The sequence below is a fragment of the Aulonocara sp. 'chitande type north' Nkhata Bay genome, linkage group LG10, assembly GCF_057382095.1.
Source record: "Aulonocara sp. 'chitande type north' Nkhata Bay isolate Kocher_YH1m ecotype deep benthic linkage group LG10, A_spYH_male_GT1.1, whole genome shotgun sequence".
Classification (NCBI taxonomy): Eukaryota; Metazoa; Chordata; class Actinopteri; order Cichliformes; family Cichlidae; genus Aulonocara; species Aulonocara sp. 'chitande type north' Nkhata Bay.
Window position 1 is genome coordinate 3165660 of NC_141353.1, and position 51319 is coordinate 3216978.

The 51319-nt window shown below is 38.7% G+C and overlaps 5 protein-coding genes across 5 annotated transcripts; 1 reads left to right on the forward strand and 4 right to left on the reverse strand.

The window, feature by feature from the left end:
• Positions 1-9364: 9364 nt before the first annotated feature.
• On the reverse strand, positions 9365-12247 carry LOC147320024 (collagenase 3-like). The gene is made up of 10 exons (XM_086307836.1): positions 12110-12247; positions 11699-11946; positions 11462-11610; positions 11178-11306; positions 10906-11067; positions 10653-10776; positions 10428-10561; positions 10165-10324; positions 9953-10056; positions 9365-9779 (listed from the first exon to the last, which is right to left on the reverse strand). Exons 1-10 carry the CDS (start codon positions 12206-12208, stop codon positions 9670-9672), a joined length of 1419 nt encoding a protein of 472 aa, XP_086163962.1. The 5' UTR covers positions 12209-12247; the 3' UTR covers positions 9365-9669.
• Positions 12248-15035: 2788 nt separating this feature from the next.
• LOC147320025 (uncharacterized) lies at positions 15036-21302 on the forward strand. Its single transcript, XM_086307825.1, has 9 exons — positions 15036-15441; positions 16579-16791; positions 17035-17170; positions 17370-17863; positions 18045-18355; positions 18467-18642; positions 19006-19178; positions 19360-19574; positions 19866-21302. Exons 1-9 carry the CDS (start codon positions 15074-15076, stop codon positions 20123-20125), a joined length of 2346 nt encoding a protein of 781 aa, XP_086163951.1. The 5' UTR covers positions 15036-15073; the 3' UTR covers positions 20126-21302.
• Positions 19787-21356, reverse strand: LOC147320026 (uncharacterized; the record flags this gene model as incomplete). The annotated part of the gene is made up of 1 exon (XM_086307846.1): positions 19787-21356. A coding segment is annotated over one exon (762 nt), but the record flags the coding sequence as incomplete, so codon positions are not given.
• Positions 21357-36277: 14921 nt separating this feature from the next.
• Positions 36278-39160, reverse strand: LOC147320027 (collagenase 3-like). Its single transcript, XM_086307838.1, has 10 exons — positions 39023-39160; positions 38612-38859; positions 38375-38523; positions 38091-38219; positions 37819-37980; positions 37566-37689; positions 37341-37474; positions 37078-37237; positions 36866-36969; positions 36278-36692 (listed from the first exon to the last, which is right to left on the reverse strand). Exons 1-10 carry the CDS (start codon positions 39119-39121, stop codon positions 36583-36585), a joined length of 1419 nt encoding a protein of 472 aa, XP_086163964.1. The 5' UTR covers positions 39122-39160; the 3' UTR covers positions 36278-36582.
• A 2659-nt stretch (positions 39161-41819) lies between these two features.
• On the reverse strand, positions 41820-48760 carry LOC147320028 (matrix metalloproteinase-18). Its single transcript, XM_086307840.1, has 10 exons — positions 48629-48760; positions 46344-46609; positions 45812-45960; positions 45574-45699; positions 45064-45225; positions 43894-44023; positions 43636-43772; positions 43367-43526; positions 42340-42440; positions 41820-41959 (listed from the first exon to the last, which is right to left on the reverse strand). The coding sequence occupies exons 1-10, from the start codon at positions 48758-48760 to the stop codon at positions 41820-41822; spliced, it is 1503 nt and encodes a 500-aa protein (XP_086163966.1).
• Positions 48761-51319: the final 2559 nt, after the last annotated feature.

Genomic DNA, 51319 nt, shown 5'->3' on the forward strand with positions numbered 1-51319 from the left:
CCTGTGCTCTTCGGATCATGGTAGACACAGTGAATCTACTGTTTGGTTGTACCCTTAGTCTGGCCTCCTTCATTGTCATACTATGGACAAGAACATGGACAATCACAGTAGCTCTGATTTCATCTGATATTACTGTTCTTTGTCCTCGCTGACCACCTTGACCTCCTCTCATACGAACTCCTCTTCTTGGATTTCTAACCATTGTAGTGCCTCACAAACCAGTGATCTGGCTTATATGTATCCTTACATCATTAGCCACAAGTGTGATAAATTTTGAGTTGTGTTCAACCGGTGACACCTGAGCGTTAATTGTGTTTGACTTTTGCCACCAGTGCTCACCATTATGCAACACAGGTGCATCACAATGATAATATGTTGACAAGATGTGTCTAAACAGGTGAAAAGTGCTTATGGTTTTGCCAAAAGAGTGACTGATTCAATAAGTGGGTTCAGGCAACTGAGACTTTGGTTCAAACAATAGAGTTTTCGAGAAAAACTGTAACAAAGTGGAAACACTAGGAGTCAAAATGTATCACACACCAATCAGAAACTTTGATGGATAGACAAAAGTCAGCTCATTCAGGTTTGAAACAATGGATCCAAAGACATGCAAAGCAAGAGTTTGAGGAGGACGAGGAGGTCTAGGACACCAGGGAATGAGGAGGAGGTGGAGGTAAAGGAACATAATTGCCCATTGGCTTATTGTAAATGTCCCTGGTCAGCAAGGAGGGAATGTCACTCTGTGCGCAGCCATCAGCCAACGAGGGTTACTCCACTGCCATGCCATTCTAGGACCCTATAACGCTATGCTTCTCATTGCTTTTCTTGATAGTCTGAGATAACATATGTTCCAGCGGGACTGCAGGGAACCAGCACAAACCAGAGCAGTCCCACTGCGTTGTTGTTTGGGATTACATTAGCTTCCATCGCATTGCTATGGTTGATGACTGGTGTTCTAACATCTTTCTGCCTTCATACTCTCCGTTTCTAAACCTGATAGAGGAGTATTTTGGGCATGGCGGTGGAAAGTGTACGACAAAGAACCATATGTCCATGTGCACCTCCTCCAGGCCATGGAAGATGCCTACCTTGACATATCAGTATATGCATGCCAGTGTGGATCAGGCATGCATGAGGATTTTAACCCCGCTGCCTGGCTAGGGCCAATATAGCCTGTGATGTGGATGAGATTCTCTGGCCTGACCCAGACCACAGACAGGATGCTGAGGTGGACTAATGTTTTTGGTGTGTGTTATACTGTATGGTACATGAATAAAAATGTGCCACTGTATCTACATTGGTTTCATCTTTTTTGTTCATGATTTGAAAAGGTTTTTGAGGGGAAGAACCACAAGGAACATAACTTGGCAGTTTGGGGAATATTGTTTTACATTTATTGCACCAATGTGTAAGATTATGTTGTCATGTGTGTGTTTGGGGCCTTGTGAATGCTGTCTGTGGCAAAGTTTGGTTTTTCAGCAAGAGTGATTGGTTTTGAGTATAGAGCTTCATTTTGACCTAACAATACGGTGTTTGGGAAATTGGGTGAGACGTTATGGATTTGTGTTTACTGTTTTGGGAATACGAGGCATAGTTTCAAGAAATGTGTTTAAGCAATCAAGAAAAACTGTAATCAGCTACCATCTCTCCTATGGATTCTTTAATGTCTACAGTCTCAGATCAACACAGCCCTGCCCTTCAGCACTATCAGCAGCAGGAGCAGCAGCAACCCCTCAACAGCAACATTGTACCTAGGGCTGCCACAAACGATTATTTTGATAGTCGACTAGTCACTGATTATTTTTGATTAGTTGACTAATCAGATCATGCATCAAATGGACGTAAAACGTACAGCTTATTGCACCAGCAGCATCTGCTCTTATATAACTATCATTAGCTTACATCTTTAAGTGTTTAAGGTCTGTGCTAACTAAAAATAAAGACAAGATGATATTTCACTAAATTTTAATGAAATCTGCAGATAGTTTCGGTGAAGTTTATGAAAATATGTTAAACGTTTATTTTGTGACCCAGAAAGAATAATAAGAGTAATATTAAAACTAACTAGCTGCCGCCATTGTTGGAAACTGAGCTGGGCTGCGCTATGAATTGTGGGACACAGCTTCTTCTTCTTCGGGGTTTAACGGCAGCTGGCATCCTTGTACATGCAGTGCTGCCATCTTCTGTTTCAGTCCGTTATTACACTCTTAAATCCTGCTACTTATTCCTGCGTCTCTTGGGATCTTACAAAGCTTCAAACGACGCGTCGACTATTAAATTAGTCGTCAACGATTTTGATAGTCGACTAATCGTGGCAGCCCTGATGACAGTGATATAGTGTGATGAGATTCCATATTAGATTCTTGATGAATGTGTGTTGTTGTTCTTCACCCTGGTTCTATGTGCCCCTTTTTAACTTTGAGCACCCACCCCTTTCAACATCTCTGCACGGCCCTGGTGTTCAAAATTTTGCAAGCGAAGTCTCTGTACTAAGAATTGAGGGTTTTGTTATTCATAATTTCATTTAATTCTAGTTTTGTTTTGTGTATTTTGTTCAGCATTTCCTGTTCCCGATGGGACACGTAGGCTTCTTCTAAAGATTTTGGGGTTTTTTTCTAATTCCTGAATATTCTTTTTTTTTTTTTTTTTTTATGTGATGAGAAAGAAATTATTTTACATCTCATCACAGCTTTCCCTGCTTCCCAGAGAACAGATGTTGATGTTCCAACGTCATTATAGTCTAAATATAAAGTCCACTCCTTTTATAAAATGTTGAATAAATTCTTCATCTTTGAGCAATGATGTATTAATCTCCAGTTTTTACTTGGTGGAATGTTCTTCTGATGTATTAGTGTTAACGACAGAGGAGCATGATCGCTGACAGCTATAGGGTGTATCTCAGTGTCTGAAATGTCACTCAACAGTGAGCTGCTGACTACAAAATAATCGTGATGAGAGTAGGAGTGATGGACATATGAGAAGAAAGTATATTCCTTATAGTTGGGGTGAAGGGAGCGCCATGCGTCGCCAAGACCAAAGTCGCTCATCTACTGTCTGATTATTATATTTGTGGACCGCAAATTGTGCTGAGTTCCTGCTGTATTGAGCCTATCCATTTCTTCATGTAGTCCAAAGTTGAGGTTGCCCCAAGAAGTGCGCAATCTGGGTGTTCAGAGAGTGCACTAAAAAAAAGTGGAAGAAGCTATGTACTTACATAGCTTTTTACATAGTATAGATAATTTAATGATTAGGAATCTACCCTCTGGATCTATAAATGTGAGTACTGAGAAATTAATATCTTTATGTATTAAAATTGCTTCTCCCCTTTGTCTAAAGCTGTAGGAGGCGAAGAACACAGTGGGAAACTCAGGTACTTTAAGTTCATTTATAGCTGTGACAGGTCTGTTTGTCTCTTGTAATAAAACAACGTCTGCCTGTAGTTTTTATATTTATATTCATTTTTCCTGCAGTGTATAAAAATTGGTGTATTTCAAAAATAAACCTATTAAGACACTCAAAATAAATTTCCTGTGGTGGGAAACTATTTTGTGCAACTTTTTTGTATTTACAGTTTTGAGAGATAAGCCTCTTAAATTTCTCTAACTAGAAATATATGTTAAAAAAACAAAAACGATTTTCAATCTTTTTGTAGTTTATTGCACTTTTTTGTAATTTATGTAATTACTATGCACTTAATGCAGACATATTATTAAAATTTGGGCTATAATGGTTGTATTGATGTACAGCAACTTGAAATGCTCCCAAAAATGGCTCCACAGCATGTAAAAATATAATATAAGCTCTGGCGGACTTGGTTCTATGGTAGGTCTTAAAGGGTTAATCTAGCATTCCTGGCTAGTTAGAGTTTTTATTAGGTAGTATTCATTGTACTTTGCAATTGCACCTATATGCAATCTTAACTTATATTATTATATTACCGGAATAATCTTCCAGTTGATATTCCCGTGTCTGAATTATTTGATCTTTTAAATTACGATCAATAACTTATTTATTTAACTTAGCATTGCCGATTAATTAGTGCTTTGTTTCATCTGGTAGTGTTTTTTGCACTTTACTATTGCATCTGTTATACCCCTAACTAAAGATTGTGAATTATTATGTAGTTTTAGTTTGCATTATTCTCCTGAATTAGAAGAAGCTGATAACTATTGCATTTGTTAAACTGATTTGCATTACATTAGACTGCTGATTTATCCTTTAATTTTATGTAATTTTATTTTTATTTCCTACTATTGTATTTAGAAGCACTTTGGTGTACCTCTGGTCTTTAAATAATAATAATAATAATAATAATAATAATAATAATAATAATAATAATAATAATAATAATAATAACAATAAACTTTATTTATAAAGCACACTTAAAAACCAAGGGTATGCCAAGGTGCTTAACAAGTAAGAGAGTATAGGAGGAGGATAATAGAAATAGGACCAAAGCAAGTACTACGTATGCAAGAAGATAACTGTCACTGATACATAGGAAAGCAACAGGTACAGAGCAAACAAGAATTTAAATGAGCATAAAAGTGCATGATATAAAGTCATAAAAGAAATATTAACTAGAGGGAAAGGCAAGATTTCTAATGTGTTATAGAAATGAAGTTGTATTGTATTGTTCACTTCACCATCCTTCTTCGTTCGTCGCGAGCCGCCGCTGCAGGCCTGGGATTCAAACAGCAGAGAAGGTGGTGAGCTGGAGATTGGAGGAGTAGTGAATGTTGACAGGGAGCCTCCCATTCTGATCACCGGAGACTTGGACGAGGACCATGCAGTTGATTCATTTGGCCAGAGTCACGTGATCAGTGACGTCATTAAAAAGCTTCATTAAATGCTTTGGTTCTTGATTCGGTGGTTTATAAGGAAGTGAATCATTTGCGGGATTTGTGGAGTTTTTTGATGGTGAGAGACAGCAAACCAGTGATTATTCTGTTGAGAGATATGCAGCCAGCCAGGGTGGAAGGAGGTTCTGTCATGTGGGAGTATTTTGAGTTGATTTTGGTCACAACAGAAGCATACTCCATAATGAGTTGTGCATTTTTATATGTATATTATATGCAATTTTAATCTATTGTATTTACCAACATCAAGAAGTCACAAGCAAAGGAAGACCACACCGTGGCACAAGGAAAGTTTATTGATGAAAATTATTTATTAAACAAATAAACATAACAATTTCTTCACCCCCAAAAATACATGTTCAAAGCAACACAACGGTGGCCCAACATCAGATAGATCTGCTGTCAGAGTTATATTGTTGGATTGTTATTTTTGCTTAGAAACATATAATCATATATGCTTAGAGGTATTTAATCGATTGTATAATGACAGGATGTCTGATCCTTAGTAGTCTACAAAGACTCTGTGTGCGTTCCAGAGCACTCTGGCATACACACACATCCTAAGGTCATGAGAGAGGTCGTACCTTCTTTTTCTGATTTATAGTATAGGAGGACACCTACTCTGTGTCTGTTTAGGTGAACTGTTGGACTCACGGGCGCCAGCAGATCATTCACAGGGTCACATCTTGACACACACACACACATACCTACACTACACACAGACGAGGTACTCTTTGTTCACAATGTGTAAGATGTCATATGTTAAGGAACCTATGCATATTCATGTAACCACAATAAAAGGCAGTGCTACAGGGGAGCTGACTGAGAGTGACTGGGGTTCGAGCGGCAGGAACAGCGCTCGTCTCAGTCAGCAACAGGTTTGTGCCAACATAAACCTAACAACTGTGAACTCCACTCTGTAGCATGGGCAGTCATAATGAAGCAGTTCATTTTATTTTGTGGATTCAAGCTGCTCTTCATATTTTTGGCCACCAGATGTCACCAAAGACGACTGTGTTGAAAAGCTTTGAGTAATGAACACAAGCTTCAATGATTCAGAAAGCTTCATTTGGCCATCACTAACACTAGGAAGCTAGAAAACTAGAAACCTGAAAACTAGAGACTAAGGACGAGGATCACAGGGAGCTCAGAGGAAAAAACACAGCACAGTAAGGGTACAATGGAACAACTAACAGAGAAACAAAGGACTTAAATACACAAGCAGGACAATGAGACGATTGGGAACAGGTGGCAACACAGCTGGGACAAATAAGACCTAATGAGACAAGGGAAGCAAAATCAGACACACTGCACACAGGACAGGGACTATCAAAATAAAAGAGGAAACACACGACAGGCGCAGAGGCACGCTCTTGACACTGAATAGGACAAACACGGCGCACAGGGACAGGAGTAACAAACTGCGACATGAGACACAACTAGGGAGCAAGAAAATAAACATGACAGAATTAAACCTACACTTAACATCAGGGGCACAGGAACAAAACCTAAGAACTAGAAATCTTTGATAAATCTTTGTTTTTACTTGTGAACTATGTAAGCTGAGACCAATGAACTAATGATCACGGTATTCAAAATCAAAGCTGATATTTTCTGAATTTTTCTCTCAATAGTTAATATGATATTTTTTATATGATTTTACTGTAGTTCAGCCACTTCCATTATGAAATAATTAGAACTTAATTCGAATAAAAGTACTCAGAATGACTTGTAATATTTTTGGTGATCCTGTGACCTTCCCTCATCACATCAAAATGCTGACATATCATTTGTGTTTTGTGCAAATTAGCAAGCGTTAGCATGCTTGTGTACTAGCTAAAGCTATAGGGTTAAATGTGATAATTATTTTATTTTTTATATACGCTAAATATTAAGCATAAGAATATGCTAGTCACCATTATCCATTAGCACAAAGCTGTAATAGTTTCAGGTGTAAAACTCGCAGATAGTTTTACTATTACCATTTTTCTTTATTTTCTGACTATCACTTCCTACATTTTTACAGAAATATCTCTATTTGTATAACTGCATTATCAAAACAGCTCATTACTTTAGGTTTAAGATATTTGAGGTGAGTTGTTTCCTGTCACTGTGCATCTATAAACACCAACTCTTTCAGTGTAGTTTGCTACATATATCTGTAAGTCGAAGGTGCAGCTGCTGTATTTTGTCTACTTATCTAGTCCAGTGTCAGGCTTCACCAGAGTCATTCATACCTATTTAGCATCACCAATTAACCCAACTACATGCATGTCTTTGGGCTGTTGGGAGAAATCTGAAGTACCTACAAAGGGAAAAGATCCCAGGATGGATTTAAAAATATAACCTTCTTGCTGTGAGGCAATAGCTCTAACCACTATATCACTGTGCTGTCACTGCTGAAGTTCTGTTTTTGCATATTGTGAAGCAACATTTAAAACAAAACAAAGTATGCTAACGTTGTGTTATTCAAAGGCTGCTTGAACAAAAGAGGCACTCTAGTGCAGGCTTTTTTTAGAATCATTTATCTCTTGTATTTTACTTTTATTCTACTTGTTCTGCTACCCTACATTCCTAAGAATTTAATTCCAAGTTAAAATACAAATTGTATTCTTTTCTGTTGTGGAATTTTATTATAATATGACCAACTGTGTTTCAGTTAGCTAAAAATCACGGGTCATTTACTCACCAGAGGGTTGGTGGTTTGATCCCAGGCTCCTCCAGTCTACATGCCAAATATCTTTGGGCAAGATACTAACCCCATGTTGCCCCCTGATGCATCCATTGGAGTGTGAATTCGAGTGAATGTCAGATAGAAGCACTAAAAACCTTAGATAATGTGCTTGTGTGAATGGGTATGATCGGGTGAATGCACCAGATGTAGAAAGCACTTTGAGTACTCAGTGAGAGTAGAAAAGCGCTATATAAGAACCAGTCCATTTACCATTTAAAGTCCTTTAATTTTTTATTTTTTATTTTTTTAAATCGACAGTGCACCATATAATCCTACGGAGCCCCGCAGGGGACATGGGAGAAAAAAAAGATTAAGACGGACTTTTGCGAGATCTCGCAAAACAAACTCGGGATCTCGCAAAACTTTTGCGAGATCTCGCAAAACAAACTCGGGATCTCGCAAAACTTTTGCGAGATCTCACAAAAGTTGAATTCCAACAATGGCGGCAGCTACTTAGTTGTAATATTACTCTTTCTGGGTCACAAAATACACTTTTAAGATATTTTGAGGCGTGAATGTAGTTGGTTGGCTTCGAGCTGGCGGCCTCCGAAGAATGCGGCTAAAACTTTGGCGAGATCTCGCAAAACTTTTGCGAGATCCTGAGTTTGTTTTGCGAGATCTCGCAAAAGTCCGTCTTAATTTTTTTTTTTCTCCCATGTCCCCTGCGGGGCTCCGTATAATCCGGTGCGCCTTATGTATGAATTCTGGTTGTGCTTACTGACCTCAAACCGATTTTATGTGGTACAAAGCGCTCAAAAATCTGTCAAAAAACATTTTAGTACGACTTTGCTAAACTACGAAGCCACAGGCTTAATGGATTGTCGGAGCATTATGACTACTGTAGTCAGGAGCCTCGCAGAGTAATCTGGGTCCTAAACTCCGTCCATTTCAGGTCCCAAAGTCAAACAAACACTGCGGCATCAGTGAGAGTTAAAAACTGTCTAAATTCTTTCATCTTTAATAAAATGATCAGTGTTGCTGCTTTACCAGGTGTAACAATTAAGTTTAACATCCAGGCATCCATGAAAACAGAATTTAGTAAATTTAATGGAGTTAGAAGTTAGCAGGAAGTTAGCTCGCTAGCTTCCACCTAAACATGATATAGCATGTTCTGAATGAGAGATTTCTGAAAAAATTCAAACGTACAGCTCTGCTATCACTTCAAACATAAATGAAGACAGAAAACTAAACAGCAGTGGCGTTTGTAGGGTTACTGAAGTTGGGCTAGCTGGTATATAATGATGTGCAACATGATCGCTAGCGACACAGCTATGTTAGCATAACATAAACACAGTGAAGCTGGGGGATGAACGCTAACTTTTTTCCACTCGATAAAAGTTAACGTGAGGGTTCCTGATGGTTAGGGACAAATGCAATGGCATGGCAGAATGCTGTAAACGGACCAAACTTCAGTCAGGAGAACAACTGAGATAATCCATCCACAATACGAGGTTAGTCATTAATATACTGCAACAACACGGGAATAGAGCAGCTGCGACAGAATTCAGTATTAATGATTCAATGGTACGGAAGTGGAGGAAGCAAGAAGAATGAGTTGAGTAAAGTTTGACTTATATGACTGCTTTGTTTGCTTAATGCACCTTATAATCCGGTGCGCTTTATGGTCCGAAAAATACGATACTATTACTTGAGTAAAGAAGCAGTTCTTCAACTTTTGCAGGAAGATCTGTACTTATACTTGAGTTACCAGTGTGTGTACTTTATCCACCTATGGTTGTAACATTGTAACACAACAGTAACACATTTAAAATGTGCTTATTGATGATGTCAATTTATTTTTACTGTACTCCATTTGACCTTTTGTGTACATAAATAGGTCAAAACACAACAACAACAATTAGCGAACGGAAAAATTAAATAATGAGTGTGACATAAATAAAACAAAATAAAAAGTTATGGTAAAGCTTAATAAAGTTAACATAACAATAACAGTATTAAGTACATACGCTGCTGTTAACTTTTTAACAATAAAATTAAATATCCAAAAATATATTGACACAGTTACTCTTCTTTCTTTTCTTTTTTTTTACTGTGCCTTAGCATTCAAAATCTTTTCTAGTATTTGGTGCAGGGCAAGAAGTAGCTGTTCGGCAGCACACGGTACAGCCTCCCGCTCCACATGGCGTACTCAAACATTTGTGGTCCACTGTAGAGGTAGGTGTACCCTGCAGAACAGAGATGCTACATGTTAGTGCTGCATAACAGACCAGAGGGATTTTTAAACATGTTAAAATAGCAATCATTCATTACATGTAAACTCAAAAGATAAAAACAGAAATATCAAAAACAGAAATCATTGTCTCGTTTCAGTGGTCTTCAAGCCTGAATTGCTGCTCACCTCCTTGCTGCAGAGCTGCAGTCACTTTGGAGGTCATTCCCAAGAAGGTCTCATCCACCTGTTTGGGGAATCCCTTATCCATCTTCTTTGTGGCCTCATTATAACTGGGAAAAGAAAAATGTATTTAGATTCATCTAACATTTGTAATACAACTTGTAAGCTGCTGTATGAAAATCAGTTGCCTAATTTTCTCAGGTCTTAGTGGAACACACCTGTAGTATTCACTGCCTACAAAGAACAGAGTCTTCCCACTTTGTTCGTCATAGAGGGCCGCATCAACTTTCTTCACTTTTTTAGGCAGACCAAAGCTGGATATTGATTTAGGATAGCCACTTACAAGATCATAGCCGCTGAAAGCCCACACCTGCTGACCTGTGAACAAATAAGAAGTAGACTTTATAGTAAAGCTATGTAAAGGCACAAAAATGCTGACTTCAAAGGAGTGCTGCATTAGGTGGACACTGAGAAAGCATACCTTTAAAAAGTAAGACACGGTCTGATTGTTGGCTCTCATAAGCAGCATCAATGTCAACAGGGGCATCGGGCCAGAAATTTGTGATGAGAGTTTGCTGAGGTGTGTTGCTCTGAGGGTGGTTGCGCCAGAAGAATCTGTGAAGACACACAGAAAATGTACATTAATGTAAATGATCAGTCAGCAAATCTCAGTAGCTCAGGTATTCATGCATTTATTTTGTGATACCTGTCCTTGAAGAAGAGCATCTCTCCTCGCAGTGTGGCAACAGCATCCAAAACCATCGTTGAATCACAGGCATCAGGAGTAGTGGGGGCTGTAGGTCCAGGTACAATGATATCCTCATTTGGACCTGGAGGTAATTTAATAAATATCACACTGTTGTAAGTTGTAAAATTATTTATGCACAGGCTCTTCTAAGATTTTGGTCAACTCAAATATTTTTAATTGAATAAAACCAAAAAAAGAATTTAGCACTCACCATAGAGGGACTGGATGCCATTAACGTCATCCCGGGGAAGAATATAGGTGTCAGGGTTACTGTATGAGTACACTGGGTACATGAGAGCACCGGGGTCATTGGAGTGAGACAAGCCCAGAGAGTGACCAAATTCATGGGCAGCAACCATAAAGAGGACGTAGCCTGAAGTAGAAAACACAGAATGACAATTGGTTACAGCTAAGGATAACTCAGGTCGCACACTACAGAGTAATAATTTGGACACCACAGTTCATAAAAGTAAACAAACTTACCCGTGTTTGAGCGGAACGTGAACGTTTCATCTTCATCAAAATGGGCATCCCCTCCAATGCCATCACCGGGAGCAAATGCGTGGGCGAGAGTGCCATCAGGGCCATCAAAGGGGTAATAATCACCATGTGCTGTTAGAAGATAGTAGTTTCAGGGTTGGCCAAACAAAACACAGACACTAAAAAAGCTTAGTGTTCCTGACTGATAGGTGGGATGGTCATGTCTTGTGCAATAATACAATAAAAACGTTCAGTGATTATATTACTTAGTGTGTTTTTAGACTCACCCCGGCGACCAAAGGAGATCATAATATCAGCAATGCCGCTGTAGATCCTTGTGAACCTCAGTGGAGTGACTTTGGCCCACACCTGCAGAGCTTTGTCTATGGAGTCATCCACCTCTGCCACAGACATGTCAGGTGTGTAGTTCTCTATCCTGCAGAGCACAACAATATCCAAGAAAATCATTAGTGTGGTCACATTTTCTCACGTTGTGTGTTATGTTGTGTCTTTAGATCATTCACCTGTATGTGAGGCTGTTTTTCTGCCATTTAGCGTTGTTATCAAAAGTGGAGAAACGAGCGACCTGTTCATCGGGAACCCCACAGCGGGGCTTCTTCATCATGGCCAAAGTGTCAGCATCCAGAGACCCGGTGATCTGGAGACCAAAGAATCTCTGCATCTCAGCCAGCTTCTTGTTCAGCGGGCTGATGCCCCTTCTGACAGCTGGACCCTCCTCCTCTGTGAGGTTGAAGAATTTCTTCAGGTAGTTCTGGAAGAGAGAAATATTCAGAGCTTTACACTCAAATATCTGTCAGCATGTTTAAGCTCAAGAAACAAGACAAATAACAACATGGGATGGACAATTAAAATAATCACAACGTTTGTCCACTCTAGCCTATGCCAAAAAATAAAAAACAGCCAAGTACACATACCTTTGCAAAACTTTCATCTTGCCCAGTAATCTGAGATACTGGCATGCAGTAAACTGCCACTGCCAGGCCAAGCAGAATGCTCAGAGTCAAAGTCTTCATGCTTCCTCGTTGTGTGCAACTTGTGTCTCAGTGCTGTGAGAAGCTGTTATATAGGCTGGAGTTTGGATGTGTTGAGTAACTACCTGCCGTCAGTGACTAACGAAATGCTCCTTTTATGGTGAAGAGGGGAACTCTGGCTTTGATTGCTCATGACGGTGTTACATGTACAAAAAACACTGATGTTGAATCATTGTTGCAGTTTGCAGAGGAAATTGGTCATGAGATAATTAGAACAGCCCCAAATATGTAATTATCAGATTTTAGTTCATTTGATTTTTATTCAGATCTGACTTCCATATCCCACAGTGTGAAGAAAATCAAATTGATTTAATGATTTTATGAAGCTCACAGAAGCTCAGCTTTCAACTTTATGAAAGTTCTAGAAATAAAATTAAAATCAGAATCAGAATCAGAATACTTTATTGATCCCTGGGGGAAATTATTTTTTGTTACAGTGCTCCATTTTAAACCAACATTAAGACAAGACAGACAATACGCTAACTAAGAATAGTACAATATATACATATATATACATACATACATACATAAGTCACTCATAAATAAATAGTTGGAAAAGAAACATGTGTAGTTGTAGCAGCAAACAGTGTGTTAAGTGGATGCGTTGTACAGGGAGATGGCCACAGGCAGGAATGATTTCCTGTGTCGTTCAGTGGTGCTTTTCGGTAATCTCAGTCTCTCACTGAACGAGCTCCTGTGACTGACCAACATGTCATGGAGTGGGTGGGAGGTGTTATCCAACATTGTCTTTATCTTGGACAGCATCCGCCTCTCCGACACCACCTTGAGGGAGTCCAGCTCCATCCCCACAACATTGCTGGCCTTACGGATTAGTTTATTAAGTCTGTTGGCATCTGCGACCCTCAGCCTGCTCCCCCAGCATGCAACAGCATAGAGGATCGCACTGGCCACAACAGACTCATAGAAAATCCTCAGCATTTTCTGGCAGATGTTGAAGGACCTCAGTCGCCTCAAAAAATAGAGACGACTCTGGCCCTTCCTGTAAAGTGCTGTGGTGTTTTTAGCCCAGTCCAGTTTATTGTCAATGTGTACTCCAAGGTATTTATAGTCCTCCACAATGTCAACACTGACCCCCTGGATTGAAACAGGGGTCAAGTGTTTCCTGGTCTTCCTGAAGTCCACGATCAGTTCCTTGGTCTTTGCCACGTTGAGCTGCAGATGATTCTGCTCACACCACGTGACAAAGGAGTCGACCACAGCCCGGTACTCTGTCTCATCATCCCTGCTGATGCATCCAACCACCGCAGAGTCATCAGAAAACTTCTGAAGATGGCAGGTCTCTGTGCAGTGGCTGAAGTCTGTGGTGTAGAGGGTAAAAACTATTCCTATTTTCAAGCTCTTGTGCAGAATTGACTTTATAGCTGATTTAAAGCAGATTTAAACATATTTGAGGATTTTCTATGAGGTGCCGTAAGGGACATTATTACTGAAACGCTCTCACACACACTACTGAAACGCTCTCACACACACTACTGAAACACTCTCACACACACTACTGAAACGCTCTCACACACACTACTGAAATTTTACCTCTCACACACACTACTGAAACGCTCTCACACACACTACTGAAACGCTCTCACACACACTACTGAAACGCTCTCACACACACTACTGAAACGCTCTCACACACACTACTGAAATTTTACCTCTCACACACACTACTGAAACGCTCTCACACACACTACTGAATCGCTCTCACACACACTACTGAAACGCTCTCACACACACTACTGAAACGCTCTCACACACACTACTGAAACGCTCTCACACACACTACTGAAATGCTCTCACACACACTACTGAAACGCTCTCACACACACTACTGAAATTTTACCTCTCACACACACTACTGAAATGCTCTCACACACACTACTGAAACGCTCTCACACACACTACTGAAATTTTACCTCTCACACACACTACTGAAACGCTCTCACACACACTACTGAAATTTTACCTCTCACACACACTACTGAAACGCTCTCACACACACTACTGAAACGCTCTCACACACACTACTGAAATTTTACCTCTCACACACACTACTGAAACGCTCTCACACACACTACTGAAACGCTCTCACACACACTACTGAAACGCTCTCACACACACTACTGAAACGCTCTCACACACACTACTGAAATTTTACCTCTCACACACACTACTGAAACGCTCTCACACACACTACTGAATCGCTCTCACACACACTACTGAAACGCTCTCACACACACTACTGAAACGCTCTCACACACACTACTGAAACGCTCTCACACACACTACTGAAATGCTCTCACACACACTACTGAAACGCTCTCACACACACTACTGAAATTTTACCTCTCACACACACTACTGAAACGCTCTCACACACACTACTGAAATGCTCTCACACACACTACTGAAACGCTCTCACACACACTACTGAAACGCTCTCACACGCACTACTGAAAATCCAAGGCATTTCAGTTGAACAGGAAGGCATTTCAGTTAAACAGGAAGGCGTTTCAGTTGAACAGGAAGGCATTTCAGTTAAACAGGAAGGCGTTTCAGTTGAACAGGAAGGCATTTCAGTTAAACAGGAAGGCGTTTCAGTTGAACAGGAAGGCGTTTCAGTTGAACAGGAAGGCATTTCAGTTAAACAGGAAGGCGTTTCAGTTGAACAGGAAGGCATTTCAGTTAAACAGGAAGGCGTTTCAGTTGAACAGGAAGGCATTTCAGTTAAACAGGAAGGCGTTTCAGTTGAACAGGAAGGCGTTTCAGTTGAACAGGAAGGCGTTTCAGTTAAACAGGAAGGCGTTTCAGTTGAACAGGAAGGAGTTTTAGATGAACAGGAAGTTGTGTCCAGACCAGGAAAGTGAAGGAAAAAGTGGTACACTTCAAACCACTACACAGATGTCTACTCAGCAACCTGCTAGTAGCCTAAGTGAAGCAGCCGCATTACTCAACAGTATATTATCCTCAGCAGAGACCATCAGAACTTTGTCAAATGCCACAGTCGTGGGGCAGCAACCTGTTGCAAGTACCAGTGTGGACGGACTGGATAGTCACTTAACATCCCTCTTTCCCTCATGTCAACGTAGCAGCTTGCCCATGCCAGCGACATCTACAGTCAGGAGAGAATGTGCACCTGCACCACGTTATCAAACTCGGCAATGCTTCGGCAGCTGGACATCAGGCACCAGAAGAAAAAGGTAGTTACAAAGTTTAATGAGTTTGTATTCACTTGCCTGAAATGGGGCCATATGTAATAGTCTGATATTTAATAATATACTGCAGGGCTCGCAAAATCGCTAGCCCGACGTCCCGGGGCTAGCGATTTTTCCAGGCTACCAAAATCTATCTCTGCCCTGCCCGTCGGGCTATCGTAGGAAGGAATATGTCAATGCTTTTGCATTCTTTCGGAAATGTAGCTGGGTAATTAGTCATTGGCATCGGTGAGCCACTGTCAATATGTGACATATTGAAATCGCGTTTGAATTTGCGCTTGTTTTTTGCTTTCACTTTGCAATTATGTGTTATGCAACTGTGTATAGAGAGCGACAGCACTGATTGGTGAGTGATGATAATTTGCGCACCAATTCCTCTGACATCGTCTTATTAATCGTTAGCTTACTATGCAAACATGACAAGTGAAATCTCCCGCAGCTTAAACATGTGAGAGGCTGATTGCGCAGAGAATCGCTGAGCGTTATGTGTGTGTGTGTGTGTGTGTGTGTGTGTGTGTAAAAGCAGCAGGATTTATATTTTAGTTCTGCTGAGCCAAATAAGACAGGTCAGGGTGAAGAAGTGACAGCCAAAGAAAAACTTACCACAAAACGGAGAAGTTATGACAAATCAGACTATAAGGCAAAAAGAAAGTGCAGCTTTATGGTTTCATGGACAAAAGAATTTCTGTGGCTGCAATGACGAGCTAAATAACCAGGGCTGCACATAAGTGGTCTGCAGGTGCGCATTCGCTGTCAAAACAAAAGACACGCACAAGATAAGAAGTTGCAACGCGTGTTTGCGTACATAGGATTTTCTGGAGGAGGACAGACATTTGTTTAGAACTCTTAAAGATGTCGAAGAAGCTCCTTTAAGCAATTACTTTGGTTTTCCTCCACCTCCAAAGAAATGTCAGAAGGAGTCCGAACCACAAAAGAAGCACGTATTCTCGGAAAAGTATAAAAAAAAAGTATATAAAATTAACCCTTATGTTTGCCTAACTACAACAATTTTGTCTATGAAAGCATTCTGTGTAGGGGTTTGGATAGTGTTCTGCTGTCTGCATCTCAGTATTATTAGTTATCACTTGCTGTTGTTTATGGTATCTAATATTTATATTTCAGAGCTATGGCCCAGCAGCATGACCATTTCAACAAAGATGTTATACTACTTCCAACTCCATCATGGGGAGTAGTGTGCAAACAAGGTTCAAAATTATGGTTACACAAACATGGGCACATCCTCAGTGCTTTTGAATTCCAGAAGACCTGGGACAACCAAACTGTCGTGAAACACCTCAAGGAAAGCTTTGGTGAACGCCTTCCAGAGGATGTCAGGTAAAATACTATTGTTTATTGTTACTGTGTGTATTCATGTAATGACTTGTACTTAAAGATAATATACCAAAGTAAAGAAGTTTAAAATATCATTCATCATTATAAAAACATATGACTATACCAGTAGAATTTAAGTCATAAAAGCATACACACAAACAGAACAATATATAATAAAATATTTAACTAATACTTAAAATATTTAACTAATTAGCAATTGCTGTTGTCCCTATTTATTTTTTGTAGCCTCGAGTTTCTAATGGCTTGTGGCAATAAGCTGGTGTCTCCAAAGCTCCAAGTTGGTCAGGAGCTGAATGGGATGCTGATCCTAAAGGTTTTTAAAACCAAAGCCCTCTATGTAAGGCCATCAAGGACACTTTTAGTAAGTTACTAAAAGAATGAAAAGTAATCATGATTTGGGAAAAAACATGTCAACAATTGGGCTTCTAACAAAATAGAATATATTTATTTAAAACAAGTGTTTGGGAGCAATCAATATGGATATTTCTTATTTTAATCTTTTTAAGATAAGCTATAATTACTTGCTTTTGATATATGTTTTTGGTCTTTTTCTGTTGAAGAGTGAATCAGATGAAGACAAAGATCCTTCCCACATCAGCTCCAAATCAGCATTAAGCAGTTGTGCAACTGATAAGGACAGTGACAATGATTGTTTTGAAGTTGATAGTTCAAAAATCCAACAAGACATGAGCAGCCAAGTCACTACAAGGTTAAGAAGTCATGTTAAAGGTGATAACCCTGGCACTAGCAGTGATGAAGAAGATGATACTGGGACCAACTGTATTCGAAGGAGTGTTGGTAAAAGGCAACGAGCAAAGCAAGGAAGTGATGGGAACAGCATTTGTGATGAAGGCTACATGGCAAGAAGTGATGACAAACCTAGCACAAGCAGTCACAGCAGAGATTTCAATGCAAGAAGTGAAGACATCCCTGCCATGAGCGTTAATGATGAAGATTATTCTTCATATTTAACTCTCGTGGCATCGCTTTCTGGCGATTCTTCAGATGATGAGGATTTAAATCAAGCTATAATTGCGAGCTTGGAGAATCAGATGTGAGTAACAAACATACAGAATTTGAGTTTGAGACATAATTTGGGCTTTCCAGAATTGTCAAATCAATATAAACCTTTAAAGCTTTAACTCTCTATGATCAGTGTGACACATATTCTCAAATTCTGTAACATGACTACATGGCTGATATATTTTATTTTCTGTTTTATTTTCTTTTTTTAGTGCAGAAAAAGTCCCTGTTCAAGAGATACTGCTGGAACTATCAAGCAAAATTAGCACAAAACAGCAGTGCAAATTTAATATAAATCGCTCTGCTGTGTGGGAGGGAGCCTTGCGTGGTTTTCAAAGGCTATCTTATGATCCCAACTTGATGATCTGTGTGAAATTCTCAGATGATATGGGGAAAAATGAGGAAGGGGTTGATTTAGGTGGGCCAAGGAGGGAATTCTTGAGACTATTGATGGACACCATTGCCAGGTCAGCCATGTTTGAGGGGAAAGAAAACTGCAAGAACTTGGCTCTTGACAGTACTGGTAATTACCTATTTTTCTAAGATTAATAGTGGGAACTGTTTAACTGATATTTATTTTTACAGGCAACATTACTGACAATTTTGCTTTTCCTTTTATTCTGTTGCTTTGCAGCTCTCAGAGGGGACTGGTACTACATCTCTGGGAGAGCCATTGCAGTGAGCTTGGTACATGGTGGTCCACCACCTAACTTTCTGTCACCAACAGTATTTTCCCTTCTGGTTGGAAATTCAGCAAATCCAGCCCTGGAAGACATAGCTGACCTGGAACTCTTTGAAAAAGTCCGAAAGGTCTCTATATGTTTATTTTATAAATCTTATAGTGAATTGAAAATAGTTTGTGTTCCAGTTTTCTTTTGCAGGGAATGTTTATCCGGATCAGTCTGGCCATTGCTGAATGCCAAGTTTTTATATTTTGCTGCTATATTAAACTAAGATTCAGTAGATAAGGGTAGACGAAAGAGTATATTTTATCATTTTTTTTAAGCACATTGTAAACATATTAAAAAAATATGTGTAGTCATTTGACTTCCAATGTACGCGCGGGCATATTGTGATTGTGTAGACCACTGGTGGCTGGGTTCCTTCTAATGGGTTATAAGACTACTGAGTAACTTCCATAACAAGCCCTTCCTCTGCTCTTTGTGATGCTAGATATCTCAAAGTACAACCCTTGAGGACCTTGAAAAGTCAAAAGAACCTCTGCTTGATTACTTGGCCAATGCAGGATGCCTGAGGCCTATGCGTTCACTAAGAGACAGGGATCTGCTGGTACATGATATTGTCATGTTTCAGGTCATCCACAGGGTTCAAGGTCCATTTCAAAGGTATTTTGGTATTCTGTGTTTTTCAGATTAATTAAAATGTGATAAAAATCTTACCTATTAATCAAAATGGCCAGTTAATAACCTAGTATAACTGATTGTGCCAAATTGATAATATACAATTAACTTAGAAGCATGAAATTGCAGAATTATTGAATAAAATTTCTTTGTGCTGTTTATCCAGATTTTGTGAAGGTCTGAAAACTCTTGGGGTTCTCGAGAAAATGAGGAGGCATCCAGACAGTTTTCGCCCGCTGTTCTGCTATGAGCCACATATGCTGACTGCTGACCAGGTGGATGATCTTTTCAACATTCATCTATCTCCAGAAGGAAGCAACAGAAGAGCTGCTGAGGAGACAGTTGTTACCTTCTGGAGAGACTATCTCCAAGATGCAGAAGGTAATTGTCACTTTAGTGCACAATAAATAGATGTAACGATTTATAGGTTAGCATTTCTGAAATCTTTATTTTAAATAACATACTCATATAACAATAACACCACATTACCCTCTTGGTTGTAGTAACATTTTTACATAGTTCTTTGAGACTATTGAAAGATGAAAAGCATGCTCTATAGTCATTGCAATGACAGTCATTAAGATTCTTGCTTTAGATTTGTACTCACTGACAATTTATGTTGGCCAAATGAAATAACCTTTTAACACTTTTTTCCTTCTCTGTTTTATGCAGAAGAAGAAGGACCTTCCAAATTACAGAAGATATTGGCCTTTGCAACTGGAGCAACTGCGGTGCCACCTATTGGCTTTTCCCCAGCACCCTCGATTGAGTTCATTCATAGAGGAGACGATGACTTCTCTTCTACACCAATTTTCCCTCTTGCCAACACGTGTGTTAACTGCATTAGGCTGCCACTGCATGTTTCATACCAGCTGTTCAAGGAGAAGTTTGATTTTGCATTAGGTAACACTTACGGCTTTGGCAGGGTATGAACACATTATGCTGGAGGAGTTTGCGTGTTTCTCTTTTGTATTGGTCTCTCTTTTGATTCAAAGTGAGTATTGAGTATTAACTTGTTAAGGTTTTAATATTTCCAAATTTACCTGCTTCAGTCAAATTGATGTTTTAAGACATCAATTTGACAAGAAGTGATTGTTCTTCAGGATTCATACAGGTAGATACCAATTGTTTAACAGCACGTCAGAAGTTAATTTAGATTGTTGAGTTTGAATATACAAAATTTGTGTCACTTTACTCATTTCATGTGTATGTCCATCGGTTTTTGATTTGGTTGTCTTTGTGTCTGTTTATTCTTCTGCCTGTGTCAGTTTCTGTTTGACAACAGAGCTGTCATTTTATCATTTTAAAGAAAATGGTTTCAATATGTTAGTTTCGATCACATATGTTTTCTGAAATGTTTTTTTTATATATCTTTTTTTTATTTTTTGCAAAATATTTTATTTAATGTAGAAGGTGTAAAAGTGAAGAAAACACATCTATTCCATGATTTCCATCATTTTCTAATGGATTCACTTGTTGAATTATGTTCATTGCAGTCTCATTTATGTTGATGTCAATAGCTGGAATATTGACATTATTGTTTGTTTGAAGTTCTGGTAATGGCCCTTCTTCATCAACGCCATAATAGTTATCAACATGAAAAATGTCATTTATAAACGACAGGATTCCCACATTGTTTGTGACACCTGTATGCCACAGCTGAAGAGGGGTCTGTCCTCCTTGTGTAGAGAGACCATGGTTGTTCCACTGATTGACAAATTCTGTTAATGCTCTTTCAATCCTTGGCAAATAAACATAATGCAGACAAAAAAGATGTAGCTCATTCAGTGAATCCAACATACCCTGTTCTTCCATAAAGTTAAAGATATTTATAAAGTGTCTTGATACAACTCTGTTGAGTTCTGCCCACAGTCTTTCAATTCTTTGGTTATGTACTGAAACACCTGTAATAACACTGCCTACTCCTCTTCTCTGTAACATAAAACGAGCAACCTGTATATTTTCCATACCATGATCACACCTGACCCTTAAGGGCAAACCAAAGTTTTGTATTCCTTCCAAAAATAATGACAAGACACTTGAGGCTCTGTTATTGGATAAGCAACGTAAGTATATGATAGTTCGGCTGAAGCCATCAACACAGCCATGCAGGACCAAGCGCCATCTAATCAATTTGTGGTTGCCGTCAAAATGCCTGTTGAGAGATCAGAAAGCATTACTACAGTTCCACATGTTTGTTCATATTATTTAGTAGTGAATTCCTGACCCTGTACTTAAACAAAAACTAGAGGTTTCATTTTGTACATTTACTTCAACAACAGCACACCTCTGTCTCTCACACACACACACACACACACACACACGTGCACACACATACACACAGTGGCATAAAATGTCTTTTTCCACACTACGTTTACCTGGCACAATTGATGTTAGAGATTAAAATTGTGATGTAAAATAAAGGATTAAACAACTCAACAGTATATACATTAGACAACATCTAAATTGATATACTATGAATCCCCCAAATATTTAACATACTTATATCAATTTCAGTTTTTTTGGTTATTGTTATTTTTTTATTATTATTATCTTATGCTGATCATATAGATTAACTTCAGTAATGTTTTGAATGAAGGACCATTAATTTTGATGTATTGTGTTAATACTTTTAAACACAAGGCCTGATCATTTGTTTCAAACCAGTGAACTTACCATAAGTGGTTGGGGGCCTGAACACTATAGATCCTTCGCCTTATCGCATGACGACGTCTAAATGCACGTCCAATAGGATCCACTTCCTGTAGACTTTGTCTGACCCTCCAACGTTGAACTCTTAAGCCACGAGATCTCAGACTTCCAAGAATGTATACTTCCCCTGCATTTGGAGTGTTCTGTAGGATATCCGTCACAAGGCCATTCAGTTCTTGATTTGAAATATCCACATAGCTTAATGGCTCAACTCCCAAAGTTTGTCTGTGTCTGTACAGGGTTCTTCGACTTATTCCAAAGCATGATGCAATTCTCTGCCATGTCATACCAATGGAAACAAAGTGAGAAATCTGTTCAGCAGATATAGTGTATCGTGGCCGACCTGGATGACCACTCAAGGTGGTTGGGGGTAACAATCTGTGGGTCACATAAGCAGATCTCTGTCTAGCATCATATTCATGTAGCAAGCTGCAAAAGCATCTATACAAGGATTGTAGTAGGTTGGTGGCAACCCTATTATTGGGATCATATCGAGATACAGCAGCAAGAAATTCTGATAGAGTTCGTGTATGATCATCTAGCTCTCTATAAAGCCGCTCTTGTCTGATATTGTCCGAATTTTCATTTTGGAGCGCCCCAATACATTGCAGAGCACAAGTAAAAAATCTTTCAACATCTTCTTCATTGGTTCTCACCTCAAAAAACAAAGAAAGTATGTAAAAAATGACAAGGATCTGATGTAATTTCATTGTAGATGAGGTACTGTCAGACACAGTCTTTCCAGATTATACGGGCAGCTAGCATAGCCAGGATGCCCCGACTTGTTGCAATAGGCTGCTACCCTACAACAATGTTTGGATAGTCACTGATGAAGGCAAAATATTTTTCAATTATACCTCTAACAGACTGTTGTCGACGTCACCGCGGTGTTAGCTGTGCATTAATGTGTTATTTGTTTTTCCTCACCTTCCTGTGCAGCTAAAATGCCTTCCTGTTCAATTGAAATCCTCTTGGTTTTCATTAGTGTGTGTGAGAGCGTTTCAGTAGTGTGTGTGAGAGCGTTTCAGTAGTGTGTGAGAGCGTTTCAGTAGTGTGTGTGAGAGCATTTCAGTAGTGTGTGTGAGAGCATTTCAGTAGTGTGTGTGAGAGGTAAAATTTCAGTAGTGTGTGTGAGAGCGTTTCAGTAGTGTGTGTGAGAGCGTTTCAGTAGTGTGTGTGAGAGCGTTTCAGTAGTGTGTGTGAGAGCGTTTCAGTAGTGTGTGTGAGAGGTAAAATTTCAGTAGTGTGTGTGAGAGCGTTTCAGTAGTGTGTGTGAGAGCATTTCAGTAGTGTGTGTGAGAGCATTTCAGTAGTGTGTGTGAGAGGTAAAATTTCAGTAGTGTGTGTGAGAGCGTTTCAGTAGTGTGTGTGAGAGCGTTTCAGTAGTGTGTGTGAGAGCGTTTCAGTAGTGTGTGTGAGAGCATTTCAGTAGTGTGTGTGAGAGGTAAAATTTCAGTAGTGTGTGTGAGAGCGTTTCAGTAGTGTGTGTGAGAGCGTTTCAGTAGTGTGTGTGAGAGCGTTTCAGTAGTGTGTGTGAGAGCATTTCAGTAGTGTGTGTGAGAGGTAAAATTTCAGTAGTGTGTGTGAGAGCGTTTCAGTAGTGTGTGTGAGAGCGTTTCAGTAGTGTGTGTGAGAGCGTTTCAGTAGTGTGTGTGAGAGCGTTTCAGTAGTGTGTGTGAGAGGTAAAATTTCAGTAGTGTGTGTGAGAGCGTTTCAGTAGTGTGTGTGAGAGCGTTTCAGTAGTGTGTGTGAGAGGTAAAATTTCAGTAGTGTGTGTGAGAGCGTTTCAGTAGTGTGTGTGAGAGCGTTTCAGTAATAATGTCCCTTACGGCACCTCATAATTTTCTTTGTGTGTATTTGTTCCAGAATTATTACTATTTTTATCACTTTATTGTAATTTAGTTTCCAGAGCTAGTTTAATTCTTAGCTGTAATTATTTAAAAATTATTTTCTCAGTGGTAAATGGCCTGTATTTGTATAGCGCTTTACTTAGTCCCTAAGGACCCCAAAGCCCTTTACACTACATTCAGTCATTCACCCATTCACACACATATTCACACACACATTCACACATGGTATTTGGTATCTGGACTTAATAAGCTCAGAACAGTTATCACAGTTAGATGTTCTTGTCACATTAAACACTTTCACCTGTGTTTTCTTGTAATGGATGTGTTAACATAAATTTAATATTCTGTCAAAGACTCAATAGAGGAATTGAAAGTGTTTTTTTTACTATGAACACTTTGGTTTTTGCACGATCCAACATGATTCCAAATGAAAAGAAGTATTTTGCCAGGAATTGGTCATGACATTGTCAACATTTCTATTATAAAAAAATTCAAGTCAGTTTATTCTACACATTCAATAGTGCCCAACCGCACAAAGTTTTGGAAACTGAAACTTTTTTTTTCTGTGAGTCAACTGCAGGTGGGTGTTTTCCACCTTACCTGTAATTATCCCAAAACACTTTGTGTCAGTGTTACACAATACTGGACACAGGGATGAAGAGTTTTGACTTTATAAAGTAACGTTCAGCCTCAGGTAAATTAGGCAACAGCAGTAAAAAGACACACACACACACACACGCACGCACGCACGCACGCACGCACGCACGCACGCACGCACGCACACACAGTGAATATGTTTCAACATAAAAGCAAAGATGTTTTTTAATCAGGAAAATATCAAATTTTCTTTGCTAAGTAAAAAATAAATCCCTCTGATGGAACGACACGAGCTTAAAATAAATGTTACGTTTGGCTGAATAGCTCTATATCACATGTTGATGTTTGTATAGAGAGATTTAAAAATTAAAATTAGCAGCAAAAATAGATTAAAACACACATTTCAAATCATGAAAACTGTACAAATTCCAATGTTACATCACTGTATTACACACTGAGGTAAGACTAACCACACACTAACCACTTCTCTATTTTCTGTTCGATACATTGTGGTTATTACTGGACGTAAAAGTTTGTGTATGCATGCACAGCACCGTCAAGCTCCAGGGAAAGCATTACTTCACTTATCTCCTCTCTGTCACTGTTTCATTGCCTTCCTTCACTTCACATTCCAGCAGCTCATTAACACGACTGATGGAGTGCACACGTTTGAAGTTGGAGTCGTATTTGTAGTCCAAGTTTCCTTTGAAGAAGTGCACAGATCCTGTGGGGAAATCAATATTCATTTAGAATTTGAAACTTAAAATGTATTGTGGCAAACTGTGTTTGCTGTATGGGGCAAGGACTGTCTGTGTACAGTGCATTCAAAAGTATTCATAATGAAAAGGTTTAAGTACCTTGGATAGTACTGCCTTGGTTATAAACCTTTATACCTTACATTTTACTCTATGTCTATATGCAAGTATTTTCCAATCACAGTTAGTGAAGATATTCTATTAATCTGAGAGTCAAACAGCAAAGGAGCAGAAAACTATGAAGTGTTAGTGTAAATGTACTGTAAATTTTGTTGGATTGAATTTCTTTTTATGAGAAATTGACATTTTAAAGGGCTCTAAAAGAAAAGTGATGTAAGTACCATCATAGAAGACAGCAGCATCTATAGGCGTTGGGATCTCTGGCCACTGCTCCTCAACAGACATTGGTGATCCCTCCATCAACCTTTGTTCCTCGTTGTATCTACATTATCACATATAATAATAAAATATAATAGTTATTTTAGAAAAGCAGAGATTAATGTCAGTATTTTCTTGTTTATGGATGACAACATTTCCATGGGAAGTGTGATAAACTACATGACTACTTTACTTAAAGCACCGTTTTGATGACAAATAGTCAAGTTGGTGACAACAGTTGATTCTGCAACCACTTGTACTAGAGATGTGTAATTTTGTATTACATCAAAGCGTAAGCAGGAAGCCTGTCTGGTTTAGACTGGTTCTCACGCAATGATGTTCTGTTTCTATGTGTGAAATAATAACAGCACTCACACATAGCCATACAAAATTCTTTAAAGTAAATTTTAAAACTGCGGAATGATGGCTGCTGTCAGTGCACCGCTACATAGATGAAATGTATTTGAATTAATCCATACCTGCTAGTGTTTTTTCATTTCCATCACAATGTTCTTAATCTGAAGGTTTAAAATAGATAAATGGGTCACAATCCTGTTTAGAGAGCTCTCTGTTTGACCCATTTACTAATGCAACCACGTCTTCACTGACCACCTTACCAACTTATCACCAACCTTGTTGTATTCTACAATGTGAAAATAATGACCAAAGTCCAAACGGGGAACTAAACTTCTAATTCAAGTTCCTATTTAGAACTGACGAACTGTGCTTCAAACCCAAGTAGGCCGCTTTACATAAACCTTGTGTAAAACATCTTTGGACACAATCTTTAAAAAGTAAATATATTCTCCCAAACCCATATGAAGGTGTAAGCAGTCTTTTCCACTTTATGTTGGCTGCAGCTTGTTGTTGTTTTATTATTACTCTTTAACATATTTTTGCTGGTTTTAACAGAAGAGGACAGTCTGGATCTCTTATATCTGATTGCTCTTTCATCTACCTACTATCAGGAACACCCATCTATGTAAGATCTCAGCAGTGTGCAACTGCTTATACTAGATTGGGGAGCAGTGGCCAGGGATCCCAACGCCTATAGATGCATCTGTCTTCTGTGATGGTAGTTACATCACTTTTCCTGTCATCTCATTGCATAAAGGTGATGCCAGTACATAAACATGTCTCACACCTCTCCAGGTACATCAGTAAAATTTAAATGAAAAGGTTCAAGACGTGACAAATTAAAAATTAAAGGGTGGTTAATCAGCTTTCAACTCTACAAAAACAGAGCATGCACTTACAAAAATACATACATGGAATAGGCCTGCAAACAGTCAGACTAACCATCCATTACAAAACTACAGTACACTGGCACAGTGATGTACTGAAACATGTTTACTGTGGTAAAGTATGTAGTACAGTCATTGTACATATGTAATTGTTGTCAACATTTACATACTATGATGTCGAAAAAGGTAACTACCTGTGCTCTTCGGATCATGGTAGACACAGTGAATCTACTGTTTGGTTGTACCCTTAGTCTGGCCTCCTTCATTGTCATACTATGGACAAGAACATGGACAATCACAGTAGCTCTGATTTCATCTGATATTACTGTTCTTTGTCCTCGCTGACCACCTTGACCTCCTCTCATACGAACTCCTCTTCTTGGATTTCTAACCATTGTAGTGCCTCACAAACCAGTGATCTGGCTTATATGTATCCTTACATCATTAGCCACAAGTGTGATAAATTTTGAGTTGTGTTCAACCGGTGACACCTGAGCGTTAATTGTGTTTGACTTTTGCCACCAGTGCTCACCATTATGCAACACAGGTGCATCACAATGATAATATGTTGACAAGATGTGTCTAAACAGGTGAAAAGTGCTTATGGTTTTGCCAAAAGAGTGACTGATTCAATAAGTGGGTTCAGGCAACTGAGACTTTGGTTCAAACAATAGAGTTTTCGAGAAAAACTGTAACAAAGTGGAAACACTAGGAGTCAAAATGTATCACACACCAATCAGAAACTTTGATGGATAGACAAAAGTCAGCTCATTCAGGTTTGAAACAATGGATCCAAAGACATGCAAAGCAAGAGTTTGAGGAGGACGAGGAGGTCTAGGACACCAGGGAATGAGGAGGAGGTGGAGGTAAAGGAACATAATTGCCCATTGGCTTATTGTAAATGTCCCTGGTCAGCAAGGAGGGAATGTCACTCTGTGCGCAGCCATCAGCCAACGAGGGTTACTCCACTGCCATGCCATTCTAGGACCCTATAACGCTATGCTTCTCATTGCTTTTCTTGATAGTCTGAGATAACATATGTTCCAGCGGGACTGCAGGGAACCAGCACAAACCAGAGCAGTCCCACTGCGTTGTTGTTTGGGATTACATTAGCTTCCATCGCATTGCTATGGTTGATGACTGGTGTTCTAACATCTTTCTGCCTTCATACTCTCCGTTTCTAAACCTGATAGAGGAGTATTTTGGGCATGGCGGTGGAAAGTGTACGACAAAGAACCATATGTCCATGTGCACCTCCTCCAGGCCATGGAAGATGCCTACCTTGACATATCAGTATATGCATGCCAGTGTGGATCAGGCATGCATGAGGATTTTAACCCCGCTGCCTGGCTAGGGCCAATATAGCCTGTGATGTGGATGAGATTCTCTGGCCTGACCCAGACCACAGACAGGATGCTGAGGTGGACTAATGTTTTTGGTGTGTGTTATACTGTATGGTACATGAATAAAAATGTGCCACTGTATCTACATTGGTTTCATCTTTTTTGTTCATGATTTGAAAAGGTTTTTGAGGGGAAGAACCACAAGGAACATAACTTGGCAGTTTGGGGAATATTGTTTTACATTTATTGCACCAATGTGTAAGATTATGTTGTCATGTGTGTGTTTGGGGCCTTGTGAATGCTGTCTGTGGCAAAGTTTGGTTTTTCAGCAAGAGTGATTGGTTTTGAGTATAGAGCTTCATTTTGACCTAACAATACGGTGTTTGGGAAATTGGGTGAGACGTTATGGATTTGTGTTTACTGTTTTGGGAATACGAGGCATAGTTTCAAGAAATGTGTTTAAGCAATCAAGAAAAACTGTAATCAGCTACCATCTCTCCTATGGATTCTTTAATGTCTACAGTCTCAGATCAACACAGCCCTGCCCTTCAGCACTATCAGCAGCAGGAGCAGCAGCAACCCCTCAACAGCAACATTGTACCTAGGGCTGCCACAAACGATTATTTTGATAGTCGACTAGTCACTGATTATTTTTGATTAGTTGACTAATCAGATCATGCATCAAATGGACGTAAAACGTACAGCTTATTGCACCAGCAGCATCTGCTCTTATATAACTATCATTAGCTTACATCTTTAAGTGTTTAAGGTCTGTGCTAACTAAAAATAAAGACAAGATGATATTTCACTAAATTTTAATGAAATCTGCAGATAGTTTCGGTGAAGTTTATGAAAATATGTTAAACGTTTATTTTGTGACCCAGAAAGAATAATAAGAGTAATATTAAAACTAACTAGCTGCCGCCATTGTTGGAAACTGAGCTGGGCTGCGCTATGAATTGTGGGACACAGCTTCTTCTTCTTCGGGGTTTAACGGCAGCTGGCATCCTTGTACATGCAGTGCTGCCATCTTCTGTTTCAGTCCGTTATTACACTCTTAAATCCTGCTACTTATTCCTGCGTCTCTTGGGATCTTACAAAGCTTCAAACGACGCGTCGACTATTAAATTAGTCGTCAACGATTTTGATAGTCGACTAATCGTGGCAGCCCTGATGACAGTGATATAGTGTGATGAGATTCCATATTAGATTCTTGATGAATGTGTGTTGTTGTTCTTCACCCTGGTTCTATGTGCCCCTTTTTAACTTTGAGCACCCACCCCTTTCAACATCTCTGCACGGCCCTGGTGTTCAAAATTTTGCAAGCGAAGTCTCTGTACTAAGAATTGAGGGTTTTGTTATTCATAATTTCATTTAATTCTAGTTTTGTTTTGTGTATTTTGTTCAGCATTTCCTGTTCCCGATGGGACACGTAGGCTTCTTCTAAAGATTTTGGGGTTTTTTTCTAATTCCTGAATATTCTTTTTTTTTTTTTTTTTTTATGTGATGAGAAAGAAATTATTTTACATCTCATCACAGCTTTCCCTGCTTCCCAGAGAACAGATGTTGATGTTCCAACGTCATTATAGTCTAAATATAAAGTCCACTCCTTTTATAAAATGTTGAATAAATTCTTCATCTTTGAGCAATGATGTATTAATCTCCAGTTTTTACTTGGTGGAATGTTCTTCTGATGTATTAGTGTTAACGACAGAGGAGCATGATCGCTGACAGCTATAGGGTGTATCTCAGTGTCTGAAATGTCACTCAACAGTGAGCTGCTGACTACAAAATAATCGTGATGAGAGTAGGAGTGATGGACATATGAGAAGAAAGTATATTCCTTATAGTTGGGGTGAAGGGAGCGCCATGCGTCGCCAAGACCAAAGTCGCTCATCTACTGTCTGATTATTATATTTGTGGACCGCAAATTGTGCTGAGTTCCTGCTGTATTGAGCCTATCCATTTCTTCATGTAGTCCAAAGTTGAGGTTGCCCCAAGAAGTGCGCAATCTGGGTGTTCAGAGAGTGCACTAAAAAAAAGTGGAAGAAGCTATGTACTTACATAGCTTTTTACATAGTATAGATAATTTAATGATTAGGAATCTACCCTCTGGATCTATAAATGTGAGTACTGAGAAATTAATATCTTTATGTATTAAAATTGCTTCTCCCCTTTGTCTAAAGCTGTAGGAGGCGAAGAACACAGTGGGAAACTCAGGTACTTTAAGTTCATTTATAGCTGTGACAGGTCTGTTTGTCTCTTGTAATAAAACAACGTCTGCCTGTAGTTTTTATATTTATATTCATTTTTCCTGCAGTGTATAAAAATTGGTGTATTTCAAAAATAAACCTATTAAGACACTCAAAATAAATTTCCTGTGGTGGGAAACTATTTTGTGCAACTTTTTTGTATTTACAGTTTTGAGAGATAAGCCTCTTAAATTTCTCTAACTAGAAATATATGTTAAAAAAACAAAAACGATTTTCAATCTTTTTGTAGTTTATTGCACTTTTTTGTAATTTATGTAATTACTATGCACTTAATGCAGACATATTATTAAAATTTGGGCTATAATGGTTGTATTGATGTACAGCAACTTGAAATGCTCCCAAAAATGGCTCCACAGCATGTAAAAATATAATATAAGCTCTGGCGGACTTGGTTCTATGGTAGGTCTTAAAGGGTTAATCTAGCATTCCTGGCTAGTTAGAGTTTTTATTAGGTAGTATTCATTGTACTTTGCAATTGCACCTATATGCAATCTTAACTTATATTATTATATTACCGGAATAATCTTCCAGTTGATATTCCCGTGTCTGAATTATTTGATCTTTTAAATTACGATCAATAACTTATTTATTTAACTTAGCATTGCCGATTAATTAGTGCTTTGTTTCATCTGGTAGTGTTTTTTGCACTTTACTATTGCATCTGTTATACCCCTAACTAAAGATTGTGAATTATTATGTAGTTTTAGTTTGCATTATTCTCCTGAATTAGAAGAAGCTGATAACTATTGCATTTGTTAAACTGATTTGCATTACATTAGACTGCTGATTTATCCTTTAATTTTATGTAATTTTATTTTTATTTCCTACTATTGTATTTAGAAGCACTTTGGTGTACCTCTGGTCTTTAAATAATAATAATAATAATAATAATAATAATAATAATAATAATAATAATAATAATAACAATAAACTTTATTTATAAAGCACACTTAAAAACCAAGGGTATGCCAAGGTGCTTAACAAGTAAGAGAGTATAGGAGGAGGATAATAGAAATAGGACCAAAGCAAGTACTACGTATGCAAGAAGATAACTGTCACTGATACATAGGAAAGCAACAGGTACAGAGCAAACAAGAATTTAAATGAGCATAAAAGTGCATGATATAAAGTCATAAAAGAAATATTAACTAGAGGGAAAGGCAAGATTTCTAATGTGTTATAGAAATGAAGTTGTATTGTATTGTTCACTTCACCATCCTTCTTCGTTCGTCGCGAGCCGCCGCTGCAGGCCTGGGATTCAAACAGCAGAGAAGGTGGTGAGCTGGAGATTGGAGGAGTAGTGAATGTTGACAGGGAGCCTCCCATTCTGATCACCGGAGACTTGGACGAGGACCATGCAGTTGATTCATTTGGCCAGAGTCACGTGATCAGTGACGTCATTAAAAAGCTTCATTAAATGCTTTGGTTCTTGATTCGGTGGTTTATAAGGAAGTGAATCATTTGCGGGATTTGTGGAGTTTTTTGATGGTGAGAGACAGCAAACCAGTGATTATTCTGTTGAGAGATATGCAGCCAGCCAGGGTGGAAGGAGGTTCTGTCATGTGGGAGTATTTTGAGTTGATTTTGGTCACAACAGAAGCATACTCCATAATGAGTTGTGCATTTTTATATGTATATTATATGCAATTTTAATCTATTGTATTTACCAACATCAAGAAGTCACAAGCAAAGGAAGACCACACCGTGGCACAAGGAAAGTTTATTGATGAAAATTATTTATTAAACAAATAAACATAACAATTTCTTCACCCCCAAAAATACATGTTCAAAGCAACACAACGGTGGCCCAACATCAGATAGATCTGCTGTCAGAGTTATATTGTTGGATTGTTATTTTTGCTTAGAAACATATAATCATATATGCTTAGAGGTATTTAATCGATTGTATAATGACAGGATGTCTGATCCTTAGTAGTCTACAAAGACTCTGTGTGCGTTCCAGAGCACTCTGGCATACACACACATCCTAAGGTCATGAGAGAGGTCGTACCTTCTTTTTCTGATTTATAGTATAGGAGGACACCTACTCTGTGTCTGTTTAGGTGAACTGTTGGACTCACGGGCGCCAGCAGATCATTCACAGGGTCACATCTTGACACACACACACACATACCTACACTACACACAGACGAGGTACTCTTTGTTCACAATGTGTAAGATGTCATATGTTAAGGAACCTATGCATATTCATGTAACCACAATAAAAGGCAGTGCTACAGGGGAGCTGACTGAGAGTGACTGGGGTTCGAGCGGCAGGAACAGCGCTCGTCTCAGTCAGCAACAGGTTTGTGCCAACATAAACCTAACAACTGTGAACTCCACTCTGTAGCATGGGCAGTCATAATGAAGCAGTTCATTTTATTTTGTGGATTCAAGCTGCTCTTCATATTTTTGGCCACCAGATGTCACCAAAGACGACTGTGTTGAAAAGCTTTGAGTAATGAACACAAGCTTCAATGATTCAGAAAGCTTCATTTGGCCATCACTAACACTAGGAAGCTAGAAAACTAGAAACCTGAAAACTAGAGACTAAGGACGAGGATCACAGGGAGCTCAGAGGAAAAAACACAGCACAGTAAGGGTACAATGGAACAACTAACAGAGAAACAAAGGACTTAAATACACAAGCAGGACAATGAGACGATTGGGAACAGGTGGCAACACAGCTGGGACAAATAAGACCTAATGAGACAAGGGAAGCAAAATCAGACACACTGCACACAGGACAGGGACTATCAAAATAAAAGAGGAAACACACGACAGGCGCAGAGGCACGCTCTTGACACTGAATAGGACAAACACGGCGCACAGGGACAGGAGTAACAAACTGCGACATGAGACACAACTAGGGAGCAAGAAAATAAACATGACAGAATTAAACCTACACTTAACATCAGGGGCACAGGAACAAAACCTAAGAACTAGAAATCTTTGATAAATCTTTGTTTTTACTTGTGAACTATGTAAGCTGAGACCAATGAACTAATGATCACGGTATTCAAAATCAAAGCTGATATTTTCTGAATTTTTCTCTCAATAGTTAATATGATATTTTTTATATGATTTTACTGTAGTTCAGCCACTTCCATTATGAAATAATTAGAACTTAATTCGAATAAAAGTACTCAGAATGACTTGTAATATTTTTGGTGATCCTGTGACCTTCCCTCATCACATCAAAATGCTGACATATCATTTGTGTTTTGTGCAAATTAGCAAGCGTTAGCATGCTTGTGTACTAGCTAAAGCTATAGGGTTAAATGTGATAATTATTTTATTTTTTATATACGCTAAATATTAAGCATAAGAATATGCTAGTCACCATTATCCATTAGCACAAAGCTGTAATAGTTTCAGGTGTAAAACTCGCAGATAGTTTTACTATTACCATTTTTCTTTATTTTCTGACTATCACTTCCTACATTTTTACAGAAATATCTCTATTTGTATAACTGCATTATCAAAACAGCTCATTACTTTAGGTTTAAGATATTTGAGGTGAGTTGTTTCCTGTCACTGTGCATCTATAAACACCAACTCTTTCAGTGTAGTTTGCTACATATATCTGTAAGTCGAAGGTGCAGCTGCTGTATTTTGTCTACTTATCTAGTCCAGTGTCAGGCTTCACCAGAGTCATTCATACCTATTTAGCATCACCAATTAACCCAACTACATGCATGTCTTTGGGCTGTTGGGAGAAATCTGAAGTACCTACAAAGGGAAAAGATCCCAGGATGGATTTAAAAATATAACCTTCTTGCTGTGAGGCAATAGCTCTAACCACTATATCACTGTGCTGTCACTGCTGAAGTTCTGTTTTTGCATATTGTGAAGCAACATTTAAAACAAAACAAAGTATGCTAACGTTGTGTTATTCAAAGGCTGCTTGAACAAAAGAGGCACTCTAGTGCAGGCTTTTTTTAGAATCATTTATCTCTTGTATTTTACTTTTATTCTACTTGTTCTGCTACCCTACATTCCTAAGAATTTAATTCCAAGTTAAAATACAAATTGTATTCTTTTCTGTTGTGGAATTTTATTATAATATGACCAACTGTGTTTCAGTTAGCTAAAAATCACGGGTCATTTACTCACCAGAGGGTTGGTGGTTTGATCCCAGGCTCCTCCAGTCTACATGCCAAATATCTTTGGGCAAGATACTAACCCCATGTTGCCCCCTGATGCATCCATTGGAGTGTGAATTCGAGTGAATGTCAGATAGAAGCACTAAAAACCTTAGATAATGTGCTTGTGTGAATGGGTATGATCGGGTGAATGCACCAGATGTAGAAAGCACTTTGAGTACTCAGTGAGAGTAGAAAAGCGCTATATAAGAACCAGTCCATTTACCATTTAAAGTCCTTTAATTTTTTATTTTTTATTTTTTTAAATCGACAGTGCACCATATAATCCTACGGAGCCCCGCAGGGGACATGGGAGAAAAAAAAGATTAAGACGGACTTTTGCGAGATCTCGCAAAACAAACTCGGGATCTCGCAAAACTTTTGCGAGATCTCGCAAAACAAACTCGGGATCTCGCAAAACTTTTGCGAGATCTCACAAAAGTTGAATTCCAACAATGGCGGCAGCTACTTAGTTGTAATATTACTCTTTCTGGGTCACAAAATACACTTTTAAGATATTTTGAGGCGTGAATGTAGTTGGTTGGCTTTGAGCTGGCGGCCTCCGAAGAATGCGGCTAAAACTTTGGCGAGATCTCGCAAAACTTTTGCGAGATCCTGAGTTTGTTTTGCGAGATCTCGCAAAAGTCCGTCTTAATTTATTTTTTTCTCCCATGTCCCCTGCGGGGCTCCGTATAATCCGGTGCGCCTTATGTATGAATTCTGGTTGTGCTTACTGACCTCAAACCGATTTTATGTGGTACAAAGCGCTCAAAAATCTGTCAAAAAACATTTTAGTACGACTTTGCTAAACTACGAAGCCACAGGCTTAATGGATTGTCGGAGCATTATGACTACTGTAGTCAGGAGCCTCGCAGAGTAATCTGGGTCCTAAACTCCGTCCATTTCAGGTCCCAAAGTCAAACAAACACTGCGGCATCAGTGAGAGTTAAAAACTGTCTAAATTCTTTCATCTTTAATAAAATGATCAGTGTTGCTGCTTTACCAGGTGTAACAATTAAGTTTAACATCCAGGCATCCATGAAAACAGAATTTAGTAAATTTAATGGAGTTAGAAGTTAGTAGGAAGTTAGCTCGCTAGCTTCCACCTAAACATGATATAGCATGTTCTGAATGAGAGATTTCTGAAAAAATTCAAACGTACAGCTCTGCTATCACTTCAAACATAAATGAAGACAGAAAACTAAACAGCAGTGGCGTTTGTAGGGTTACTGAAGTTGGGCTAGCTGGTATATAATGATGTGCAACATGATCGCTAGCGACACAGCTATGTTAGCATAACATAAACACAGTGAAGCTGGAGGATGAACGCTAACTTTTTTCCACTCGATAAAAGTTAACGTGAGGGTTCCTGATGGTTAGGGACAAATGCAATGGCATGGCAGAATGCTGTAAACGGACCAAACTTCAGTCAGGAGAACAACTGAGATAATCCATCCACAATACGAGGTTAGTCATTAATATACTGCAACAACACGGGAATAGAGCAGCTGCGACAGAATTCAGTATTAATGATTCAATGGTACGGAAGTGGAGGAAGCAAGAAGAATGAGTTGAGTAAAGTTTGACTTATATGACTGCTTTGTTTGCTTAATGCACCTTATAATCCGGTGCGCTTTATGGTCCGAAAAATACGATACTATTACTTGAGTAAAGAAGCAGTTCTTCAACTTTTGCAGGAAGATCTGTACTTATACTTGAGTTACCAGTGTGTGTACTTTATCCACCTATGGTTGTAACATTGTAACACAACAGTAACACATTTAAAATGTGCTTATTGATGATGTCAATTTATTTTTACTGTACTCCATTTGACCTTTTGTGTACATAAATAGGTCAAAACACAACAACAACAATTAGCGAACGGAAAAATTAAATAATGAGTGTGACATAAATAAAACAAAATAAAAAGTTATGGTAAAGCTTAATAAAGTTAACATAACAATAACAGTATTAAGTACATACGCTGCTGTTAACTTTTTAACAATAAAATTAAATATCCAAAAATATATTGACACAGTTACTCTTCTTTCTTTTCTTTTTTTTTACTGTGCCTTAGCATTCAAAATCTTTTCTAGTATTTGGTGCAGGGCAAGAAGTAGCTGTTCGGCAGCACACGGTACAGCCTCCCGCTCCACATGGCGTACTCAAACATTTGTGGTCCACTGTAGAGGTAGGTGTACCCTGCAGAACAGAGATGCTACATGTTAGTGCTGCATAACAGACCAGAGGGATTTTTAAACATGTTAAAATAGCAATCATTCATTACATGTAAACTCAAAAGATAAAAACAGAAATATCAAAAACAGAAATCATTGTCTCGTTTCAGTGGTCTTCAAGCCTGAATTGCTGCTCACCTCCTTGCTGCAGAGCTGCAGTCACTTTGGAGGTCATTCCCAAGAAGGTCTCATCCACCTGTTTGGGGAATCCCTTATCCATCTTCTTTGTGGCCTCATTATAACTGGGAAAAGAAAAATGTATTTAGATTCATCTAACATTTGTAATACAACTTGTAAGCTGCTGTATGAAAATCAGTTGCCTAATTTTCTCAGGTCTTAGTGGAACACACCTGTAGTATTCACTGCCTACAAAGAACAGAGTCTTCCCACTTTGTTCGTCATAGAGGGCCGCATCAACTTTCTTCACTTTTTTAGGCAGACCAAAGCTGGATATTGATTTAGGATAGCCACTTACAAGATCATAGCCGCTGAAAGCCCACACCTGCTGACCTGTGAACAAATAAGAAGTAGACTTTATAGTAAAGCTATGTAAAGGCACAAAAATGCTGACTTCAAAGGAGTGCTGCATTAGGTGGACACTGAGAAAGCATACCTTTAAAAAGTAAGACACGGTCTGATTGTTGGCTCTCATAAGCAGCATCAATGTCAACAGGGGCATCGGGCCAGAAATTTGTGATGAGAGTTTGCTGAGGTGTGTTGCTCTGAGGGTGGTTGCGCCAGAAGAATCTGTGAAGACACACAGAAAATGTACATTAATGTAAATGATCAGTCAGCAAATCTCAGTAGCTCAGGTATTCATGCATTTATTTTGTGATACCTGTCCTTGAAGAAGAGCATCTCTCCTCGCAGTGTGGCAACAGCATCCAAAACCATCGTTGAATCACAGGCATCAGGAGTAGTGGGGGCTGTAGGTCCAGGTACAATGATATCCTCATTTGGACCTGGAGGTAATTTAATAAATATCACACTGTTGTAAGTTGTAAAATTATTTATGCACAGGCTCTTCTAAGATTTTGGTCAACTCAAATATTTTTAATTGAATAAAACCAAAAAAAGAATTTAGCACTCACCATAGAGGGACTGGATGCCATTAACGTCATCCCGGGGAAGAATATAGGTGTCAGGGTTACTGTATGAGTACACTGGGTACATGAGAGCACCGGGGTCATTGGAGTGAGACAAGCCCAGAGAGTGACCAAATTCATGGGCAGCAACCATAAAGAGGACGTAGCCTGAAGTAGAAAACACAGAATGACAATTGGTTACAGCTAAGGATAACTCAGGTCGCACACTACAGAGTAATAATTTGGACACCACAGTTCATAAAAGTAAACAAACTTACCCGTGTTTGAGCGGAACGTGAACGTTTCATCTTCATCAAAATGGGCATCCCCTCCAATGCCATCACCGGGAGCAAATGCGTGGGCGAGAGTGCCATCAGGGCCATCAAAGGGGTAATAATCACCATGTGCTGTTAGAAGATAGTAGTTTCAGGGTTGGCCAAACAAAACACAGACACTAAAAAAGCTTAGTATTCCTGACTGATAGGTGGGATGATCCTGTCTTGTGCAATAATACAATAAAAACGTTCAGTGATTATATTACTTAGTGTGTTTTTAGACTCACCCCGGCGACCAAAGGAGATCATAATATCAGCAATGCCGCTGTAGATCCTTGTGAACCTCAGTGGAGTGACTTTGGCCCACACCTGCAGAGCTTTGTCTATGGAGTCATCCACCTCTGCCACAGACATGTCAGGTGTGTAGTTCTCTATCCTGCAGAGCACAACAATATCCAAGAAAATCATTAGTGTGGTCACATTTTCTCACGTTGTGTGTTATGTTGTGTCTTTAGATCATTCACCTGTATGTGAGGCTGTTTTTCTGCCATTTAGCGTTGTTATCAAAAGTGGAGAAACGAGCGACCTGTTCATCGGGAACCCCACAGCGGGGCTTCTTCATCATGGCCAAAGTGTCAGCATCCAGAGACCCGGTGATCTGGAGACCAAAGAATCTCTGCATCTCAGCCAGCTTCTTGTTCAGCGGGCTGATGCCCCTTCTGACAGCTGGACCCTCCTCCTCTGTGAGGTTGAAGAATTTCTTCAGGTAGTTCTGGAAGAGAGAAATATTCAGAGCTTTACACTCAAATATCTGTCAGCATGTTTAAGCTCAAGAAACAAGACAAATAACAACATGGGATGGACAATTAAAATAATCACAACGTTTGTCCACTCTAGCCTATGCCAAAAAATAAAAAACAGCCAAGTACACATACCTTTGCAAAACTTTCATCTTGCCCAGTAATCTGAGATACTGGCATGCAGTAAACTGCCACTGCCAGGCCAAGCAGAATGCTCAGAGTCAAAGTCTTCATGCTTCCTCGTTGTGTGCAACTTGTGTCTCAGTGCTGTGAGAAGCTGTTATATAGGCTGGAGTTTGGATGTGTTGAGTAACTACCTGCCGTCAGTGACTAACGAAATGCTCCTTTTATGGTGAAGAGGGGAACTCTGGCTTTGATTGCTCATGACGGTGTTACATGTACAAAAACCCCCAAAACACTGATGTTGAATCATTGTTGCAGTTTGCAGAGGAAATTGGTCATGAGATAATTAGAACAGCCCCAAATATGTAATTATCAGATTTTAGTTCATTTGATTTTTATTCAGATCTGACTTCCATATCCCACAGTGTGAAGAAAATCAAATTGATTTAATGATTTTATGAAGCTCACAGAAGCTCAGCTTTCAACTTTATGAAAGTTCTAGAAATAAAATTAAAATCAGAATCAGAATCAGAATCAGAATACTTTATTGATCCCTGGGGGAAATTATTTTTTGTTACAGTGCTCCATTTTAAACCAACATTAAGACAAGACAGACAATACGCTAACTAAGAATAGTACAACATATACATATATATACATACATACATACATAAGTCACTCATAAATAAATAGTTGGAAAAGAAACATGTGTAGTTGTAGCAGCAAACAGTGTGTTAAGTGGATGCGTTGTACAGGGAGATGGCCACAGGCAGGAATGATTTCCTGTGTCGTTCAGTGGTGCTTTTCGGTAATCTCAGTCTCTCACTGAACGAGCTCCTGTGACTGACCAGCATGTCATGGAGTGGGTGGGAGGTGTTATCCAACATTGTCTTTATCTTGGACAGCATCCGCCTCTCCGACACCACCTTGAGGGAGTCCAGCTCCATCCCCACAACATTGCTGGCCTTACGGATCAGTTTATTAAGTCTGTTGGCATCTGCGACCCTCAGCCTGCTCCCCCAGCATGCAACAGCATAGAGGATCGCACTGGCCACCACAGACTCATAGAAAATCCTCAGCATTTTCTGGCAGATGTTGAAGGACCTCAGTCGCCTCAAAAAATAGAGACGACTCTGGCCCTTCCTGTAAAGTGCTGTGGTGTTTTTAGCCCAGTCCAGTTTATTGTCAATGTGTACTCCAAGGTATTTATAGTCCTCCACAATGTCAACACTGACCCCCTGGATTGAAACAGGGGTCAAGTGTTTCCTGGTCTTCCTGAAGTCCACGATCAGTTCCTTGGTCTTTGCCACGTTGAGCTGCAGATGATTCTGCTCACACCACGTGACAAAGGAGTCGACCACAGCCCGGTACTCTGTCTCATCATCCCTGCTGATGCATCCAACCACCGCAGAGTCATCAGAAAACTTCTGAAGATGGCAGGTCTCTGTGCAGTGGCTGAAGTCTGTGGTGTAGAGGGTAAAAACTATTCCTATTTTCAAGCTCTTGTGCAGAATTGACTTTATAGCTGATTTAAAGCAGATTTAAACATATTTGAGGATTTTCTTTGTGTGTATTTGTTCCAGAATTATTACTATTTTTATCACTTTATTGTAATTTAGTTTCCAGAGCTAGTTTAATTCTTAGCTGTAATTATTTAAAAATTATTTTCTCAGTGGTAAATGGCCTGTATTTGTATAGCGCTTTACTTAGTCCCTAAGGACCCCAAAGCCCTTTACACTACATTCAGTCATTCACCCATTCACACACATATTCACACACACATTCACACACACATTCACACATGGTATTTGGTATCTGGACTTAATAAGCTCAGAACAGTTATCACAGTTAGATGTTCTTGTCACATTAAACACTTTCACCTGTGTTTTCTTGTAATGGATGTGTTAACATAAATTTAATATTCTGTCAAAGACTCAATAGAGGAATTGAAAGTGTTTTTTTTATTATGAACACTTTGGTTTTTGCACGATCCAACATGATTCCAAATGAAAAGAAGTATTTTGCCAGGAATTGGTCATGACATTGTCAACATTTCTATTATAAAAAAATTCAAGTCAGTTTATTCTACACATTCAATAGTGCCCAACCGCACAAAGTTTTGGAAACTGAAACTTTTTTTTTCTGTGAGTCGACTGCAGGTGGGTGTTTTCCACCTTACCTGTAATTATCCCCAAACACTTTGTGTCACTGTTATAGGAAAACTACATTTCTGTCAGTGTTACACAATACTGGACACAGGGATGAAGAGTTTTGACTTTATAAAGTAATGTTCAGCCTCAGGTAAATTAGGCAACAGCAGTAAAAAGACACACACACACACACACACACACACAAACACACACACACACACGCACGCACGCACACACGCACGCACGCACGCACGCACGCACGCACAGTGAATATGTTTCAACATAAAAGCAAAGATGTTTTTTAATCAGGAAAATATCAAATTTTCTTTGCTAAGTAAAAAATAAATCCCTCTGATGGAACGACACGAGCTTAAAATAAATGTTACATTTGGCTGAATAGCTCTATATCACATGTTGATGTTTGTATAGAGAGATTTAAAATTAAAATTAGCAGCAAAATTAGATTAAAACACACATTTCAAATCATGAAAACTGTACAAATTCCAATGTTACATCACTGTATTACACACTGAGGTAAGACTAACCACACACTAACCACTTCTCTATTTTCTGTTCGATACATTGTGGTTATTACTGGACGTAAAAGTTTGTGTACGCATGCACAGCACCGTCAAGCTCCAGGGAAAGCATTACTTCACTTATCTCCTCTCTGTCACTGTTTCATTGCCTTCCTTCACTTCACATTCCAGCAGCTCATTAACACGACTGATGGAGTGCACACGTTTGAAGTTGGAGTCGTATTTGTAGTCCACGTTTCCTTTGAAGAAGTGCACAGATCCTGTGGGGAAATCAATATTCATTTAGAATTTGAAACTTAAAATGTATTGTGGCAAACTGTGTTTGCTGTATGGGGCAAGGACTGTCTGTGTACAGTGCATTCAAAAGTATTCATAATGAAAAGGTTTAAGTACCTTGGATAGTACTGCCTTGGTTATAAACCTTTATACCTTACATCTTTTTTTTTTACTCTATGTCTATATGCAAGTATTTTCCAATCACAGTTAGTGAAGATATTCTATTAATCTGAGAGTCAAACAGCAAAGGAGCAGAAAACTATGAAGTGTTAGTGTAAATGTACTGTAAATTTTGTTGGATTGAATTTCTTTTTATGAGAAATTGACATTTTAAAGGGCTCTAAAAGAAAAGTGATGTAAGTACCATCATAGAAGACAGCAGCATCTATAGGCGTTGGGATCTCTGGCCACTGCTCCTCAACAGACATTGGTGATCCCTCCATCAACCTTTGTTCCTCGTTGTATCTACATTATCACATATAATAATAAAATATAATAGTTATTTTAGAAAAGCAGAGATTAATGTCAGTATTTTCTTGTTTATGGATGACAACATTTCCATGGGAAGTGTGATAAACTACATGACTACTTTACTTAAAGCACCGTTTTGATGACAAATAGTCAAGTTGGTGACAACAGTTGATTCTGCAACCACTTGTACTAGAGATGTGTAATTTTGTATTACATCAAAGCGTAAGCAGGAAGCCTGTCTGGTTTAGACTGGTTCTCACGCAATGATGTTCTGTTTCTATGTGTGAAATAATAACAGCACTCACACATAGCCATACAAAATTCTTTAAAGTAAATTTTACTTATTTTTTTTAAAGTTTTCAACAGAAGAGGACAGTCTGGATCTCATATATCTGATTGCTCTTTCATCTACTATCAGGAACACCCATCTATGTAAGATGCCAACAGTGGAAATAGTTTCCTGTCATCTCATTGCATAAAGGTGATTCCAGTACATAAACATGTCTCACACCTCTCCATCTACATCAGTCAGTAAAGATTAAATGAAATGGTTAAAGATCAGACAAGTCTTGCTACAGCCACGATCAAAAGTTTAAGACCACTTGTGAAATGACAAAAAAAAATCATACTTTGCATATTTCAGTTTAAGCGTTGTTTTCAATAAATTACACGCTCAAAAAATGTTTTGTCTCACTCCCATTTCTTCTTGCTGCATGCTGAAGCTCCACTAGGAGCCTTATTAAGATCCAACTGTGCAAAATATGATTTTTTGCCATTTTACAAGTGGTCTTAAACTTTTGATCGTGGCTGTATATTGTTTTTAACTATTTTATGTATGGTGATCTTTCACGTTTTGAAGTAGGTAGGTGGTCAGCATAAAGACTGAAAACCGGACTAAAGAGCTTTATGATCTTACATACCTCCAACACTCATCACCAGTGAAGAACACAGTATAGCCCTCATCTCTGAAGTGAAGAGCAGCATCTACAGATTTTATTCTGGAAGGGAAGCCCAAGGTTGAGATGCTTCTAGGGAATCCTTCCTCAAGCTTTAACTGCCTCAGCATCCAGTACTGATTACCTGAAACAAAAACACTATAATAACACATGTACACATGTATTTTAATCTACTGCCAGACACTAAACCGATGGGTTTGTAGATTTTTTTTTACCCCTTTTTGTGTCTTTACCTTTAAAAAACACAACAACATTTTCCCACGTATTCTCGTAAACGGCATCCAAGTTGGCCGGTACAGTGTCTGGCCAAAGACTGCTAATCAAGGAGACACGCGTTTCCTCAAATTCAGGATGTTTGCGCCACATAAACCTGAAAAGCAGGAAGGCTATCTCAAATGAATATTCAGTTTTTCAGTTCAGTTTTCCTGTAATCCTCGGACCAAAGAGACACACTGAGAGAATTATGTCCAAGACTGCACAGATTTACATACCTGTCTTTGAAAAACAAAACTTCCTGTTGTAGTTCTGTTACTGCATCAAAGGACAAATACGGATCACATTTTGTAGGTGTTTTTGGAGGAGGCCTTTTTGAGGTCAGTGAAGTAAAATTGGGATTGACTCCTGTACACAGCAGAGAGGAATAGAAAAGGACACTTGATTACCCCTGAAAATAAAATATTGTAAATATCTTTTTTTAAAGGAAGAAAGAAAACAAAGAAAAAGGAAACAAGAATAAAAAGAAAATTACTTGAAATGTTTGTTTTACTGTTTCTGTCATATGTTTTACACCATGACGTCATTTTGCCATAATGATTTCAATCCGTTGTTCTTTAACCAAATTGTATTTAATCTTATAAGAAAACAAAATAAAACAATTGTTGTAATTGTCTAATAATGTCTAAAACTAATAACAATAATAATAATAATGAGGATTAAAAAATACTTAAACTATTGAAAAGAAACAGAATAATCTGAAATATAAGATATGAACGGATATTAAATAACTGATGGTGGCCAGTTTATAATGGTTTTGAGCAAATCAATATCACTGCAAGTTTTTGTTACACATAACAAAATTAAGCTTATGTGTGATTTCACTAAGGAAGATCTGTAATCACTGATCTGGCTGCTTTACTGGGTGATGAGCTTCTTTTCTGTTGTTTACATGTCTACAGCTTTCCCACACTGTCAATCTCAATATTCATGTTCTTAATCTAATCCAATCATCTTCTTGCCTGCCTCCTTCGAGCCAATCAACCTCTGCTTTTAGACCCTCTTTCTTACAACCCACCTCCTCCCCATCTCCATCACAGACACATTACTCAGACCTCCATTCAAGCCGGGGGGGTCCTGTCCTAACATCTAGTCTAATTGCCAAATATATTCATTTCTCTATTTCAATAAATTATGTTCAATTCTTCTAAATGACCTCTTGTTATTGAATTATTGCTGGATTGGATGTTTAATGCAAAACCAGCCAAAATTCTTGTGGCTGTTCTTTTGTCAGTATTATTATTATTTTATGTACAAACTTTCCATTTTAAAACTTCAAAGTTATTCTGAGGCTAGCGGGCTTTGCTTAATATCTTGTAATGAAACTGCGGCTAATGGTAAGCAACATTTCTGAGCTCAAGCATCGAAAGTATCCAGCAGCAACTCACCATACAGTTTTTGGATGTTTTTGACATCATCAAAGGAGAGCTGGGGCTCATAGTTGGGGTCAAAGTTATATGCTGGGTACATGATAGCTCCAGGATCAGATGAGTGGGACAAGCCAAGCGCATGGCCAAATTCATGGATTGCCACAGCAAACAGGTTGATACCTGGAGCAGGAGCGCACATCATGTTAGTACTCGTGTGATGCAGGAAGGCTGTAACACAAAAGTCCCACCCATGTTTCACTAAATCACTCCAGGTTAGGTCAAATTAATGTTCTCATTCAGTCCACCAAATATGTAACTTCTGTAAAGTGCACTGTATTTCAGTCATACAGCATCTTGACAATAAGCAAACAATTATGACACACAAAACACACCTGCTGCTGCTTTCTTACAAAAAGTTCATAAGAATGCAGGTACCACGTTGATTCTGTCTAGCTTCATGTTCAGAGAAAAATTTGTGACACATGTTTTTAAATTGTTGCTTTTTGGGGGGTTTTGCCCTGGTAATACCGGTAGAATTAAAACTCCAGTCTTCATCAGAATCAAAGTGGACATCTCCACCAATGTGAAGCCCAGGCATAAAGGCGTGAGCCAGGACTCCTCCTCTGCCATCAAAAGGTGAACTATCATTATGATCTGCAACAACACAGGGTGCTATTATTTTATTATTTAGTAAATCCTTTACGCCTCGCTTTACCATCTGCTTCATTATTATACATGGATGAGGAGAACAGTCTTTAAAGCTTACCTCCACTATAGAAAAAGATGTCAATGTCAGCCATGGTCATGATCCGGTTGCGAAATTTCAGAGGTGTGACGTTGGACCAAAGCTTCCATGCTCTTCTAAAGACTTTCTGAGCCTTCAGTGCTGGGATGGGGAGTTTCTTGCTAACTGTTCTAATGATAAAAATCACCATTAAATGGATTCACCTTTACTGATGTGACACATTGAATTTGAATGCTTTTTATGTTATTTTGAGAGACTGACACCCTTAAAATTCTGAACAGTCATTCATGGTATTCATTCAGCCCTACTTCAATCTGCTGTCTCCTGCCATAACATAGCTGAAACCTGGTAGATCATTTATTACCCTGCTCTATTTTTTAACCAGTACTGAGATTTATAACCAAAACAGCATCAGACTCATGTTTGAGGCTAACATTCTGATCAGCCTCAGCTGTACTTTGTTAACAGCTAAGCTAGTTAACGCTGTGAACGCTAATCTTGTGAAGTAGCATTTACCATATTGACTACAGAAATCAGTTTTATTGTTTCTAACCTGTAGCTGATCCTCTTCTTCGTCCAGCGAACTGTTTCTCCAACTTGCTCCACATCTGACAGTCCACAGCGTGGCTTCTTCATCACTGCTAGAGTCTCTTCTGTGAGCTCTCCACTTGGAAGCAAACCAAAATACCGTTGCATCTCCTGCACCTTTGTCTTCTTATCACAGGATCCGGTTGTCAAATCATCATCTTTACTTATGTCGGTGGTCCTCTTCTGTCTTTCTGCCTTGGGCTGGTAGCCATAGAAATGCCGCAGATATTCCTGAAGAAAAATAACCGGTATTGCTAAAGTAAATCAGTTGAAATAAACATCTTTACTTTGCTGTGAAAAAGTGTTTCCCCCCTTCATCATTACCTTTTTTGCATTTTTGACACACTTAAAGTTATAACACACCTGCCCATCACGCCTTAGCTGCTGCTAGCCAGTGTTAGCAAAACTTTCTATGAAGTGGATCTGACACTGCGGTGCTCTGAAACTTTGCAAATATACTCTCATATGATGTGAGAATGTGGCGTCACTTGGTGAAGCAGACCCTTCTCAGTTGATAAACCATACACTTCATATGTTGAAGTTCTGTTCTCCTCCACCTTTGGGGTATTACTGTATGTGGAGTATGTGGCTAGTCTCTAACCAGATATATAGGATGTGATTAGGAAGAATGACGATGTCAATCATTGCCACTGTATTCAAGATGGTGGGGCAACATGGTGGCTTCCACAAACTGGTGCCCACTCCTGGAGGAGTTAATTCAGAATGTATTGCTGGTAGTTACACACTAGTCAATGAATATTTATGAGTATAACAACCTGTATTGTATTTTTAACAACTGAGTTTATCATTAAAAAACTACATTTTGTATTCAGTTATTTTTTTTGTCTAACATCAAAATTCATTTGATGATCTGAAACATGTAAATATGACAAATACACAAAAAATAAGGAATGATGGCTGGGAAAATGCTTTTTTTCCATAGCACTGTATAAAGTACAAATGTTCACACATTGCCATTGTTGCTGTGGAGGAACACAAATGCGCAACCAGGCCTGAAGTAACTTTACAGTAAGAATTCCAGAAATGTCCTCAGACCTTTAATGATAGCACCGTGCAGAAACACTTTAGCACTCATGTAACTGCAGGTGTCAACATCAGACACACTCAGACTTACCTGTGTACAAGTAGCTGTGTTTCATACTCTCCCTCAGTAGAATCATTGTTATTAATATTATTAAAACTCCATAGAAGGACACCAGGAGCACACATCAAATTTATCTTTAAAATTGGTAGTAAGTAAATGGTTCATAAAGGATTTGATAAAGATGTCTTTTAAAGCTTGTTTGAAATAAAGCGTAAAACTTTCAAATGCACTTCATCAAATAGTAAAAATTCTGTTATTGAAATCAGCTTCAGCATGAACATGACAAGAGTTCTAACAGTGTTATTTATTCACTGCTGCTGTCTCCTGACTGCTGTGTTATCTTGCAGTCAATGTTTTCTTCAGAAGTGGTTCACAGGCATTCACAGGGCACCCTCATAAAGAATCATTATCAGTGCACCACATTTTTCCTCAGGCGAGGCATCAAAGGTGAAGAAGACAAACCAAAAATGAATTAGTTATCCAATCAAGTCACTATATCAAAGAGATTTCTAACAACTTATTATTTATTAAAAGAGAGAGAGAAGAGTTGGTTGGTTTAAGTCATTAAAATAATTAACTGTGTGCAATAATCTAAAAGTATAATCTAATTATATTTATGAAGCCGACTCTATGCAGTTTATAAAAAAAAAAACTTAAATTCAAGTCCAGGCAGGACCATTTATCAATATTAACTCTTATTTTCCAGTGTCTGTAATTCCAACCTAAAACGACAGTTTCTTAACGAAAAAAAAATATATAGTAGAGCACAGATGTACAGTATAGTATTACTTGAAAAAAGTGTTGATAGTGTAATCTGCACAAATTGTCAGTCAGGTATAACTGCATGTCCTACCCATACACACTGAAATTAGGTTATTGACTTTCTTCACAAAATGTCAGTTTGATAATGTTTTACTCCTTGAAATACACAGTGGCCAGGCCCCACATACAGCAAATTCCTACAAGCAGCAGTCAATATTGCACTTGAAGTAGACAATAAAGTGGGGTTCCAGATTAAACCCCTCTATGAATAAAACAACAATATCGCAGTGCAAAGACCTACAAATATAGCAGCATGCCTTCTTTTCTCTTTTGTTTTTTCTTTTTTGTTACAGGGATCATATCCTTCCAAAAATGCACAATACCTCTGCAAACTCTTGGTCAGCTGCAGATGGTCCAGGAGGAGGTTTCTTTGGCAGATCTGCTATCCAGAGAGGCAAAGCCATCATTAGAGTTTGGCTGGACATCACAAGAGGCAGGAAATAAAACCAGAGCATCTTCTTTAACTGTCAAGTATCCCAGCAAGTCAGTATGTGTTTGAGATGCACAGCTGCTGATATACAGTGCTGTATGCAAAGCTGTGGCATGGGTCACATGTTAATTATGTGCTCTTGTCCCAACAAGAACAGGAAGGTGTTTCAGTACACAGCATGGTATTCCAGAAAGTTTCTTCAAAGAAACACCAGAGCCCTTATTTATAAAGCTTCTCAGGAAAGTGTAGGAAAACAGTCCTAACTGGCCCAAAATTCTTATGTATTCATTCTGCTTTTTTATCAACATTCCTGCCATAGTAGCTACTCCTATCACATCCTGCAAAATTAAAATCACAACGGATGCTACAAAGATTAAATTCAAAGTTCTTTAGAATGACTCCATTAAGCATGGGACATTAAGCATAATCTTGCTATGGTATCTGAATAACACTGTCCATGCTACGAAGAAGAACTCCTTTCAGTTCCTGAGTTGGATAAAGTTCCAGTTAAAGCTGTTCAAATTTGAGACGCTACTACTCTCATATCATATCTCATATCTGTGTAATTTGCGTATATACTGTATATTCTGTGTATTTATTATCTCACTCTTATTGCCTGTTTATGCCCTGTCCTTATCTTCAACGTCATGCTGCTCTGTTGTATGTTAACTGCCCCTTGGGGATAAATAAAGTCTTTCTGATTCTGATATCACCACACTGAATAGGTTTTACTTGACTTGCCAGAGAACCAAAGCATCATGATTGGACAATGCAAATTATTATCCAGTTTTTCTTGTCCATAAAACCTTACACATATTATAATATCATTTGTGTGTTTTCTATTTGTTTACTTAACCCATTATCCATGAATTTGCATATTTGAAGCGCTATGGAACATCCATTTAATCATCGCGGTTAACCGAGAGTCAACAACTACGACAGCTAGCCCAGAGGCATGCATTAATGATAGTACTTACCTTTACTGAAATGTCTGCCAGTTAAAAAAACAGCTATGCTGTTATCCTGCATTGCTTTTATTTTTGTGCGCATGTCTCCTTTAAATAAAGAAAATGATAATGATGTCACAAATAAGACAATAAATCAGCTGAAGTGGAAAAAAAATGATGTGAATGTAAGGACATGTATAGATTATGTGTCATATTCAAATTTTTGGCTAATGTTGTTGGAACATCAAGCTGACATGTTAAAAGGATTAACAATTCCAAAATAAAGTCAAATTTAAATGCACATGTCACTGTCAACGGGCGCCGACTGTGCGAGAGCGTGAAACAGAGGTGTGGACACAGAAGGAGGCGGAGCAGACTTGGACCAAAAGCAAACTGTTTTATTTAGGCCGGTAAACATGAAAAAAGGTGAACACAGGAGCGACAGCTAACCTGTAACCAGTACTGGGAAACATAAATAAGATAACTGTGACTAAACATCATAACTGTGATAACAATGACTCGACGTGGTAACACAGACGTTGTGACAAAGACAGAATAGAACACAGACTAAATACACACAAGGGGTGATCAGGGCAAGTGGAAACACAAGAGGAAACAGCTGACACAAATGAACATAATGACACCACAGGGGAAGTGTAAAAGTAAGCACATTCAAGAAGGGAACGCTAGACTTTCAAAATAAAACAAAAAACACAGAGACGTAGGCATGGGAGCACAAACGAGACAACATTAAACACACAGGCACGAAATACATGACAGACCACCCAGAGAAGACCAGAACAGACTTACAGTAGAGGACATAGATGGACCTAAACTAGAATAGACTCATCTAAAACCTAACTAATAATGCAACACCAGAACTACACATATATTTATAAGAAAACACAATTTACAAAACACACTCAAAATGCTGGGTCAGACCCAGCCCCTGACAGCACAAATGTTTCAACAGTGACTCAGTATTTGGTTGATTTTGATTGCTGTTATCTGCTGATGTTATTGTGTTGCCACAAGATAACGCTGGCTATGTGGATACGTTTAGAGTAATTGCTTTCTTGAGAAATTAGTGTAGTGTAGTCTGAAATGGGCGCCAAGTGTAACTTGACCTGGAGAGCGTTGCACAAGAATTCCAATGTGCATGGACTGTTGGTCCTAGGCGCCAATGGCAAATAAAAATCTTGAATCTTGAACTGGCAGAGATTCACAGGAGAGAAGGGATGAAAAATGTTTTGCTTCAGGTAAGCATTCAAAGGGCAAGACAGAGCAGAAATAAATTAGTCGTCTAATTCAGTTATTATACTTACTTGTTCATTTCTCAAATTTTTACTTAATTGAGTTTCATCAACAAAAATACGTAACTGTTCCCCTGTAATATTCGAAAATTTCCTGGCAGCTCCATTTGCTCACATTAAAGTGTTATTTCACAGTGTCTGTGACTGCAATCCAATAGTTCCTTATTGTAACTTTATGTTACAATGCTTTTAGCGATTTGCTTTTCATTTGACTTTATTTCAGTGTTCAAAGTGGAGTCTCCAGCAAGAGTTTATTATAACTGCATGTCTTATCCCCAATTTCAGGTTTCTTGCTTTCTTGAGTGTGCGAGTTTGGCATGAGTC

What these genes read in the sequence shown, in the direction of transcription:
- LOC147320024 (XM_086307836.1), bottom strand. Translation starts at nt 12,208, where the DNA reads ATGAAGACTTTGACTCTGAGCATTCTGCTTGGCCTGGCAGTGGCAGTT. An exon ending in GATCTCCTTTGGTCGCCGGG is followed by an intron (nt 11,307 to 11,461) that starts GTGAGTCTAAAA and finishes ATCTTCTAACAG; the next exon opens with CACATGGTGATTATTACCCC. An exon ending in TGCAGCTCTGCAGCAAGGAG is followed by an intron (nt 9,780 to 9,952) that starts GTGAGCAGCAAT and finishes TCTGTTCTGCAG; the next exon opens with GGTACACCTACCTCTACAGT.
- LOC147320025 (XM_086307825.1), top strand. Translation starts at nt 15,074, where the DNA reads ATGAACAGGAAGTTGTGTCCAGACCAGGAAAGTGAAGGAAAAAGTGGT. An exon ending in TCAGGCACCAGAAGAAAAAG is followed by an intron (nt 15,442 to 16,578) that starts GTAGTTACAAAG and finishes TTTATATTTCAG; the next exon opens with AGCTATGGCCCAGCAGCATG. An exon ending in CTTGGCTCTTGACAGTACTG is followed by an intron (nt 18,356 to 18,466) that starts GTAATTACCTAT and finishes GTTGCTTTGCAG; the next exon opens with CTCTCAGAGGGGACTGGTAC.
- LOC147320027 (XM_086307838.1), bottom strand. Translation starts at nt 39,121, where the DNA reads ATGAAGACTTTGACTCTGAGCATTCTGCTTGGCCTGGCAGTGGCAGTT. An exon ending in GATCTCCTTTGGTCGCCGGG is followed by an intron (nt 38,220 to 38,374) that starts GTGAGTCTAAAA and finishes ATCTTCTAACAG; the next exon opens with CACATGGTGATTATTACCCC. An exon ending in TGCAGCTCTGCAGCAAGGAG is followed by an intron (nt 36,693 to 36,865) that starts GTGAGCAGCAAT and finishes TCTGTTCTGCAG; the next exon opens with GGTACACCTACCTCTACAGT.
- LOC147320028 (XM_086307840.1), bottom strand. Translation starts at nt 48,760, where the DNA reads ATGCTCTGGTTTTATTTCCTGCCTCTTGTGATGTCCAGCCAAACTCTA. An exon ending in AAACATCCAAAAACTGTATG is followed by an intron (nt 44,024 to 45,063) that starts GTGAGTTGCTGC and finishes TGCTGTGTACAG; the next exon opens with GAGTCAATCCCAATTTTACT. An exon ending in TGCTGCTGTCTTCTATGATG is followed by an intron (nt 41,960 to 42,339) that starts GTACTTACATCA and finishes ATTTCCCCACAG; the next exon opens with GATCTGTGCACTTCTTCAAA.